This window comes from Plecotus auritus, assembly GCF_963455305.1.
Source record: "Plecotus auritus genome assembly, chromosome: 8".
Classification (NCBI taxonomy): domain Eukaryota; kingdom Metazoa; phylum Chordata; class Mammalia; order Chiroptera; family Vespertilionidae; genus Plecotus; species Plecotus auritus.
In genome coordinates, this window is record NC_137782.1 from 110,965,615 (window position 1) to 111,036,462 (window position 70,848).

Consider the following 70,848-nt stretch of genomic DNA (forward strand, 5'->3'; position numbering starts at 1 on the left):
AGGGGGCAGTTGGGGGTGGCCAGGCTGGCAGGAGGTGCAGTAAGGGTTGACCAGGCTGGCAAGGTGGGGGGGGGGGGGCAGTTAGGGGTAACCAGGCTGGTGGGGTGGGGGAGTTTGGGGCAACTAGGCTGGCAGGGGGGCAGTTGGGGGTGACCAGGCTGGTGGGGGGGTGGCAGTTAGGGGCAACCAAGCTGGCAGAGGGGTAAGGGGTGACTAGGCCAGCAGTAGGGGGCAGGTGGGGGTGACCAGGCTGGTGGGGGGGCAGTTGGGGGCAACCAGGGTGGCAGGGGGGAAGTTGGGGGTGATCCAGCCAGCAGGGGGGGCAGTTAGGGGCAATCAGGCAGGCAGGCAGGCAGGCAGGTGAGCAGTTAGGAGCTAGCAGTTCCAGATTGTGAGAGGGGTGTTCGACTGCCAGTTTACCAGCAGTCAGACATTTCCTGAGGGGTCCTGGATGGAGAGGGTGCAGGCTGGGCTGAGGCCCACCCCCCCCCCCCCCCCGTGCACAAATTTGGTGCTCCAGGCCACTAGTCATCAATAAACTAGAGGCCCGGTGCATGAAATTTGTGCACTCAGAGGGATCCCTCAGCCTGGCCTGCGCCCTCTCACAGTCCGGGAGCCCCGTGATGGATCACACCTGCAGAGTGAGGGCCAAGGTTCCGCGATGGATCGCCCCCACAGATGGAGGCCCCGCCCACCCGCCACAGCGCCACCGCAGGGTAGGCTGGGCCTCCCTCTTTGGGGCGATTGTGGAGCCCCCCGATTGATCGATCACCCTGCCAGCCAGTGGCCTGGGCCTCCCTCTGCAGGGCAATAATGGGGCGATGGCTGGGCCCCCAACCAATTGCATTGCACCCGCCTTGACCCAGTGGGTGTCATAGCATGGTCGTCCAGATGGTTGTTCCGCTGTTTGGCCGTTCAGTTGATTTGCATAGTACGCTTTTATTATTATAGATAAGTTCATCAGTTTATTTTGTTCATTATATTCCACATATGAGTGAGATCATGTGATACTTGTCTTTCTCTAACTGGCTTATTTCGCTTAGCATATTGCTCTCCAGGTCCCTCCATGCTGTCTCAAAGGGTAAGAGATCCTTCTTTTTTACTGCTACATAGTATTCCATGCCATTGCAAATGGTAAAAGTTCCTTCTTTTTCATAGTGGTATAGTATTCCATTGTGTAGATGTACCACAGCTTTTTAATTCACTCATCTGCTGATGGGCACTTAGGCTGTTTCCAAATCTTAGCTATTGTAAATTGTGCTGCTGTGAACATAGGGGTGCATATATCCTTTCTGAATGGTGTTTCTGGTTTCTTGGGATATATTCCCAGAAGTGGTATCACTGGGTCAAATGGGAGTTCCATTTTTAGTTTTTTGAGGAAACACCATACTGTTCTCCACAGTGGCTGCACCAGTCTGCATTCCCATCAACAGTGCATGAGGGTTCCTTTTTCTCCACATCCTCACCAGCACTTGTCATTTGTTGATTTGTTGATGATAGCCTTTCTGACAGGTATGAGATGATACCTCATTGTTGTTTTGATTTGCATCTCTTGGATGATTAGTGACTTTGAGTATGTTTTCATATGTCTTTTGGCCTTCCTTCTGTCTTCTTTCAAAAGTGTCTATTTAGGTCCTTTGCCTATTTTTTGATTGGAGTGTTTATCTTCCTTTTGTTAAGTTGTATGAGTTCTCTTTAAATGTTGGAGATTAAACCCTTATCGGAAATAGCATTGGCAAATATGTTCTCCCATGCAGTGGGCTTTCTTGTTGTTTTGTTGATGGTTTATTTTGCTGTGCAGAAGCTTTTTATTTTGATGTAGTCCCATTTGTTTATTTTCTCCTTAGTCTCCATTGCCCTAGAAACTGTATCAGTAAAGATATTGCTGCAATATATGTCTGATATTTTGCTGCCTATGGAATCTTCTAAGATTTTTATGGTTTCTCATCTTACGTTTAAGTCTTTTGACCATTTTGAGTTTGTTTTTGTGGGTGGTGTAAGTTGGTAATCCAGTTTCATTTTTTTGCATGTATCTGAACAATATTCCCAGCACCATTTATTGAAGAGATTGTCTTGACTCCATTCATGCTCTTGCCTCCTTTGTCAAATATTAATTGAGCATAATTGCTGGAGGCTAATTCCAGCAGGTCATAAATGCAAAAAGTTCATCAAAAGGTTGATGAACCTTGGGGCTTCAGCAGGGCTGAAGATCTGCATGTTATTGCCTGCTGCCAGATAGCTAAGGGCAGTTCCCCCAGCCTGATAATCTTTTACTGTTTACCAAACCTTACCTTTGATATGTATATCTGCTTTGCTATAGGGAAAAATGTGGGAATTAAAAAGCCTTGGATCCGGAGATTCGGGAACTTAGTTACTAGAACTAAGCCTCATCTGGCTCCCTGCAAATGCCTTCCAAATTCATATTTCTTCTCTAGCCTCTTTATTGATTTATGCACAGCCCCTTTTACAGATTTCTTAAACCCTAGCAGATGCTGAGAAAGACCCCGGCATTTATGGCACCCCAGGTGGGACATCTGGAGAAGAAGATTTTGCCTGAGTGAAGAAAGAAGGATTCACCAGTAAAGGTGAGGAATTCGGTGAGATTAACTGTGCATAAAACCCGTACCAAGCCTAGGAAATCTCGAGCCTGGGTAGGCAGGAACATCTTTTGTTTCAAGTAAGAATATAATGGGGAAGAAATCGGTTCAAAGGCAAAAATATTGTAAATTTTTAGCTTGTATGCTCAAAGATAAAGAAATTGAAATATCAAAAGGCACTTTCTTAAATCAGGCTCAAGAAAAAAAGAGTGCCGTTGTCATCTTTAACCATGTGGGTTCTTGTTCAAATTGCTAAATGTCAAATTTGTATTGGGGATTGAAAGTCTGTAATTTCTAAAAAACCACCAGATCCTCTGCTTCTGGTGTTGAGAGTTTCAAGGCCAGCTAGAGAGGGTGGAGCCATCAGCTCTCTCACAGAGGAACTCTCTGATGCTTTGTTTAAAAAATTACCATATGACACTTTGGGGCAGGCAGAGTTTAGCAAAAATAATTTTAAAGGGTAGTCAATGATGTTATCTGTTGAATGTAGTTTTTCTGTATTTTTTGTTTGGTTTAATGTGTTTATTGTTAGTCTATTAAGCATGCCTTTAATTTAATTGGGAAAAGAAACATGGCCAGACCATTTACTAAATTTCCCCAAAGGAAGCAGGATGTGGGGGTGGAGAGACATGTGGTGATCCTGTAAAATGGATGCCCACTCCCTAGAGTACTATTTTAAAAAATCTCATCTTCCCCATGATTTTTGTTTCCCAGTCTGTCATTAAAAAGTTTTACAAAATTTAGAAATGCATCTGGGATTTCTGTACTCGTAAAGAGAGAAAGCTAGCTTAAAACAAAAGAGCGCTCCGTCCGATGTTGGACAAGGTTTGGGACTAAACTTAATCTCTTTACAGATGCTACAGAATAAACCTAAGGCTGTTTTTTTCCACAAAAAAGATGTTGGAGATGACCCAAAGAAATAATACAGGCAGGTTCGAAGCAACAAAATTGGTATTTCCATAATAAAGAATAGTTTTTAAATAATAATGAACCACATTCCAAAGTTACCATTAAGGCCACCAGAAAGTCAGTAAATTATCTCTGTTCCAAAGTAAATGCCTTGGATAATAATAATTGGCTTTAAAATCTCAAAACTGTTGAAACATAAATAATATATTAATTATAAAGGTCTAAGTAGCCCAGGGGAAAACTAGTTTTGCTCCTTGTTGAAAGAGGGGGCTTGTCCCATAGCAGCAACTTCTAAGGAAGAATGTGGCTATTTTACATCTAAATAGACCAGGCTTGCTTCCAAAGCCGTTGGCAACTTAAAACTTTGAAGTTTGCTGAATTAAATAATAAAATTTATTAAATATCTAGGTATTTTGAAATGCTAAAATACTGAAATATTAATCTGAATTTGCCTCATGAAAAATCTAGAGGATATAATTGAATCTATTAATTAAATATGTCTTGTATTTTTAAAAATACAAAGTTATTACTAATCTGAGAAATGTTAAATATTTAACTTGCCACCTAGAATTTAAGGCTTCTAACAGTTTGAAGTTCAAATTAAGTTGGGAGAAATTATATAGTTGTGGTAACAAAATGCATAAAGTATAGAAATTTATTTTTTAGAAAATAATTCTTGTATTTTCTGTAGAGAATTTAGTAGTTCAAAATATGTTATTTATTGGTCTAATTAAGCTGTGGTCTCTACCAAATTTTTAATATAAAAACCAGTTTAAATTTAATTGATATCTTTTAGAATAATTATAAAAAGTATATAATATAATCTTTGGGAGATAGATATATATATATATATATATATATATATATATATATATATATATATATATTTGATGATCTTTCCAAGTTAAATTTTAAGACTTTAATTGAGAAATCATTTTAGAACACTCTAAGGGCCATGGGGTGATTCAAGAATTTATTCTCTCTTCTTAAAAGAAACAATTTTGAATTAATCCAATCCAATATACTTGAAATCATGTGGAAAGCCTTATCAAATAAAAACTAATAAATATATTTTATTTATATACATATATCTTAAATGTTACAAAGATTTCAACCTCTGAGGGAGGGCAAAACAAAGCTCAGTATTTCTTAAGTAAAGCCGAAATTTTCAGCAGCGGAGTTAAAAAAAAAAAAAAAAGCAACAAAATTTTAAGACAAAAAGCCCTGGCAGCCTGCTTTCAAATAGGCTGGGGGAATAGGACATCATCTGTACCTCATAGATCAAATATATAAGTTTGCTTACTTTGCTTTTTCAATAAAGATAACTTCTTTAATTACCTAATAAATTAGCTTTTTAAAATATAATCAAGGTCTCATATAATTTCAGTTAAATGAAAAGCCAATGTTTTTATAAACAGTTGGCTTTAACAAAGGCCAACATAAAAATTTGCATTCCTGAGACCTCCCATGATCCCTCTGTGCATGCAAATGAGCATTGGTGAAAAAAAATGTTATTTAAAAGTAAATTTAAGCTTAATAAAAAGGAGAAATTTTAAAATTTTAAAATCTCTTCTGCCTCTATTTACAGGGTAAACTGAAGGTTATTATTCAAGTATTAAATCTGATCATTAGTAGTCACCATAAATATAAAGAGAGTCACTTGAAATGTATTGGGCCAACATCTGAGAAGCAACCATGTAGGTTGCTTACTGTAAAAGAAAGAAAGTGATTTTTAAAAGAAACTCTCTAAAGTGGCCTAGAAATTACTGTGGGAGGAAATGAAAGGATATTTCTTTCAAATATCTAGCAAATTGTAATTAAAAGTCAATGTATTAGGCCTCAAAAATAAAAGTAAATAATCTGCATTTTGCTTCCTTAAACAAAGCTTATGTGAATTTACTCAAAGGCTAATAGCAGAAATTTAATTAGTGTCATTTACTGTCAATACCCAAGGACAAATGAAGTTAGAAAATAAGCCTTATTTCAGACAAATTAAAATAAGTGAATATTCAAGGGAACTTAGTTATACTGGGCAGGAACCTATTCTTGAAGCATTAACTAATTTTTTTACTGATGGTTCATCTCATAGTAAAGCTGCTTAACATGGTATGAATCCAAACCCAGTCTTATTTCTATGCAAAGAATTAAATTAAAAGCTATCAAGGCTACATTACAGGATTTCCAAAAGCCTCTTTATATTATTTAAAACAAAAAAGCGGGGCGGGGGGGTGGGGGGGAATAGTGGAGCAATCCCCTGTAAATAAACTACATCAAGCCTTAATTGCTTTACATTTTTTACTTTAAAATTTTTTTCACTTGTAATGCTGATGGTGAGACACCCATGGTGTCAGAATAAGCCAAAGGAAAATGGTTTGGAAGAATGAAAAGATCCCGAGTCTAGTTTACAGAAAGGATTCCTTTATTAACCTTTGGTCAAGAATATGCTTGTATATTTCCAGAAAACTCCTCCAAGCCCATGTGGATTCCTGAAACAATGGATCCCAGAGAGGAATTGACCAGACTACTCCAGCCCAAATAGCAGTGGCCCCAAACAACATGCTGAAAAGAGAGGAGAAACAGTCCAGACATGGGGGATGGTGAAGACGCCTGGCCATGCTAGCAGTCAGCAGCTGTGTGTTGCTATAGGTTGCCCAGAACCAAGCCAAAGAAGGTCGGACCTACAAATGGCATCTCACCATTTCTCCACCATCCAGAACTAGAGTATCATTGCTGTCATGTCACAGGGGATAGTGATTGGGAAGGGAACCCATAAAAAACTGTTGGATATTGGAAAGGGGATTCAAAGAACTGTTGGCCCAGAAAGGAGCTTACTGCAGACTGATTCCTTTGATGCCTGGCAGCAATTTAAAAGGACATGATAGAACTCTATCTTTTCCATTAAATTTAAAGATTTTAAAAGGACCTGAGCTCTGCAAATGACATACATTCTTGTTAAATTTATTAAATCAAAGAAGGGGGATATGCTGGAAGATAATTCCAGCAGGTCATAAATGCAAGAAGTTCATCAAAAGGTCGATGAACCTTGGGGCTTCAGCAGGGCTGAAGATCTGCATGTTATTGTCTGCTGCCAGAGAGCTGAGGGCAGTTCCCCCAGCCTGATAATCTTTTACTGTTTACCAAACCTTACCTTTGATATGTATATCTGCTTTGCTATAGGGCAAAATGTGGGAATAAAAAGCCTTGGGTCTGGAGATTCAGGGAACTTAGTTACTAGAACTAAGCCTTATCTGGCTCCCCCCAAATGCCTTCCAAATTAATATTTCTTCTCTAGCCTCTTTATTAATTTATGCACAACCCCTTTTCCAGATTTCTTGAACCCTAGCAGATGCTGAAAAAGACCCCAGCACATAATGGCTAGGGTCGATTTCTGAGTTCTCTGATCTGTTTTTCTTTTTGTTGCTTGTGATTTTAGTGTCATATCTAAGAATCCATTGCCAAATCCAAGGTCATGAAGATTTTACCTTTATGTTTTCTCCTAAGATTTTTATGGTTTGGGCTCTTAGATTTAGGTCTTTGACCCATTTTCCATTAATTTTTGTATATAGTGTGAGTTACTAGTCTGACCTCATTCTTTGCATGTGGAAATCCAGTTGTCCCAGCACCAACTGTGGAAGAGAGTATTCCTCCCCCCAGTAAATGGACTTAGCACCCATAGATATATGGATTTATTCCTGGACTCTGTTTGATCCCTTTGAGTGATGGGGAACTCATTCCCTCTAAAGTCAACTCCTTTTGGATTGGGTAAGCTCGCATACGTTTTTTTAAATGGAGCTGAAATCTGCTTTCCCTGGATGTTTCCCTGTTATTCTCTGTTCCTTCTTTGGGTCCATGGGGAATCTCTTCTCCCTCTGACTCCCAAAACTCTGAGGACTTGGACGGATTAGCTGTCACACTCCTCCACTCCCCTACTCCCACTCAGCTTCCCTACATGAAAGGGAGTAATATTTATTAAGCAACTACTATGTGCCAAGCTCCTGCATTTTCTCACTTCACACTCATCACCACTCAGAGAAGTGTGATTATTATCCCTATTTTATAGATGAGAAAACTGAGGTTTAAAGAGGCTAAGTGACCTGCCTGAGGTCATACAACCAGACTCCAGGGCCCACACATTTTCTAATATACCAGCTTAAGGCTTGCCAGCAGCTTTCACTTCTTCTCCTCCCAAGAACACAGTTTTGAGTTTGTTTTGCAAATCTGAAGGTAGAGGTCAGTCTCCCCAGGTCACAGAGGGAAAAGCTGCCCAAGGAACACACAGCCAGTAATGAGAGCCAAGAGTAACACCCAGGCGGACAAGTGCAGGAGATGGAGAGGCTTAGCCAGATTACAATTCTCCCTCCTGGCTGTGTGCACTGAGCAAGTGAGATCACCTCTGGGAGCTCTCATTCCCTCATCTGTACAATGTTCATAGATGATAACATTGGGCTTTTCTTCAAGATAACAAACCAAGACAGCAGGTCCTCAAATAATGTTTCATTCAATGTCATTTGGTTTTAACATTGATGAGATGCCATAGAAACTTCACTCTTGTTTATATCAATTAGCCTATGGCCATGGTCGACAAACTGCGGCTCGCGATCCACATGCGGCCCTTTGGCCCCTTGAGTGTGGCTCTTCCACAAAATACCACGTCCTGGGCGAGTCTATTTTGAAGAAGTGGCGTTAGAAGAAGTTTAAGTTTAAAAAATTTGGCTCTCAAAAGAAATTTCAGTCGTTGTACTGTTGATATTTGGCTCTGTTGACTAATGAGTTTGCCGACCACTGGCCTATGGTAACACTGGTTTCATTATACATTGTTTCTCTTAAAGTCTCAGAGCCTATTGACAATGCTAAATAAGGGCTTACTGTACACACTGCAGCCATCCATCCCACTCCAAACACTGAACATGACAGGAAAACGCTAACATGAACAAGAGACCATAGCAGAGGTGCCATTGACAAGGGTTGAAGCCTCCACCCTCCCATGGGACTGCTGAGGCCCCAAATATATAAGGTCAAGATCATGTGACCAGGTGCACATTGGAGAAATATCCTGAAGTGACAATGAAGTCACCCCTTCATAACGCTCCCAAAACTCCCCAACCAGAAGAATTTACATCTGAAGAACTGGAGATTAAGAGCAACCTAAAATAAGGTTTAACAACAGATACAGGGTGTCCCCCCAAAATTGATAGCTCAACTGCTGTTTCTTTTCAGATTTAACCCATTGGAATGAATAGTTATTCAAAGTCTGTATACATTTGGGGGGGCACCCTATGTATTAAATGACTCAGATAAAGGGAGGAATAACTACCATAAAACAAGAACAGGAGACTATGAAACAAAAACAGGCAGATATAAAAGAGCTCAGGCACAAAAGGTAGAGTTGCTAGAATAAATGGGGACTCAGAGCTGGGAAGGAATTTAATCAGGTCACATCAGATTTTAGTGGCACAGAACCAGAACCAAGTTTGAACTTGGGAGTTATGTTCTCCCAGGAGAATGGATGTTCTCTCCCTCGTTCTTGTTCTCTTTTCTTTCCCTGGAGTAGAAAGCTGGTACTGGGCTGAACCCCAAAGCCCCCTCCTAGATGAGAGTCAGGGCTTCTATTCCTCCGCTGGTTTCTTTTTGAGATGGAGAGGTAGCAACCCCTGTCCTCTGGAACTGAATTAAGTTAAATGGACTCTTAATTTCTGAAGAGGAGTTGGTTAAGTGAAGCCTCGAAAAGCCGCCAATAGAATTGCTTCTTACATATTGGTCATTGGATGCTGAGTTTGTTCCTTAGCCTCTCTGAGCCTCAGTTTCCTCATCTGTAAAGTGGGTTTAAGGGTCCCCACCACAGGCAGGTGTTTTGATAATTAGATGCAAAATTGTATCTAAAGGACATTCAGCACGTCAGAGTTTTCTCCCATAGAATACCTTCCTCGGGCTTTGCAGCCCTACCGTTTGAGGTCAAAGACACCCCAGTCAAGAACAAAGCTATAGGCAGATGGGACCCCAGCCTCCAACAGAGAAGAGAGAAACGTAAAACTGGGAAGAGACCCAGAAGGAGATTTTTAAACATGAATCAAAGGAGAGCAAGAAGACTTCCAGTCCCTTCCTACCACACGGCCAGAGGGCAGATCTCGGCTTTTGCTCGGGGATTACATACATTCGCTGTGTGAAGCCGCACAGTCCACACAGGCACATCTGAGAACACTGCCCGCCCCCTGCAACAGAACCACCCCCTTGTCTTCATTTCCACAATCAGATCTCATTTCCCACCTGAAGTTTGAAAAGAGCATTTAAATGAGAGCGCCTAGGCTTCTGTCCAGTGCTCTTGGCCCCACGCTAGTCCACGTGCCTTGCATTCCCTCCTCTGGCTCAGAAGGCTTGGGTGGGGGCAGTTGGGGTAGGGAGTACCACAGGGCTGTTCCACAGCTTTGGCCAGCCCAGCCCAGCCCATTCCTCAAAAGGCCTTAGCAGACAAAAGCCTCAGAATGGGTTCCATCGACATTACATCCACATGGCAGGGTACCACACAGGGCCCGTGTGTGCAGCGTGGGCGGGTGTGGGCTCAGAGCCTTGTACGTGACAAACCCAAGGTGCCCACCTCGCTTGGAGTAAAAGCCAAAGAACCCTGCACACTCTGCCCCCACCTGTGGCCCCTGCCCCTCACCCACTCTGCTCAGCCGCACCACCTCCTTGCTGTGCCTCCACATACTGAGCATATCCCACCTCAGGGCCTTTGTGTGGCGGTTCCCTCTGCCTGGAACACTCTCCCCCAAATATCAGCTGGCTGCTCCCTCTCCGGATGCCCAGGACCCTCTCTGTCCCCAGGGGAGAGTCCCTGGACCTGCCCAGAGTCTGTGGCTGCGGCCTTCTGGACCCCACACACCCAGGCCTATCCAAGCCCCTCAGACTCAACCATAAAGACCAGGGAAAGAGCCTCATCAGGGACCTCGGAGGCGCATCCACCTGTGCCCCACCAATGATTCCATTCCCAGGGCCAGCCTTTGGGGGTTAGGTCCCTCTTCTTCCCCATGGGCAGGCCCAGAGCCCAGGCACCGGCTACAGCCTGTATGTACATACAGCAAGCGCTCAACACGTGTTTAGTGGGAATGGGTCAGCAGGGCCAGCAGAGGTGAGGTGCAGATTGGGAGGCAGGTTAGTAAGTTAGGAAAATTCCCTGGCAAGTGGAATGGGGAAATGAGACAGGCAAACGGCTAATATATCCCAAGATCTTATCTCCCCTAACTAAAGGCACTTAGGAGCAGGTGGCTTCCCTCTCCCCTCCCCAACCAGAGAGCGAGCTTAAGTCACCCTCCAGTGGTCGGCAAACAGCGGCTCGAGAGCCACATGCGGCTCTTTGGCCCCTTGAGTGTGGCTCTTCCACAAAATAACACGGCCTGGGCGAGTCTATTTTGAAGAAGTGGCGTTAGAAGAAGTTTAAGTTAAAAAAATTTGACTCTCAAAAGAAATTTCAATCGTTGTACTGTTGGTATTTGGCTCTGTTGACTAATGAGTTTGCCGACCACTGCCCTAGGCAGGGAGATAGCTAAAGGGACCCAAGTAGTGGCAGCCATACCCAAGAATGGATGAAATCAGGGGAATAACTAACAAAATAACAAAACCAAAAAAAAACAATTAGAGCCGGACAAATCCAAGAGAGAGATAAAGCTGAGCAGAGAATGACCCCTCTCCCCTCCATGCTCGCTCAGAGACATCCGCATAACAATGGACACACCTGGAAAGCTGGGCCGTGTTCTGTTGAGACCCTCCCCTGACCCCACCCCTAAAATCCCCCGCTTCTAGAAAACTTACAGAAACCTCAGGACAAGGAGCTGGCGGCACTCTCCCTCAGCCTCCCCACGCCCCCTTCCTCAGATGCTGCTTTTACAAACTTTCTCCTCAGCTCCAGGACCCTCCTCTTGCCTCACTTTTCAAAGGGCCAAAGCAGCCCTGGCCCGAACCCACAACCTTGGTATATGGGGAGGATGCTCTAATGAACGGGTGTATGGGCCACGACAGCTCAGATGCTTTCTATCTGCACCCCAGTGGCCATTCATGTTGATCAATGGGAAAAGCTGCGATTGTCGGAGGGCCCGCTGTGTACTAGGCATGCATTTGGTGGGGAGGGTGACTCGGTTGCTGTGATCTTGTTACCAGGAAGGGGGCCTGGCCCTTAGTGGGTCTGCCTAGGCCCGGCCTTTAGTGTGTGGGCTCTTGACTTCGTGCAGGAAACATTTCACAACGTGAGTCCAGGTGACTACGTGGGAACATATGTTAAAGCGGCGGGCAATGCAGCAAGGAAGGGCTTCGCATAGAAACAGCGGCAGGAGAGCTCCAGCTGCGCTGCCTCACTCTCTGGGAAGGCAGAACAGAGGGCCTTGGGGACAGGTTCTGGCGGGGGGGGGGGGGGGGGGGCGGGGGAATTAGCCTGGGTTGAGCTGCCACTGCCCATTGCTTCGCTTTGCGTCTCCTGCTGCCAGTCTTGTGGGTTCCCTTAGCATTTAGGCGATGCAAGCCTATAGGGAAGAAGGGGGAAAGGGAATGACATCTCTACTGATTGGTCAGCGCCGGGGCAGGGGGCGTCATTAGTCAGTAGTCATCGCAGCTGGTCCTGGTGTCGCCCACCTGGCTGTGCTGCCTCTCTGGGCCTGGAGCTGAGACACAGCTGAGGCCTAGATGTTCTCTGCAGGAAGGTGACCTGTATCTGCTGCAAACTGCTCAGCCAGTTTGTTCAGCTGTCAGTTCCCTTGTTCCACGTGTCCTGCTCACTGGCCTCTTAATCTCGCTGCTTCTGCTCTAAGCCCCTCCTTCATTTCACTGTCCCCAGCTTTAATGAACGTTCTCTCAAAATGACCCGGACTCGTGTCTTGAATTCTTTCCTACACAGTCCAGTCCGCACATCTGAGACCATGCAAGGACAGACCTGCCTGGGTGCTGGCCCACCCGGCGAGAGCCAGGTGGAAACAGAGAAAGACAGACAGATTGCAAAACACAGAACAAGAAACACAGAAAGAAGGAAAGATGAGCAAAGCTGGTCTTCACTACTGCACCCCAAGACACGCCACACAGCGCCCAGGGTCCAGCAGACAACAGCCCAAGGTCTGCATGAGCTCATCACCTGCAGCAGACACTGCATCGCCCTCAGCAGCTGGACTCCCCAGCCCACCAACCCTGGAACAGCAGGGCCCTGCGCAGCCAGGCCCCCACAGCCAACCACGGACCTCAACAGCCCAGCCTGCAAACTCGCGCCCCAGCACTTGAAGGAACCCCCACAGGCTCTGCCATAACACAGCCTCCTAGATCTGTACAACTGCTTCTCCACACAGTCAGACCCCCGCAGCCAGCCCAAACCTCCTCCAGAGCCAGAAACAGTGCCTGAGAGCCACAACAGCTGACCCCTCTCTCTCCCAGGCAGGCTCATCACACCGCACCCCCCCATCCGTCCCCCGCCCAGCTAATGGCTGTGCAAGGCCTGAAGATAATAGGGCCTTTTCAGAGGTGCCCGTAGCCTAGGATTGTCATTCAGTTCATGTTAAGACCCTCTGGTGAAAGCAGCTGCAGCGGGGGGCAGGGGTGATATGATTGGGGAATCCTGGAAGAAAAGTGTTTTGGGGATGAATGGATTGCAGGGGACAGAACGGCGTGGAGTGGGGGGCACCTGGAGACCAGGGAGGAGCCTGGGGTCGCGTCCCAGGCAGAAGAGACACCCAGAAGCAGGGCTGGCGGCAAGGCCCAAATGCAGGAACTGAGCGGCCTTGGCTTCGGGAACAGCGGCACCTGGTGGTCGCTGTGTGAAACCGCACCCTCTTTCATTGGTTCTACAAGCATTTATTGGGAGCGCACACAGTGTTCCCAGTGTATTGGACACCCAGAGCGGGCCACTTTAACACCTCCTTCCTATAAAATAATTTTCAGCAATAATAATAAAATAAAAATTAATGACTATAAAATAAATGCAGACCGTGAACATTTTTTTCCTTTATGATATGCTTTATGTAATAATGTGAGTTATCCCATAACTAACAAGTGAATTTAATAAAACTGAAATATCTGCAAACAGAATTTGGGAAGCCACAAAATTGTACCATTGATATGACTTTTTTCTTGATTTGCTCACTAGTTTAAAAACAATATTTGCATTTTAATGGTGTTATTCAAATTCAGTAATATGGTTCATGTATGAACCGATACGCATTTTCCAACTAAAGCTATTCTATCTCATGGTTTGCAAGGCCTCACTGGTTTACATTTTAAACACAAAATCTCCAAGTGGTCACAGAGAATGACAAAAATGGGAGTAATTCGAGTTTGTGTCTTTAACTTTAGGGTCTCTGCGCTCTCCTGGTCTGTTTTCACTCTAACTGCAGGGCTGGGAGACCCTCAGAAAATTCCACACCTTTACAAACACTCTCCAAACGCACGCACAGCTGGGCCTCCGTGTGTCAGCTGGCGGTATAGCTGGGGGGTCCTCTGAATTCACTTCCATGTAGACTACAAAGTTCATTAAATATGCTCATATGAAGCTTCTGTATCAAGTATTAAAAACTCAACAGTAAACGGTGACATAACAGCAAGGTCTGTACCTGTTAATCCTCTCAACGTCAATTTTCTGGTCTGATTATGTATTCACAGGTCACGAAGGCTCGGGTTCTGCTCTCAGGTGTCACCCATCGGGCCTCACGCTCCCACTCTGCACAGCGGCTGGAGCCCCTCCCCGCCCCCCCCCCCCCCCATAATTGCACAAACAGCCACAGGCCGCCCGGACCGCCACAGGTAAGAAAAACCGCCTTCCCAGAAGCCACGGATAATTTCCTTGCCTTCCCTGGGCTCTGAGCGGGTCCTGTCCGCCCTTGAACCAATCACTCTGGGGGCGGAGCCAAGAGAAGGAGGCATTGACTGGGGACTGGGACGGGCCCATCACGGGAGGGGGAGGAGGAGCTGGTTCGGGCAAAAAATGCAGGCAGCTGGCTTCATTTCATCCCACCTGCTGGGTTCTGCGATCCAACATCCCAACTTTCCATGTGGGGAAACTGAGGCCACAGAGCTTAGGGACAGGTCTTCTGAGCGGGACTGAGCTGGCACTTGGGGCACCCAGTGCTGAAAACTCCAGCTATGACCAGCCCAGGAAGAAAGGCTGGACAGCTGAGCAGGCCGCTGGGTAGAATCACCTGAAGACACTTTAAAATGCACAGATGTTGGGGCCTGGGGGAGGGGAAGGGTCAGCAGCTAGTCAAGCCTCTCCAGGTGAGGCCATCATGCAGTCACTAAGGTAGGGAAGCTGAGGCCCCAGTGCACACAGCCCCACACTTACCTGCCTTGGTTTCTCCAATAGCCCCTCACTTTAACGAAGGCGTTCCCAGGGCACAGAAGTGGGAAAGCCAGTCTCACACAGGAAAAGTTGTTTCAAGCACATCCTAGCGCCCCCTTTCCTGGTCCCACCCCCACCCAAGAAAGAAGAGGAATCTCAAACAAGAGAGAAGCTGATTTATTCCAGTGGTTGAGGTCTTGCCACCTGAAGACTCCAGAGTCTTCCCCTTCAGGGTGAGGAAGGAGGATCCTTTTTGTAAGTGCCCCTCAGCTCAGGGCCCCCCAGTACATACCAGCCCAGGGCCAGGCTACACAACCCCAACCCCATCTCAGGGCATCCCTCCTCCCCCAGCCAGAAAGGATGGGTGACCAGGTAGGACATGCCTAACCAGTGTGGGCCTAGGCCTCAACTTCCCACTCACAGCCCAGCTGTGGGAAGGAAGTGGACTGGCCCAGCCACACTGGATCCTGGGATGGGGCTGAAGGCACAGAGGAAAGGCTGGGCCTGGGGGCCAGCAGGCCCTGGGCAGAGGGTGCTCAGGCACTGGCAGGCTTGGCCCCCTTCCCACACTCCGGGGGGCCCTCAGCCTTGCTCGCCAAGCTGTAGTAGTAGGTCCGCATGCGCTGCTCCACAGTCAGGAAGTCTGGACGGTCCTCCCACCTGTGGGGGGTGGGGCAGACCCAGGCCACTGATTACCAGCCAGAACCCAAGTCCAGCTGGAGGTGGACATGCAAGGGACTCAGAAAATCCTGGGCATCAGGTGGTGAAGTACTGGGTAATGAAGGGGTCTTTAAGGTGTGAGATCAGGAATTTAGAGTTGCCTGATAGAAGGGCTGCAGACACACAGGATGTTGGGTGTTAACTAGTAAAGACTTATTAATTGAATCCACTGAGTGTTTGGCTGACAACTACTGACCATGGGGAACTGGGCTATTGAATGCTGGCATACTGAGCATGTGACTTGCCCGGGGTCAGGGCATATGGGTGCAAGGTGTGGACTTACATGGGTGCAAATATGCTGCCCATGATGGAACAGAAGGCTGAGGTACTGAGCGGGTATGGCTGGTGAGTGCTGGGGACTGATGGTACTGTGTGGAATATCCAGGCACTGTGGGTGTTGGTGTACTCGGTGTTTCCTGTGGAGGCAGGTGAGCCTGTTTGATAGGAAAGGCTGATCATTTGCTATTTATTTATCATAAAGAGGGTGTCTGTTTATTGGATTGCCTGGGTGTCTGCCTATCAATGTCACAGGTGTTGGCCAGTGGAGCAATGGATGTTGGGGGGCTAGGAATGTACAGGTGCTGGAATGTACACGCGTTGCATGATCAGTGTAGGGTGACCAATTGTTTGGATCTGTGCTGCCTGTTGTCTGATGGGAAATTGGGATATTGACGGTATTCGGAGTTGGGTTGTTCAAGTGTTAAGCTTCGACCAGAGAGTGGGGTGTGGATATACTGTTTGCGTACTTCAGTGGTGACCTATATGGCTGGTGGGGGGCTGACAAATTAGATGCTAGAATATCATCCCGTGCCTGAGAGCCAGTACCACAGTTGGGGTAACAGAGTGGTAACTTGTTTGAGCACTGGTGGACCAGTGTGCTGAACGGGGCTGGTGGGGCCTGGAGTTCAGGTGCTGGAGCACTGGGTGTCCACAGATGGGTGGGGCAGTGGAGGGTGTTGGAGAGTTGAGCACAGAGGCAGAGCACCTGCGTGTTGGAAAGGCAGCGAGTCTGCGTGGATGACACCCTGTAGTTTTGTTGGACTGAGTGACTGGGCCCCAGGACCTCTGCCCAGGCCCAGGGCCAGGTCAGCCAGCCCCTCCCGCCCCGCACTCACTTGTAGATCCAGCAGTCGCTCATAAGTGCATACATTTCAGGTGGACAGTCTGGCGGGCACTCCATCCGCTTGCCCTGCTCGATGAAGGCCATGACCTCGGGCCCCTTCATCTTCTGCTCAAGCAGAGCCAAGTGCACGCGTGAGTAACCAGGCCCCCCCCCCCCACCCTCGCCTTCGCACCCAGCCCGGGTGCCCCCCCACTTCCCTCCTGCCTTCGCACCCAGCCCCTCCCCCCTTCCCCCACTTCCCTCCTGCCTTCGCACCCAGCCCCTCCCCCTCCCCCCACCCCCGCCTTCGCACCCAGCCCCTCCCCTCTCCCCCCCCACCCCGCCTTCGCACCCAGCCCCGCCTCTGCCCCTGCCCCTGCCCCTGCCCCGCCCGCCTGCCTTGTAGGGCTTCTGGCCATAGGAGAAGGCCTCCCACATGGTGACCCCATAGCTCCAGACGTCGCTGCGGCTGGAGAACTTCCGGAAGTTGATGCACTCAGGCGCGTACCACTTGAGGGGCCACTTCCCCGCCGAGCGAGCCTGGGGGGGGCGCGGGAGATGCCGCTGGCACCAGTGTGGGGACCCCGCCCCTCCACCCATGGAGATCCCGCCCCCCACCCGTGGGGACCCCGCCCCCACACCGGCCCAGGACTCACGGTGTAGTAGCTGTCGTCGGCGCCCAGCGCCTTGGAGAGGCCGAAGTCACTGATCTTGGCATAGTGCCGGTTCACCAGCAGGACGTTGCGGGCTGCCAGGTCTCGGTGCACAAAGTTCTTCTCCTCCAGGTACTTCATCCCCATGGACACCTGGTGCAGCAGCTCCGCCACGTTGCTCACGGGGATCTCCTCCCTGGGGCAGGAGGCCGGGTCAGCAGGTGCAGCAGCCCGAGTTCCCAGGGGGGCCAAGCCCGTGCCTCTGCCCCAGCTGGGCACGTGCTCATGCTAACTGGGCACCTGTCTGTGCCAGGCAGGGGCTGGGCACACAGCAGTGAGCAACAGAGGAGCCCTGCCCCTGCAGGCCCAGGTTGTAAGTTTCACCCACATGCTAGATTCCCAAACTAATCATTTGTCTGCATCCTCCATGTTCCCTTGGGGCCCGAGGGCATCTCAAAGATGGTTAAGGACAAAGCTAAGCGCGCCACACACACACACACACACACACACACACACACACACACACAGGAGCCGCTCCCAACCCTCCCCTCCCCACAGCAGCTCCTTCCTCTCATGTGCTCCAGCCAGAAGTCTGCCCTCAGCTGCTCTTTCTCACACCCGACATCCAGCCATCAGCTCTGCCTTCAGGACTCCAGCACCTCCTGCTTCTCCCACCGTGGCTTCTGCACCTGGTCCAACCTCCATCATCACTCACTGGACCGAAACAGTCACCTCTGCCCTCGCCCTCCTGGGTCTTCCCCACAGAAGAGTCAGGTCCTCCTCCTCTGCTCACAGCCACACACAGGGTTCCCATCTCACTCAGGGTCAAAGTTCAAGTCCTACCCGCACCCACAGGGCTCTGCAAAATATGACCCAACACGAGGTCGTGCTACCAGCGAGCATGCCTGGTGGGCACCTGCCGTGGTGAGTGTGAACGATTGTGAGAGTAAGAGCCTGAGGCTGAGGGAACACAAATGAAACTGCAATTCCTTTAGATCAGAGGTCGGCAAATTTTTTTCTGTTAATGGCCAGGTAGATAGGAATATTCTGGCCTCAGCAGGCTGCATGTGGCCTCTGCCATGTGTTCCTGTGTTTGCTTTTCTTTTACAACCCTTTAAAAATGCAGAACCATGCAGGACAAAAGCAAGCCGTGGGCTGCAGTTTGCTGACCCTGCTGTAGGTCAGAGACAGTCCACCTAATTTCATGTGGGTCATGAACTGGGCCAAGAGAATTGGGGTGGCAATAGTTATGGCACTCGGAGCTAGTACTTAGCCCTCACACACAGTGCCAGCACCGTGCTAAGCACTTCATCGATACCCACTCATCTGATCCTCACAAGGGCCACTTGAAGAAGTACTGTGATCCCCACTGTGGTACAGATGAGGAAACTGAGGCCCAGACAAGTTAAGAGCCTGCTCAGGGTCACAGTAGTCAGTGGCAGATCTGGGACTCCGCAGGGAGGTCAGGTTCTGCCCTGTGGGCATGAGTGTGCGTGACAGGGTGTGCGGGGGGCAGGCATGAGTGTGCGTGACAGGGTGTGCGGGGGGCAGGCATGAGTGTGCGTGTCAGGGTGTGCGGAGGGCAGGAGTGAGTGTGCGTGTCAGGGTGTGCGGGGGGCAGGCATGAGTGTGCGTGTCAGGGTGTGCGGGGGGCAGGCATGAGTGTGCGTGTCAGGGTGTGCGGGGGGCAGGCATGAGTGTGCGTGTCAGGGTGTCTGCGTGTTGGGTGTGAGTGTGTCTATGAACATATAGAATGAGTGTGAGCCCTGGACGGGTAGCTCAGTTGGTTAGAGCCTCATCCCAATACACCAAGATTGCAGGTTCAATCCCCGGTCAGGATACATACAAGAGTCAGCCAATGAATGCATGAGTAAGTGGAACAACAACTCGATTTCTCTCTCTCTCTCTCTCCCCCTCTCCCCCTTCTACTCTCTCTCTAAAATCAATAAATAAAAATGTAATAATAGAGTGAGTGTGTACTCACAGGTGGAGCACACCCATGAGTGGACAGGATGCACCCCAGTCCCAGCGCCCCACAGCCCGGCTCACTTCTTCCCGGTGAGGAACTTGTGCAGGGGCCCGCCGCCCGCCATCTCCATGATGAGCATCAGGGCCTCCGCCTGGCAGACGCCGATGAGCCGCACGATGTAGGGGTTGTCCAGCTGGTGCATGATCTGCGCCTCGCGCATCATCTCGTCCTTGTCCGCCTTCTCCGTGCTGTGTTTCAGCACCTTGATGGCCACATCAATCTGCTTCCTGCCCAAGCCGAGGCACACACAAGTCAGCACCGCCCTGCTCGGCCCCTCGTGCCCCCACCTGCCTCTTTCTCCCTGGACTGGTATAGTGAATGCTGTGGTGCCACTCAGATCTCCCTTCCGGACCCAGGCACTCATCCCGGGCTGCTGGGAGTGTGGGCGGGGCAGTGCACGGCCAAGTCCTCCCCAGAACTGCCCCTCTCTGCAAAGAGCAGTTCCATTCAAAGGTACACTCTCGCCTGGGCAGCCTGTATCCAATGACGGGTGGATGCAGGGGCTCAGGGGGCCCCTCTACAGCTCCCCTGGGATCAGCATCTGCAGCCCAGCCCCGCCTCCCCTGCCCACGCTGCTTCTCACTCCCTCAGGTGCTGTCCCCAAGGGCAATGTCCTCTCCCAGGTCTGTTTTCCAGGCAAACTGATGTCATATGCTGGCTCCCCCTCTCCACAGGCAGGGGATGCCCCCCTGCACCGGCAGCCGTACTTGCGCATGCGGTAGACGCCCTGGCGCACGGAGCCAAAGTTGCCGCAGCCAAGTTCGATGTCCGCTACGAGGAGGTTGTCGCGCTTCAGGAAGAGCTTCTTGTCCTTGAGCTCCTCGGGGTCGCTGTAGGGGCTCTCATACACGCTCGTGTCCATGGGCATGGGCCGCGGCTTCTCGGGGGATGCTGGGCGTGCTGGGCACACACAGGCGTGCACCCCAGTCAAGAGGAGGGAGAGGGCAGGGGATGGGAGGGCAGGGAGCCGCAGTGCCCACAAGGCATGTACCGTGGGCAGGGGCGTACTGAGCATGTACAGGCACGTGGGTCTGTGTGTGTGTGCGCACATGTGTGCACTCCTGATCCCATCTGTGGATGCACTGGGAAGTCACGTCCAACTGGACCCCAAAGGCTTGTGCATCACTGTGCACATATAAGCATGTGTGCCCTTGTGTGTTCACACTTATACACCCATGTACACTCCCACCCATGTCTGTATGAGTAGTTGTTAGTATGCCAGCTGGAATGTGCACACCTGTGCCTATATGTACACTGACATGTATGCACCTACGTCCATGCCCGCCCACGTCTCCGTAGGAACCAGGCAGCCATGTTTACAAGAGCTCCACAGATGAGCCTCTGTGTGCACACGCAACCATGTATGTTCTCTGAGCACATATGTGGGGAGGCTTGCATCCACACATCCAACACATGAGCATTGGCAGCAGGGCGTTTTAGGAGCGTGGCCTCTGGAACCTGTCTACCTGGGTCCAGTCTCGCTCCCCACTGCCTACTGTGTGGCCTGGGAGAGTTACTCCCTCCTGTCTTGTCTGTAAATTGATAATTACTGTGACTGCCTCCCATAGTATGCCAGGAGGATCCAATGAGCTCATGTGCACAGTGAGCTCAGAGTGTAACTGGCACACAGCAGGTGCTTAACAAATGTGTGTCTGTGTCCTGGACATCCAGGCACAGCCACGGGTTCTCCCCTGCACGTCTGCACACACCCATGAACGTGCACAGGTGGGCGTGATGGGCGTGTCCATGCAGGTAGCACAGTGTGTGCACAGGGCCAACCAAGCCAATTGCCATGGGCCGGGTCGGGCCGGGCCCACGTCTCCCTGAGCACACCCAGAGCCAGCCACGGATCTGCCACCAGCCAGCACCAAACCCATCACACACCTCCGCTTCTGTCAGCTCACCTGGTTCAGGGGTATATCCATCTGAGTTGAGGGTGTCGATCCGTCTCTGAGGCTAAAGGTCATGGAGCCACAAGGGTTAGTAGGGCCCAAGCTGAGGGCACTAGCCCCTCTCATGAGACCCATATCCTCTGAGGACTCCCAGGGACAGTAATGGGGGAACTTCTCGCCCTGGGAACAGGACCCATAGCCCCCATACCAGCTCCACCCCTGCGACCCCAACTCTGAGATGCTGGCTGACTCACATGGGTGAACGTGGATGGGTGAGCAGGGAGGGTGGGAGCAGCGGCCCCTGAGGGAACAGAAAGGGTGGTGAGGGGCTGAGGGCCAGCGTCTCCCGCACCCCACCCCACAGCCCCACGCACCTGCACTGGCGCTGGCACTGGCGTTGGGGCAGGCCTCCTTCAGACAGTAGATGAGCCCGTCCGCCTTCAGCTTCAGGTACTCCACCAGCTGCAGGGGGCGGGCGTCAGTGCCAGGCTCCTTCCTCCCAGGAGCCTAAGCACCTTGCCATGGCTTCCCCTCACATCCGGGGGGCGGGTGGCTCACCTGCCAGAGCGTGTCAAACTTGGTCCCCTGGGGTATGCAGTACTTGCCGGCCTTGTCCTGGCTGATGAGGTAGTGGTACACGGTTTTCCCATAGATCAGGGACAGTGCGTACGTGCCCTGCTCTTTCCGGGGCCTCAGCCTGGCAGGGACACGGAGAGCAGGTCACCCCTACAACCACCTGGGCACCTATCGTGGTGTCCCACAAACACACCCTCTGGGCTCGGCAACCTAGAGACTAACGGAAAAGGAGCAGGGACTGGGGGAGCCAAGACTGGTCAGAGAGCAGAGAGGAAACCACAGTATCACAGGAGACCCCATCATCAAGGGCAGACATGTGACGATTCCCAAAGAAATACTGGGTCTCCCACAGCACCCACTCAGCCTTGCATGGCCTGACACTCAGCACCCACAGAGGACACTGACCCAACCGCAGAGGACACTCACTCAGCCACCCATAGGACACACTCACTCAGCCACCCACAGGACACACTCACTCAGCCACCCACAGGACACACTCACTCAGCCATCCACAGGGCACACTCACTCAGCCACCCACAGGGAACACTCAGGCATCCATAGGGAATACTCACTCAGCCACCCACCGGACACACTCACTCAGCCATCCACAGGACACACTCACTCAGCCACCCATAGGACACACTCACTCAGCCACCCATAGGACACACTCACTCAGCCATGCACAGGACACACTCACTCAGCCACCCATAGGACACACTCACTCAGCCACCCATAGGACACACTCACTCAGCCACCCACAGGACACACTCACTCAGCCACCCACAGGACACACTCACTCAGCCACCCACAGGACACACTCACTCAGCCACCCATAGGACACACTCACTCAGCCACCCACAGGACACACTCACTCAGCCACCCACAGGACACACTCACTCAGCCACCCACAGGACACACTCACTCAGCCACCCACAGGGAACACTCAGGCATCCATAGGGAATACTCACTCAGCCACCCACCGGACACACTCACTCAGCCATCCACAGGACACACTCACTCAGCCACCCACAGGACACACTCACTCAGCCATCCACAGGGCACACTCACTCAGCCACCCATAGGACACACTCACTCAGCCACCCACAGGACACACTCACTCAGCCACCCACAGGACACACTCACTCAGCCACCCACAGGACACACTCACTCAGCCATCCACAGGGCACACTCACTCAGCCACCCACAGGGAACACTCAGGCATCCATAGGGAATACTCACTCAGCCACCCACCGGACACACTCACTCAGCCATCCACAGGACACACTCACTCAGCCATCCACAGGACACACTCACTCAGCCACCCACAGGGAACACTCAGGCATCCATAGGGAATACTCACTCAGCCACCCACCGGACACACTCACTCAGCCATCCACAGGACACACTCACTCAGCCACCCACAGGACACACTCACTCAGCCATCCACAGGGCACACTCACTCAGCCACCCATAGGACACACTCACTCAGCCACCCACAGGACACACTCACTCAGCCACCCACAGGACACACTCACTCAGCCACCCACAGGACACACTCACTCAGCCATCCACAGGGCACACTCACTCAGCCACCCACAGGGAACACTCAGGCATCCATAGGGAATACTCACTCAGCCACCCACCGGACACACTCACTCAGCCATCCACAGGACACACTCACTCAGCCACCCACAGGACACACTCACTCAGCCATCCACAGGGCACACTCACTCAGCCACCCACAGGACACACTCACTCAGCCATCCACAGGGCACACTCACTCAGCCACCCACAGGACACACTCACTCAGCCATCCACAGGGCACACTCACTCAGCCACCCACCGGACACACTCACTCAGCCATCCACAGGGAACACTCACTCAGCCACTCACCGGCCACACTCACTCAGCCACCCACAGCGTACACTCACTCAGCCACCCACAGGACACACTCACCCAGCCACCCACAGGACACACTCACCCAGCCATCCACAGGGAACACTCACTCAGCCACCCACAGGGAACACTCACTCAGCCACCCACAGGACACACTCACTCAGCCACCCACAGGGAACACTCAGGCATCCATAGGGAACACTCACTCAGCCACCCACAGGGAACACTCACTCAGCCACCCACAGGGAACACTCACTCAGCCACCCACAGGGAACACGCAGCCATCCACAGAAACACTCACTCAGCCACCCACAGGACACACTCACTCAGCCATCCACAGGGAACACTCACTCAACCACTCACAGGACACACTCACTCAGCCACCCACAGGGAACACTCACTCAGCCACTCACAGGACACACTCACTCAGCCATCCACAGGGAACACTCACTCAACCACTCACAGGACACACTCACTCAGCCACCCACAGGACACACTCACTCAGCCACCCACAGGACACACTCACTCAGCCATCCACAGGGGACACTCACTCAGCCACCCACAGGGAACACGCAGCCATCCACAGGGAACACTCACTCAGCCACCCACAGGGAACACTCACTCAGCCACCCACAGGACACACTCAGCCACCCACAGGGAACACTCACTCAGCCACCCACAGGGAACACTCAGGCACCCACAGGGAACACTCACTCAGCCATCAATAGGGAACACTCAGGCATCCATAGGGAATACTCACTCAGCCACCCACAGGGAACACTCACTCAGCCACCCACAGGACACACTCAGCCACCCACAGGGAACACTCACTCAGCCACCCACAGGGAACACTCACTCAGCCACCCACAGGACACACTCACTCAGCCATCCACAGGGGACACTCACTCAGCCACCCACAGGGAACACTCACTCAGCCACTCACCGGACAAACTCACTCAGCCACCCACAGGACACACTCACTCAGCCACCCACAGGGAACACTCACTCAGCCACCCACAGGACACACTCACTCAGCCACTCACCGGCTACACTCACTCAGCCACACACAGGGAACACTCACTCAGCCACCCACAGGGAACACTCACTCAGCCACACACAGGGAACACTCACTCAGCCACACACAGGGAACACTCACTCAGCCATCCACAGGGGACACTCACTCAGCCACCCACAGGGAACACTCACTCAGCCATCCACAGGGAACACTCACTCAGCCATCCACAGGACACACTCACTCAGCCACCCACAGGGAACACTCACTCAGCCACCCACAGGACACACTCACTCAGCCACCCACAGGGAACACTCACTCAGCCACCCACAGGACACACTCTGCCATCCACAGGGAACACTCACTCAGCCACCCACAGGGAACACTCACTCAGCCACACACAGGGAACACTCACTCAGCCACACACAGGGGACACTCACTCAGCCACCCACAGGGAACACTCACTCAGCCATCCACAGGGAACACTCACTCAGCCATCCACAGGACACACTCACTCAGCCACCCACAGGGAACACTCACTCAGCCACCCACAGGACACACTCACTCAGCCACTCACCGGCTACACTCACTCAGCCACACACAGGGAACACTCACTCAGCCATCCACAGGGGACACTCACTCAGCCACCCACAGGACACACTCTGCCATCCACAGGGAACACTCACTCAGCCACCCACAGGGAACACTCACTCAGCCACCCACAGGGAACACTCAGCCATCCACAGGGAACACTCACTCAGCCACACACAGGGAACACTCACTCAGCCATCCACAGGGGACACTCACTCAGCCACCCACAGGGAACACTCACTCAGCCACCCACAGGGAACACTCAGCCATCCACAGGGAACACTCACTCAGCCATCCACAGGACACACTCACTCAGCCACCCACAGGGTACACTCACTCAGCCACCCACAGGACACACTAACTCAGCCACCCACAGGACACACTCACTCAGCCACCCACAGGGAACACTCACTCAGCCATCCACAGGACACACTCACTCAGCCACCCACAGGGTACACTCACTCAGCCACTCACCGGACAAACTCACTCAGCCACCCACAGGGAACACTCACTCAGCCACCCACAGGACACACTAACTCAGCCACCCACAGGACACACTCACTCAGCCACCCACAGGGAACACTCACTCAGCCACCCACAGGACACACTCACTCAGCCACTCACCGGCTACACTCACTCAGCCACCCACAGGGAACACTCACTCAGCCACCCACAGGGAACACTCACTCAGCCACCCACAGGGAACACTCACTCAGCCACCCACAGGACACACTCACTCAGCCACCCACAGGGAACACTCACTCAGCCATCCACAGGGAACACTCACTCAGCCACCCACAGGACAAACTCACTCAGCCACCCACAGGACACACTCACTCAGCCACTCACAGGGAACACTCACTCAGCCACCCACAGGGAACACTCACTCAGCCATCCACAGGGGACACTCACTCAGCCACCCACAGGGAACACTCAGCCACAGAGGACTCCTGGCTAGTATGGAAGGCTCTTTGGCCATCTATGTGGACACAAAGCCACTCACAGGGGACACACAGGTCTACACAGGTAGACTTAGGACCATTCTCTTAGGTAAAGTCTTGTCCACATGTAGAGCGACAAAGGTAAGCACAACCCTGTGGCTAGATCATGGGACACCTCTGTACAGTCCAGAAAGAGTCACTCTGTCATCATCATAGACCCACCTGTTATTGTAACAGACCGACTTGTGACAGAATGAGACCCTTGATTGTCCTCTGCTGGAAATTTGCCAAAATAAAGATATTTTGAGCCCCTCAAAGATGGTGCCCTTGTGCAGTGAGAACATGTCTACCCACACACACCTGCACACAACTGACCACACTGTGGGGGCACGTGTGGGAGGGGTCCAGCTTCAGTCAGATTCCTGAAGGGGACCATCCAGAAGAGGTTAAGAATCACTTAACAATATACTTTTGACGGCCTTTCTCAGGGGTCTAGTTTGCTTTCACATTGAATCAAACACAACCACAGATGCTGCAGTTATGCAGAAAGGCAGCCAGCTTCGGCAGCAAACAGCACTAGGGACAATTTACCATCTCTGTGGTCAGTGGTGGGCGTGGCCTGAGTGGTATGCATCTTTCTATCACACCCTGCATCCAGATCTCAGGCCCAGACCAGTTCCGGGCATGAGCCAGGCCTCAAGACCTCTAGGCCTGTGTGAGGTTCTATGCCTACAGCTTTGACCTTCGGCCCCTAACTCTCTATATGCTGAGAAAGCAGTTAGTGACTGAGGAAACACAAGAAGAATCCACAACTGTTTCTGCCAAAGCACACCCTGCCTCTCTCTCCAGCAGGCTGGCTCACTGTAGCTGCTTGAGACCTCTGGACATTCCCCAGCATCAGTCGCTGTCCCTCAGAATGTCACTACTCCAACTGCTTCTGAACCTCAGCTCCAGCCTCAGTCTCTCTACTGTACCAGATCCTACCTCCTCCAGCCTCAACCTCCATGGCCAGCTGGCCCTCCCGCCTCTGAGCCTTCAAGACAGCGTGCCCTCCAGAGCGCCTGTTATCATGATAGACCTGCTCGTTGTTGAAAGCCATGGGCCCTGGTTCTCCTGAGACGCCTCTTGTCTCAGACTGGTTAACGCGAAGCCTGTCATAACCTCTGCTGTATCAATGCAAAAACTCTGCCAACTTTTCCTTTGGGCAATGGAATTCTTTGTCAGACATCCTCTGTGGAAGGTTAAGGTATGAAACAAGTCAAAGCTGAGCTGGGCCCTAGCTGGAGTGGCTCGGTTGGTTTGGCATCAAAGCTGAGCCGGGCAGGGCACATACCTGGGTCATGGGCTTGATCCCCAGTAGGGGGGCATGCAGGAGGCAGCCAGTCAATGCTCTCACATTGATGTTTCTTTCTATCTCTCTCTCTAAAATATATATATATTATTTTTTAAAAAGCTGAGCTGAGCTGAGGGCTCAGAAGACCACTTGCTGCACTCAATTCTCCCACCCCTTACTTCCCCCAGAATCCTTTGATACTTTCAGGGGGCCTTAGGTAACCCAAGGTTGGGGGAGACTTAACACCACTGGAATAGTGCAATCATTGTCTATATATGGGAAAGAGGAAGGGAAGAGAGGGGAGAAGAGAAAAAGAAAGAAAAACCAAGACAGAAGAAAGGCAGAAACTGAGGTGATGAAAAGCGGAATTGAGATGAAGCCAGGGAAGGAAACCCTAGCCTGCAAATACAAAGAAAGGAGATTACATGTCATAAAGGAGAAAGCCTAGGTGAGGGGAAGAACCAGCCACACCAACAGGAGAACCGTTCCTCCCAGAGAGCGTGGCACTCTGGCACCTGGGAGCGTGCGCATGTGAGACGTGTGACCAAATGTTGGTAATGTCTTAGTAAGCCTCACACCTGAGATGGGGAGGGTGCAGCATCCGGATGAAGACAGGTGCCATCTGGCCAAGTACCAGCCCTCACCATGTGCTAGAAGATGGAGCTCTGGAGGCACCAGAGGCAGCTCTGCCCTCAAGTTTGCAATGCAAAAGGGAACAGGCCAATCACCTCCATTATGACCTCCTCGTTCCCATCCTATGGTGGTCTTTGCAAAACTGGCTGCCTTTACTCCTCTCCTGTGGGTAGTCCCTTTTCCCACAGTGACTCTGGTTTTGGCCACATGACTGGCTTTGGCCAATAGGACATCAATAACATTACACAAGCAGAGTCTTAAAAAGTGCCTGTGTATTGTCACTTTCCATCTGTGACTATTCGTGGGAACCCTGCAACCACCACCACTGAATATGCCCAAGCTAGCCTGCTGGACAGTGACGGCACTGCAGCCAGTGCCTCCCCGTCACCCAGGGGACAGGGGGCCATAGCCAGACACACGAGCATGGCCATCCCAACTTATTCAGTCCCAGCCTCACAGAAAACGGCTCAGCTGACTCAGAATTGTCACAATTTTTAAAAACGTTGTTTTGAGCCAGTAGGTCTTGGGCAGTTTGTTATATGGCAAAATGTAACTGACAGAAATGCAAAGTGCAGTTTCCCTGAGAAAACAGCCCTAGCTGACATTGTTCTAAAGCCTTCCGTGCATTGTCTGTAACATGCATTCAAGAGTTCCCTCAGAAGCCTTAGTAACTTTACTGCAATTTTATCCAAAGTCTGTTGGGGTAAAAAGATCAATTTTATCGGCTGACAACAGCATCCTGTGTTGGAACCGGCATCCTGTGGGAGACCTGCAGGCAACCTGGTGCCCACGCAAAGACCGCACACAGTGGGGAAGTCCAGGGGTCCGTGGGCTGGTCCCAGGAGAGGGACAGCCCTAGTAGAGGTACATGAGAGCGAGGAGTCAGCCCTGCAGGGACTCAGGCCTGAGAAGGGCGGCCTGGAGAACTCACAGACATAGTGTGTGTGTGGGGGGGGGAGGGCAGGGCGCTGGACTTCCTAAGGGCACAGAAGAGAGGCAGGGGCTCAAGGCCAGCATGACCTCAGCTGACATCTGGATAACATCTGTATACAAAGGGACCTGTGTCCAGACCAGAATGCAGCGCCAGCGGGGCTTTCAAACACTCTGCAGGGTTATTTAAATAGCTTTAGAGCTTCTTTCACAATAACAAATACAGTCAATACAGCCGCATGGCTCAGCGGTAACTCAGACATGGGCAGAGACACACAATCACGCAGGTGCAGTAAGAGCCACCATTTGGTGCACTTTCAGTACATTCCAGATACTATCCCACTACTTCACACATATTCACTCATGAGATCCTCAGACCCTTGGTGAGGCACTGCTCTCCTCCTCCTTCCCTAACTCCTGCTCCAGGCCTCACTTCCTTCCAAGCACACTAGCTCCTTCCTGTTTTGTGAACTTGCCCAGAACCCACCTCCTAGACAACACACACCGTTCTAGTTATCTGGTCAACGGCAAAAAGCAAGCACTTAAAGGTCTTCAGCTCCAATCTTTGTTCATTTCCTATTGCTGGAATTTCATATTTCTTCTTGTTGGATGAGTAAACCGGATGATGGTAGAAATGGTAGCCAGCACTTTTACTCAGCCTCCCCCCAGCTCAGCCTCACGAGTGGACCAATTCTCAGCTGGTGGATCAGCTGCTTTTGTTTCTCTGCCATCTTGTGCTTTAGGGCTTTCTGCGCGTGGGTAACTGAAGTTGTGGTGTTGAGGTGGCTGCTGACCTGGAGTTTCCTCTCCTTGATTTTTCTTATCGTCTTCACTGCCGTCCTCTCTAGGCTGTCTTTGAGGAGGAGGGCCCTGCAGCATCGTGGTCCATAGCCCCATACACGTTCTCACTGGTCTGCCTTGTTCTCCTGCACCCCTGCTCCCTGCGCAGGAGGGCTGGAATACTGTGGTCCACACCCATAGGGGCTCCGCATGTAGTAAGGTGGGGGCCGGCGCTGTGGGGCCTGGCCTTTGGGATCCTCTCCGATCCCTCATTCTCTCTCCCTCTCACCATTCTGGGAATCCTGCTGCTCATTGTGGGGAGGACCCTGCCACGTGGAGAGAGTCTATAACAGTCACAGTCTGCCACACAGTGACTGCCTTGCACTGGAACTCCACCTGGGCTGTGACATTTGCTGCCTCTGTACTTGCTCTCTTTCAACAGCATCACATGCCACAGCCTCTCCATCTCCTACACTGCAAAGGGACTTCCTGGGGTTATTCTTCTTTATGGAAGTCTGGTGTACAAACACATCTGCCTTGGTGTCATTCCTGTCGATGAAACCATATCCATTTCTTACACCGAACCATGTTACTGGTTCCAAAACCTTCGGTGCATGATCTTCTTGTCCCTGCCACAGGCACCACTGATGTGAGGCCGGCCGGGCCTCCGCTCCCTACACCGCTGCCCTTGGTGCCAGGCTTGGTGTTGGCAGTGCTGAGGTGGGGGCGGTGGGCAGCTGCTGGGTCTCAGCCTCGCTGTTCCTGGTAGCAGTGATGGTTGTGGTAATGGTGGTGGTGAGGGTGATGATGATGGTGATGGTGATGGTGACTGAGACGGCTGCCTCGCTGCTCATGGTTGCCATGTGGTGATAGTTACTGGTCTGCCTGCTGGGTCTCAGCCTTGCTGCTCATGGTTGCAGTGATAGTGAAGGTGATGGTGATGGTGGTGGTGGTGGTGGTGGTGATGGTGCTGGTGATGGTGATGGTGGTGATGATGATGGTGGTGGTGGTGGTGGTGGTGGGGTGGTGGTTGTGATGGTGATGGTGGTGGTGGTGGTGGTGGTGGTGCTGATGATGGTGATAGTGCTGGTGATGATGGTGGTGGTGGTGGTGGTGATGGTGATGGTGGTGATGATGGTGGTGGTGGTGGTGGTGGTGATGGTGGTGGTGGTGATGGTGGTGGTGGTGGTGATGGTGGTGGTGGTGATGGTGGTGGTGGTGGTGATGGTGGTGGTGGTCGTGGTGGTGATGGTGATGGTTGGTAATGGTTGTTGTTGTTGGTGGTGGTGGTGGTGGTGGTGATGGTGATGGTGATGGTGATGGTGACTGGGGCTGCAGCTCCTTCGGGGTGTGATGGTAGCTAGGCTGTTGCAGGGCTGCTTGGGGCTCTCTGAGGGCCCACTCTCGGTCCCGCTACAGCAACTTCTGGTCTTTGTACTCGCATTTCCACCTGCCAGAATCCCCCTTCTCCCAGAGAGCCGCCCAGCTCACTTCTCACCTCCTGGGTCTTCGCTCAGAAACCACGCACAGCGAAGGCCTTTCCTGGCCACCTGATCTCACCCTCCCACCTGTACAGCCGCACTGCCAGCCTCCTGACACACTTCGCATTTATTGGCTCATCTTTTTTGTCTCCCTGCTCCACAAGGACAGGAACCTGTCTGCTTTGTTCACTGCCATGTCCTCAGTGCCTGGTACATGGTAGGTGTTCAGTCACTGTTTGCTGAGTGAAGGAATGAAATCCACCTGCTTGCCACACGTCCCAGCTGGCAAGTAGCAGACTCTGGATCCCGCCCAGGCGGTCCAGCTATGGGGCCTGAACACCACCGCTCTCGTTCCCACAGAAGGCCCGCCACACACTGAGCCGCCCCAGCCCCAGGCCCCACATACAGGAACTTGCCGTCGGTCTGCGAGCTCCCGTAGAGTTTGCGCTCGGCCTCCTCGCGGGTCAGGTTGCTGTGGTACCAGGGCATCCGCTCGTGAGCCGTGGTGGCGATGAGCTTCTCCACCTGGGGCGCCTGGCTGAGGATGGCCTGCTCCAGGGCCTCGCCCTGGGGAACCGAGGGTCAAGGGCACTTATAAGTGACGACAATGTGCGGCCAGGAACCCCGTTTCCATCTCCTCCACCCTCCCCATCAGATCCCTCCCTAACCCCAGGCGCACCGGGGGAGCACAGCCCCACTCCCCATCCTCTGTCCTGTCCCCACCCACCCAGGCCCCGCCCACCCAGGGCCGAGCCCCCAGTCGTCTCCAGCCGGAAGTCGGACACTGATAGTGGAGCACCCTTACGTAATGCAGAGGATCAAAGACCACCGCCCATTGCCTACCCTACCCAGGGCGGGGCTCTCACCGTCCTCTCAACTCCGCCCAAGCCTCGCCCCGTCTGGATCCAGAGCTACCTCCACCTTCCTTCCCGCAGTTCCGGCCCCCCTCGAAGGCCCACTCCCAGCGGGGCCCAACCCTCCAGCTCCCAAACCTGATGCAACGCTGCAAACCGTGGGCTGGCGAAGGGGACCCCTCTCCCCCACTCCGAGCCCTCCCCGGCCCCCAGGCTCGGCCGGCTCTCACCTCCAGCTTCCACGTCTGGCGCACATAGTCGCGCACCATGGCATCCCGCAGGCAGTCGAAGACCCCGGGCTGCGGCTCCAGCCCTGACGGCCGGTTGCACGGCTTGCGCAGGTTGCAAGGCAGCCCGTCCGGGTCGCGCGAGTAGAACTCGCAGAGCTCGGCGGGGCCGCAGTGCGCCTTCCCGCCCGCGATGGCGTAGGTGCCGTTGAGCTGGCGCTCGATGGAGAAGTGGTGGAAGCGCACGTCGTGCACCAGCGAGAGCACGTAGCCGCCCAGCGAGCGCAGGCACTGGCGCAGCAGGAAGAGGCCGTCGGCCATGCCTGCCAGCTTCAGGTGCTCCTCGGCCTCTGCGCGCGAGATGCTGCCGTAGAAGAAGGGCAGGTGCGCAGCGGGGTCCGGCATCGCCGCTGCTGCCCGCGCGAACTGCACGCCCTATCGCCTCGCCAATCCCTGCGGGTGCAAGCAAGATCGGGGCACGTCAGGGCCTCGGCTCTGCTTCCTGAGCTCCGTCCACGGGCCCGGATACAGTAGGAGAGAGGTCACCTGGAGGGGCACCCATGCCCGTCGCGTGGAGCCCATTTTGGGCCAAAATCAACTTGGAGAGGAGCCCCCGCCTGCTGGGCCCACATCAGGGAGTCCCAAATCCGCCTCTGACTTTTTAGAGACCTTGTGCGGAGAGCCAGACACCCGCACTGGTTCACACACACCTGGAACCATTTATTCATCCCCAAACACGTGTTGAATTCCTGTTGTGCGCCAGGCGGTGCGGGAGACAGGGATGAAAAGACAGACGTTGCCCTGCAGACCTGAAGATAGCAGTCTGCGGGGGAGGGATGCAATAAACAAGGAGAGGGCAGCAGAATAACGACACAGCATGTCAGTGTTATAAAGGAAACAGTGCTGTTGAGACGGGGAGAGGCAGCGTCTGAGTGGAGAGCTGAGGGATTCGGGGCTAACTTCCCCTAAGGCAGTGGTAGGCAAACTCATTAGTCAACAGAGCCAAATATCAACAGTACAACGATTGAAATTTCTTTTGAGAGCCAAATTTTTTAAACTTAAACTTCTTCTAACACCACTTCTTCAAAATAGACTCGCCCAGGCCGTGGTATTTTGTGGAAGAGCCACACTCAAGGGATCAAAGAGCCGCATGTGGCTCGCGAGCCGCAGTTTGCCGACCACTGCCCTAAGGCATGAGGAGAGCAGGCAGGCAGAGGGAACAGTACCGTGCAGAGGCCCTGAAGCCAGAGCAAGGTTTGCTCATCAAAGGAACCTTAATGAGCCCTCCTCTCCTTTCCTACCCACTCCCCTCAGCACTAGGCATTCCTCCTCTGCTCTGTCCCCTCTGCCTTCCTAGAATGCATACATTAACCTGGATACCCATCAGTCAGGGGTCGGTTCAACATATCAGGGTTTAACTCCGATGTAAACTTTGATAGAGCCATTAAACAAAATGAGGTGTGTGACTGGGAAGTATGCTCGAATATGGGGAGAAGGAATGAAGGCTATTTAGATAAATAGGTAACTGGTTTGGCAAATAACCTAAAATTATCTACCTTCAACTTTCTGGGGTAATGATGCTGGACACTGGATTCCATGGATGCTGAATTCTTTAAAACTCTGAGAATGTATACTTAAGATTTGTTCATTTCATTGTATTTGGACCCCTCAGTAAAAAAGAACCATAAAATATTAAACCCTAGTTAATGATCTGTGTGCAGAAATTTTTAGGTGGGTAGTGATGACTGCAGTTTACTTTGAAGGCCATCCAAACAATAACACGGCTGACGGATGGCCAGGTGGATGGGTATAGTCTTGTTACTCACAGTAGTTCTGTAGTCTGTGCAAACACGGAATTAGCAGGGACTAAACTGTTGCTGCAGAGGACATGCAGGGGCAGGTTCCTTCAAGCCTCTGGCCACATTTCCATGAACCGAACAGTACATAACCTTGCAAGACACCTTCTGTTGTTGATTCATTAATATTGAACGCTCAGCCAATAGCACCATAAGCTCATCTAACTCGCACTTTTTCCATAAGGAGCCTCACAGCCATCTTGCACCTAGGAACACTAGACAGCATTTGGGGGCCAGTTAAACAGCGAAATCACCCACAAACTGCACAAAAATGAGGCACCAAGTAGACTGTAAGGACACTTGCTTCCGGTGTGACAGCTAAAAAGGAAGGCAGAGTGTACCTGCTCCCCGCCAGTGGGAATGAGCTGATAATGTTGAAAAAATGATCTCCCGCTGCAGTTTCTGCTCATTTCTCACTAAGGTGGGCCTAGCAAGGCCACCCAGCATAGGCTGTGTTCAGGAGCAGGGCCTTGGGTGCCTTTCTTAGTGAAGCAAATGTACGCAGTGGCACAAAGAAAGCTCTTGTGGACTGAGAAAGGCTGCCTCCCCCGGGTCCAGGGACATGTAAGGGTGGGCACTGGGTCCAAGAGGAAGATCAATCAGTCCTCATGTAACGTCATCGACAGGTTCTTGGAAACTGCACTTTAAGTGAAATGATTTATAAGGAAGGACCCAATTTTACCATAGGTTAATTGATATAAACAAGAGCTCATATGGCATATTTATGGTTTCAAAAATACCACCAAACTTCTAAATAAAGACCCAAAACTCTTCTAGTATTAAACGTTGTCTCTGGCCAGGTAGGTCCATTGGTTAGTATCATCCCGATTCACCAAGGTTGTGGGCTCAACCCCCAGTCAAGGCACATACAAGAAACAACCAATGCATCTCTCTCTCTCTCTCTCTCTCTCTCTCTCTCTCTCTCAAATCAATAAATAAAATAAAAAAAACACAAATTGAAATAAATGGGAGCCAGACATACATTTAAGAGATGTGAGTAAAACCAAGAATAAGAGTTATTTTTCTGCTGATTCCAGGTCAGGGTCCTGGTACTCAGAGCCCACATGGACCCAGCCTCGATGGGGCACCCTTTCATCCCAGGTCACTCACACACACACTCACTCAGACTGGAACAGGCTGATTCCTCTCATGTGCTCATCTTGGGATATGGAAGGAAACCGGAGTCCCTGGAGAAACCCATACAGACAGCTTTGAATGGAATCAGACAGTTGCAATTTGGGGCCTGGCTCCTTCACTGGGCAGCGGGGGGAAGGGGGGCCTTTGAGGCTCATTCCTGGTGATGGGTGTATCAGCATTCCGTTCCATTGGATTGCTGAGTGGTATCCCAGTGTAGAGATGCTCCACTGTTTATCTGCTCACTTGCCGAGAACATGCGCGCGGCTTCTGATTTAGGCAATTATGAGCAGACGGCTCTCAGGTTCCTGCGCAGGTGTCGTGTGAATGCACGTTTCCATTTCCCCAGGTGAGCCCCAGGAGCTCTCCTGGCTCCAGCTAAACCCGCTGGTGGAATGGTGACTGTCTGCAGGCCTTGGTTCATCACCCCTCCAACCTGGCCCTCCCAACCCTGGTGTTAGAAACAACCTGGTTAGAAAGTCAATTCTGGCCCCTCCTCCAGTCGCCCTGACCCAGGCCTCTCCTGAAATGACTCCCATCAATAGGACAGATCCTCAAATAACGTGGTTTTTCGTTCAATGTTGTTTCGTTATAATATTGAAAAAAATATATAGGAAAACATTTTTTATTCTCAGCCCAGCTGTCTGTATGGGTTTTCTCCAGGGACTCCATTTCCTCCCACATCCCAAGATGAGCACATCATGGCTCTCTTGGGCTCTCGATGACTCTCTGGCTTGCCACCTCCCTCTCTGATCGGTTCTCCTTTCTCCCCTTCCCCAGCCCTGGTCCCCTTACTTGGGCTATCTTGTCTGTGGCTAACCACGCTGCCACACCCATCTGCCCAGTCCAGATCTCTCTGCTGAGTTGGTTGTGCTGCCATCACCTCCTTTGCTCTCTACCTGCTGTTTCTATTAATAAAACTGAGATCCACATCTAACTCACGTGGTGCCTGTGGTTGGTTGAACCCCACCGTCTGTTTCCCACATGAACTGAGCAAGTTACTTTTAGGCGATTCCTTCCCGAGGCCTCCCTTGCTCAAGAACCGGCAGTGGCTCCCTCCTGCTTACTTCACTGACTCTAACTAAGCTCCTCAGCCCACCCTCTGCTCCAGCGGGGCTGCGCTGATAGCCTTCCTTCAAGTTCACTTGCATACTTGCACCTGTGCCGTGCCCTCTGCTGGGCCTCCCTCCCCTCTCCTCTCCACTTCCCAACCCAGCCAGCCCCACCTCACAGAGTCATATAGCTGCTCCCATAGAGTCAAGGACACAGGACAAGGCAGCCAGGTGGGGGCTGTCTGGGACGGTGAGGAGGGTGGGGAGAGTGATCTTGTCTCTGGGCAGGAAGCTGTGGTAGGAAACTGTCGGCAACACAGTTGAGAAGCTCCTCCCTGAGCGCAGTGGCCGCAGGTGCAGCCTGGTTGGCAAAGGGGGTTCCTGCAGAAGCCGGGGTGCGGAGAGGCTGGCCTGGGGGGCTCAGTCAGGGCCATGAACCATGATTGGCCACCTTGGACCCTGGGCCAAGGTGTCCCAGAGACAGGAGTGTTCTGTTTTATCCCAACTTTCAGTCACTGCCAATAGCAACATCAGCTTGCGGAGGCGCTGGGCCAGCCCGCAGCCTCCCGTGTGCCCTGTTCTCCGGCAGCGGGACCAGATGCTTGTCCTGAGCCGCGTCCCGCAGACTCCATGGCTTTCACGGAAGGACCCACCAGGACTCTCCCCTACCTAGTCCTGCCTGGACTGGCCCCAGCCAGCCTCCCCTTGAGCATGTGAGCTCCTGGGGGTTCTGAGGCCTAATTGCCTTCCCAGAGTGCACTGCTCCACCGAGACCAGGGACACTCGCCAGGCCGTGAGATGAGGAGGAAACCTTTGATTCTTGGCAGGCAGATCTGCCTGAAATTCCTCCACTCCAGCATCCCTGAGGTAAAGGCAGGGTCAGTTATATCTGCTCCAGGGAGACCCGACCCCCACACAAACTGCGAAGGAGAAAAGCATCAAATCCATCTTGAAAAGCGTATTAGCACATCAAAGGCTCCCATGCAGCCACTATGGGAAACAGTATGGAGTTTCCTCAAAAAATTAAAACTAGAACTACGTATGACCCAGCAATTCCACTTCTGGGCTTTTATTTGAAGAAAACAAAAACACTAATTTGAAAGACATCTGCACCCCCAATTCATTGCAGAATTATTTACAATAGCCAAGATATGGAAGCAACCTGGGTGTCCATCAATAGATGATAAATGGATAAAGAAGATGCCATACGTATATGCAACGGGATATTACTCAGCCATTCTTGATTTCATTCCGTCAAGAATGAAATCTTGACATTTGCAACAACACAGATGGTCTTGGAGAGCATTCTGCTAAAGGAAATGTCAGGCACAGGAAGACAACCGCTGTGCGATGGCACTTACTGTGGGCTCTAAGACACAAAGCAAACAAGCCAGCAAACAACAATGGAGTCTCAGAGGCGCCGGGCAGCAAGGCCCTTTGGCTTTGGTTAGTCCCACAGCCACGTGGCAGGCCCTCAGGGTCTGTGCTCCACACCATGTCTGAGCACCACAAGTCCCAAATAAGGCCATCACGGGGCCCAGTGGGGAGCGGGCTGCAGAGGGAATCATGCCCCGGGACCTGCCAGGATGGGGTGGGTGGCCCCCGCCGGGCCTGCAGGCTCCACACGCCACCCTCAGCCAGACACTGAAGGGTCCCCACCCGCGGCCCGATGAAGTGAGGGCCCAGGCCCTGCCTGCCCACGCTCCTCTCACACTGCCCAAGACCCCCTGAAGTCCCTCTTTGCTCCTTTGTCCACAGGTCATGGTGAGGCCCCTGTGCCCACCACAGAGGCAGCATTTGTCAGTCAACAAAATGCCACCTTGGTTACGTGTCACAAGGACAGCAATCAGCATGGTGCTGTGGGTGGCAGTAGGCTCCTTCAGAGCTTTTTCCTGACACCAGGCATCCGAGTTGCATCATGGAATCCTGGATCTACTGCGCAGTAGCAGGTGTGGTCCTGAGCAGGGAGCAAAGCTCACCAGACCCCACCTGGAAAAGGGGGCCACCAAGGGACAGGGGACTCCAGGAGAGCAGGCTCACTGAGCACCCTGCCCGGGACCCGGCTGCCACTCACCGCCCACCAGGACTTCCACTCACTCAGGGTCAAAGCCAAATCCTCATGGTGGCCCACGATGGCACAATCTGCCCCATCACCTCCTCGGGCTCACTCGCTCCCACTAGCCACGCGGGCCTCTCAGGTCCCTTGTTTGGGCCACTTGAACAAATCGGGTATGGCCCCACCTCAGGGCCTTGGCCCTGTCTGCTCCCTCAGCCTGCACACCCAGTATCCCTCAGTTCCTTGGGTCTCTGCCTAAATATCACCCCTCCTCCAAGAGGCCTTCCCCGAACTCCCTCTCTGTCTCTATCCCTGACCCAGCTTCTTGCTCTTCACCACCGAAAATGGGATATATGTATCAACTTGCTGACATGTGACCTTTGCCATATGTCAACATATGTGTGACATATCTTATGCTATGGTCGGATGGAAGCACTGTGAGAGTGGAAACTCCTTGTTCCGCCACCCATACCAGCAAGGTACATAGTATGTGCCAATAAATATCTCGTTGCAGAGCCCCCCACGCCGCACACCTGAGAGGCATGCAGCCTGTGATGGGTGCAGACACCGCTGCGGCCCCGGGGGCCTGGCAGCTTGGCAGGGCTGGGGGCTGAGGGGCTTCCGGAGGAGAGAGGAGGGAACGTGGGTCTGCAGGCTTCCTCCACTAACCCTGGTGGGAGGGGAGAGGGCCAACCCGGGGTCCTGTACAGGCTGTTTCCTCGCCCACCCGCAGGTCCCCTCCACGGTCCCTCCTCCCAGAGTGCTCCTCCCAGGGCTGCGGGCACCTCCTCTGCTCTCCCAGGGCCCTGGGCGGCGGTGCTGGCAGGACAAGGCAGAGGCTGAAGGAGGCCACTCACCTGGACACAGCAGCGGGGCAGGGCTGGCCGGCAGGGACTGGCAGGGACCGGCACCTGAAGGTCTCTCCCCCAGCAGCAGGTTTCTCGGAAACCCAGCCTGCTTCCTGGATGCACAGGCAGGAAAGGGGGCTGTGTTTGAAGCCTGCGTGTACGTCACAAGTGCCACGTTCATAGGCCACGTGCTCCTTGGGAGGGCAGAGGGCATTTCCGGGGCCACCAGTGCCCCCCCCCCCCGCCACCGCCCAGCAGGAGGTGCGGACCTGCTTAGGAGGTTTCTCCTCTCTGTGCCTCTAACCTGGTGATGGCCGTGAGAGACCACTGCCTGCTCCTGTCTCCCCCAGGCTGAGCTCCCCAGGCAGCGCCCACAGCGGGCTTGCTTTCCACTGCAGCCCCCGCTTCCTCCCAGTAAACGTTTGTCACACGGGCAACAACAGCAGCCGCTGGGCCAGGGACTCACTGTCCTCTTAGGAGCGTTATCCGTTTAATCCAATCCTCTCCTTAACCGCATTCCCTGGGCACTGCCATTCCCATTCCTCAGCTAAAGAAACCCAGACTCAGAGGGGTCAGTGTCACGTTCAGAACCATGCAGTCCGCAGCGGCAGTCGGTTTGAACCCGGCCTCACCAGCAGCCAGCATTCACCCCTCTAGTGACCACCCATTAGGGTAGCAGCATCCTCGGCGCCGAGCTGGGTGCCCAGGGGCTGCCACGTCCCACAGACCTCGGGCGGGCTGCCCGGGTGGCTGCACTGTGAGCTGCATTTTACTGTCAGGGCCCGGGCGGGGGTGGGGGGGAGGTGCTAAGGGGGGCAGGGCCATCCTCACATCCAGCACACTCTCCAAGTGTCTGCTGAGCGACCGACACCATGAGACCGTTCCCACTCCCCAACCTCTGTTGCCTGGGCTGTGTGACCTCAGCAAGGACTTTCCCTCTCTGAGTGTCAAGCTCTGTAGAAGGGAGATGAAGAGGCTTAGAGTAAGGGAAGTAGGATGAGTTGGGAGAACGGAGCCTGGTAGGCCGTGGGGACGGCATGGTGCTGTGCTGGGCACTGTAGGCCATTCCGAAGCACTCCTGGCCTGCACGCCCCACATGCCAGTCCTGCCCGGTTCTGAGGAGCAAGGTAGCGTAGACTGTCCCCGGAGGAGGCGACCAAGACCGGCACCAGTTGAGAATCGCTGCGTAAGCGCTGTGGGTGGGCAGGAGGGTCCGCATGGAGAGGCCTGGCTGCTGTAGCCCCAGGAGCTATGCCATCCAGAGGCTTGACTGCCAGCAGTGGCAGCAGCAGAGGTGTGATGGGGTGTCACCTTCCCCTGATCGCCGGGTCGTCTCCCACCCCTGAGGGCTCCTGGACTGTGAGAGGGAGCAGGCTGGGCTGAGGGACTCCCCCTCCAGTGCATGAATTTTCATGCACCGGGCCTCTAGTTCTATATAAGGGCCATGAGCCACCCCTGGGGTCCTAGAACCAATCCCCCGGTGATGCAGAGGGATGGCTGGGGATGAAAGTTATACATGGATTTCTGACTGTGCAGAGGATACACACCCGTGGCCCCCACAATATTTAAAGATCAACTATAGCTTCTATAACACCTACTATGTGCCAGGAACCCTAGACATATTTCCTCCCCTAATCCTTGCAAGAACCCTGTGAGGAAAGGATTTGTGGATTTGGGACCTGAAGCACACAGGTGGAGGGACTTGCCCAAGGTCACCCAGCACACACAGAAGGTGGCAGAGCCAGGACGTGGCTCTAGGCCTCCCAGCTCGAGTGTACACCACACACCAGCCAGGCTGCCCTCCCGCCCAGGTCCCTGCCGGGCTGCGTGCATGAGGCTGAAGGACAGGTGAGAAAAGGGAAAAGACACTCTGCCTTGACAGGTGGCACCCGAGGACTTTCCGCCTGGGAGTCCCTGACCCTAATCTCTCAGCAAAGATTTATTAAGCACCTACTGTGTACCCATTTCCCTGCCTGAAACAACAGTAACGAAGATCGTCTTGAGTTGATCACCACACGACCCCTGTTCCTGCTAGGAACCCTTCCTGCCTGGGACACCTTCCCAGCCTCTCATCCAACAGTCAGGAGCCAAGCACCTACTAGGTGCCAATATTTACACCTGCATGTACCAGATGCACAAACCAGGGCTCAGAATGGCCAAGCTACTTGCAGGGGACACAGAGTGATGGAGCAGGATTCAAGCCTTGTGCTCCTTTGCCCCTCTGGGTCCCACCTGCGGCTGAGCTGCCTACCAGTGACTGGAGCCTCCCTGGATTCCTCAGGGGGCTCGTCAGCATGTTATTTTCAGGTGCACAGCCCTGTTGAGCCACGCTCACATTCATGGGGCTGGGGCCAGAGCTTTGTCTGGGGGTTTCTCTGTTTCCTGGAGCCAAAGAGGCCGCCCTGATGGAGCCAGCAGGAGCAGGGACAGAGCAGCATCTGTGACCCCAGGTCCCTCTGCCTGGCTGAGCCTCTGGAGGCGGAGCTGCTCCCCTCAGGGGAGCCACCAGCCATGTCTGCCTCCTTTTGCAGCTCGATACCACCCGCCCCAGACCGACAGCCCTCCTGGTTCTCCCCAGTGGCCTCCTGACTGTCCTCCTCCACCAGACCCAGGGCCTCTGGGGGCGGTGGCCACTGCTGCTCCATCTGGGATGCCTTACCTGGAGATGTGCAGGTGGGTGTCAAGATAAACACCTGCAGGGTCTCTGGTCCCCAGTGCTGACAGCCAGCTGGTTCTAGATGAAGAACTGGGGCCCAAGAAACCAACTTGGGTTTCTCTACAGCCCAAGCCCCACCTCAAAGCTCCCACTAGCTAATCACCCTCCCCCATGCCCAGGCAAGGTGTAAGGAGGTCCCACCCCACCGCTGACACCCGAGTGCCCTGGGGGGGGGGGGGAGGCGGGTGCTGGAGGGACAGAGGCAGGAGGCTGGCGACGCCACTCCCCTTTACAGCAGCGGGCAGCGGCCAGGTGGGCAGGGACGGGCGGAGGCTGGTGCTCCCTGAGCAGCAGCTTACTCTGAAACTCGGCCTATTTCCTTGATGCAAAGACAGGAAAGAGGCTGCATTTGAAGCTTACGTCTAAGTCACAAAGTGCTGCGTTCAAGGAAAATTGTAGGCCACATGCTGCTGGCAGGCAGAGGGCATTTCCAGGGCCACCAGCACGCCCCCCAACCCCCACCCCCCAGCTAGAGAGGAACTGGGGCTGCCTGCAGTCCAGATTATGCAGGAATGATGATTCCAACAGCACCCCCTAACCTGGAAAGGAACTGAGTGTCCCCGAGTGGGGGGTGGGACAGCAGCAGTGGGAGGGGGATCCCCAGGACTCACTGGAAACTAGAATGCCCCACTTTCCCTTCCCAAGGGGGCGCGGACCCGGGCCCGCCCTGGCTGAGCTGCGGGTAAGATTGGTTTGTTTATTCCTCGGGCAGGTTAAAGACGGAGAGGGGAAACCTACTAAGCAGGTCCCCACCTCAGAGGTTCAGAGCACCCCGGGCCCGTGCCCAGCGCCACAGGCATCGGCACACAGGCTTCGGTCGGCAAGCACAGCTCTGTCCCTGCCCTCCAAGGGCTCACAGGCAAGTCCCCAGGGGGATGGGCTGGGAGCAGAAGCCTGGGCACTGTGCGTCCCCAGAGGAGCCTCCGCAGCCTGGGGCGTGTCGGGAAGGATTCTGAGAGGGATCATGTCAGTCATATCAGGACACAGGGGCTGGGAGTCCCGGTGCCCACCCAGGCCGCCCAGCCCACCTGGGTCCTCTCCCTCATGCTGCACACTGATCACCACCTCCTGTTCTGGCCACAACCACTTCCTCGTCCTCTTTCCTTCCCCCTCACACTTGCCCCCCCACCCCGCCCCATGGTGCCTGCCCACGCGCTGGCTGACCAGGCGGCCACACCTCACAGCTGCTCCCTCAGCCTTCAGAGCCCCCTGCTGCAGAGCCTGGGCTTAGCTTCCTTCGCCCCACTCTCCCTGCGGCGCCCCATGGCCTCTGCGGGCCCTCTCGGACCCGTGGGGCTCTCCTAGGCCCACTGTTGAGACCCCAAGAATCTTTCTTCTCTGGGTCCTGCCGCTGGGTAAGAGGGCTCAGCTCCCCAACCTGCCTGACGAAGTTTCCTCCATGCTGACCCAGATCTGCTCTCCAGAGCACCCTCTCCCCTAGTCCCTGCTGCCCCCCAGCTCGCCGACCCTCCCGCTCATGCAGGACATCTGTTTTCTGGGCTCCCTCCCGGCTGGGCTACTTTTCCTCTGTGTAGATTCCCCAAATGAATGTGTTTTGTTGGAAGCCCCCCTTCCCCACAGGCACCATGAAACTCAGGATGCAGAAAAAATTGTTTCCACACTGGCCCTCCTTCCCGGGGTGAGGCGAGAAGAATGCCCAGCAGGCTAAGCGGGGAAATCGCAGCAGAACCCTCTCAAGCAGGTCAAACTCCCGGCCCGCCGGCCACAAGTTTGACATGCTTGCCTATGCGCTTCACAATGCTGCAAGTAGTTTTCCAGATAAGCTAAGTGAAGCCCAGCCAGGTGAATTTACAGACGCCAAGCGGCAGGCGGCGTGGGAGCTACCTCAGTGGACAGAGGGGAAACCTTGATTGCAAAACAGCTCCCTGTGAGCTGGACTCCCGGAGACCTGGACGGTGAGCGGCTCCATGTGGGTGGGGCCCCCGCGGGGCAGCAGGTTGGGGTTTCCGGTCTTGGGTCGTCAGGCCTGAGAAGGGAGCTCCCCGTGTCTGACAGGCATCAGCTCAGTGGCCCTGGAGCCCCTTCCAGGCCCGGGCGCCTCCTGACGCTGCCTGGCCCCCGACAGTCTGAGATGGGCCTGCAGATAAGGCCGCTTCTGGGCCAGAATGGGGGAGACAGGTGGGTGCGGCTTGTGAACGTTCAGGGGAAAGAGCAAACGGTGGAAACGTGGGCTGGGAAAGCTGTGGTTCATTCGCCCCGGTGGGTTTCGGTAAATATTCACTCCAGACAGGCAAAGAGCCTCGGAGGAAGTTGATTGCTCACCCTTACACGCCCAGGCCTCTGCCCACACTGTGTCCCAGCCTGAACTCTCTCCACCCACTGCTTCTACCCCTGACTCCTCCTCCAGGTCTCGGATCAAAGTGGCTTCCTCCAGGAAGCCCTCCAAGCCTCTGACTGGGCGGGGTGGGGATTGGTGTCAACTTCACCTGTGTGCAGGCCAGATTTGGTTCCAGGGTTAAAAGGACACCAGGCCACTGCCGTGGAGACCTGCAGCCGGTGGGCTGGGAAGAAGGCTCACCTCTCAGCCCCTCCATCCCCCACGGGAAGGCAGCCTCTGCCCCAAGGGCCCCTCCTCAATCCTTCCCTGCCTGGGGTCTTCAGCCATGCAGTCACCTGCCTTTCCTCTGAGTGGTCAGACATTGGGGCTTTTCTCTTGTTCTTTTCTGTTTCTGCCATTATAGCTCAGGGACCTTGAGCAAGTTACTTGCGCTCTCTGTGTCTTAGCTTCTCACTTAGGAAATGGCACCCGCCTCACAGGCCAGGCGAACATGAAAACAGGCCTCGGAGCAAGTACCCCACTATTGCTGCCTTCACCATCACAAGCATTCCTGGATTCCCACCCCCACCCCCGCTTTTTTTTTAAATCCTCACTCGAGGATAGGTTCTTACTGATTTTTAGAGAGAGACATTGATCAGTTGCCTCCCATACACGCCCCCACCCACAACCTAGGTATGTGCTCTGGCCAGAAATCGAACCCACATTTTGGTGTGCGGGACGGCTCTCCAAACGGGTTGACTGGGGCCTGGATTTTCCCATGTTTTACAGTGTGCTAGTGAGTGCATGGCCAAGGGCAGCTACAGGACTCCCTTGCGCCCTCCAGGGGCAGCTCTCCAGTTCTGCATCCGTCTAAGGCTAAGTAGGATCTTAAAGGTTGAAAGTGACAGCTCCGCCCCCACCTCACACCAAATTTTTCATCCAACTTGGTTTAAATCAGAAGAGAATCCATTGTCCACAGCAGCCACACACCGTGCCCTCCCTGGGGTCATCCAATGGCTGGGTCCTTACACACTCAAACCACAATGGCAGTGTCACCTCTTCAGACAGTCCTTGGTGGGCCGCCTGTTATCCAACACTGAGCCCCTCCTCGGGGCCAGACTCTGCTCTAAGCAGCAGGGGTCTGCTGTGAACAAGACAGATGCATCCCTGGTGGAGCTGGCATTCCAGGGAGGGAGGGAGAGAAGACACCAAATAAACGACTGTTCTGAGAAGTATATCAGGTAGTTGCAAGTGCCGAGGAGTAAAACAAACCAGAAGAGCTGTGTGGGCATGTGGTTTGGAGCAGAGGATCAGCAGGAGGTCTCACTGAGAGGATAACCTGTGAGTAAAGTCTTACAGGAGGTGCGGGGGGAACATTGGAGATACTGGGGGAAGAGCATTCCAGGCAGAGGGACCAGCAAGTGCAAAGGCCCTGGGGCAGGACCGTGACCTCGGGGAGGTGGGGAGTGTCTTGTTCCTGGAATGGCCCCTGGTGCACAATAGTGTTCAGTGGATGTGGCAGGGATCAAGGAGAAGCCCCGCGGTTGTGGACCCTGCACAAGCTTTTCCTAACGCCACCTGTTGACTTCACTCTCAGACAGCCTTTCTCCCTGGGGTCCAAGATAGTGACTCAGCTTCAAATCCCACTCAAGGAGCAAGAATCTCTCTCTAAGTATCCCCAGCGAGAGCCCCAAGTAGCTCACTGGCTGAGAGGGTCACACGCCCATCCCCCAGCCAGTCCCTGGAGCCAGCGATGGGTGTGAGAGCGGCTTAGGACCAGGTCATGTGCCCACCACACCATTCTGAGAACCCCAGGAAGTCAGACTATGGCTGGAAGGAGGGGGGAAGAAGGGTGGGCAGGCAAAGAGCCAAAGCTCTACAGAATAATCACAACAGCTAACATTTATTTGTTCATCAATAGTAAACACGGCTTCTCGTGACCTGAGCGAAGGTGCATTTAATGCTCACGACAGTCCACGGAGTAGGCTGGCCCCATTTTACAGATAGAGAAATTGAGGCTTGAAGTTTCACAGCTAGTGAGTGGCAGAGCCTAAACTCTCCTGGCTCAAAGGGAGCCATAGCCTCCACAGCGCTGGGCCCTGCAATCCCTCGCACCTGCCAGGGACAGGCTGCTGGACCGAAGGTGGAACCTTGGAGTGAGGGCACACTGAGAGAGAGGGGCCCCTTCTTGGACAGAGAAAGGGGGACATGGAAGACAGCTGAGGGCAGGCTGCTGGGGTCCTGCGGGTGATGGCCAACTGCTGGCACAGGCCGGAGGCAGCTGACCCCACTTGTTCCTCAAATGGAAGCCTGAGGCAGGGGCAGGGGCCAACAGGAGGTGGGCTGACTCTCAGGTCTGGGGTCCTGGGGGAAATCTGGTATTTGCCGTGTGCCTGCTGTATACACAAGCCCTGAGTTCAGGAGGACGCCAGCAACCTGCCTTCAGGAAGGTGCTCGACCCCGTCTCTCCCCGTGGCATCCCCAGCCCCCAGCCCAGAACAATGCCAGGCACATAGCAAGTGGCCCATAAAACCAGCAGCCCTGCAAAGGAGGTAAATTCCTACCCCATGGCCAGGATGGGGAGACTGAGGCCCAGAAGAGGTCAAGGAGTCTGTCTGGGCCCAGCTTCCCAGGGGCCGTGCCTGGGAAACGCCTGGGTTGTGGGGTCTGGGCAGTCAGACGCCAGGTGGGCAGTCACACTCCAGGCCCCGCCTCTCCCTCCTGGAGCAGCGGCCTGGGCGGAGCCCGGGACCGGAGGGGCAGCCGTTCTCATGGAGCGCTTGCTCTTCCCCTCTCAGTGAAATGGGGCCTCCGTGCTGCCCTCACTGGGAAGGGTGATCACAGAGGCCCCGGCAGGCCCACACAGGTCCAGCAGGGATCTCTGGAGGCCGGGGCGTGGGTGTATTTGCCACCAGGGCACGTGTCTGGCACAGGGAGGTGCTGATAAATGCTTGCTTGAGTGGGACCAGCACTCACTGAAGAACAGCCGCTTTGGTGCTGAATGGGGAGAGGGCTCCCCCTGGCGTCCACCCAGATCCCACCCTTCTTCCCTCCTATTCCTTCCGCCCATTGCTCCTGCCCCTCCTCCTTTCAAATCTGTCCCCCACCACACCATTCCCTCCTCCTCCATTTTCTTCTCACTGCATTGCTCTTCTCTCCCTCTCCCACACCCAGATCTTCCCTCCTCCACCCCACCCCCACTTTCTTCTTCCCAGCCCTGCTCCAGCCCAGCACCATTATCCCAGCCCTCCTCCCTCTGCTCTCCTCTCCCTCCATCCCTCCTCTCCCCACCTCATCATCTCCCCCCATTCCCATCCAACTCCCTCCCTCCACCCCACCCCTTCCTCCCACACCACCCCCTCCTCTGACCTCTGATCTCCCCATTCCTCGCCCCTCGGACCCGCTTGGTGCTGAGCCCGGAGCTGAGCCGCCCTGAGAACAAGGCAGACACCTGACTGGGGGCAAGAGCATCCCTGGGGTGGCGGGCAGGTCCTCCTGCGGCTGCCGTGACAGCACTGGGACCTTCTGACCCTGCTGCCCTCCGTGTTCTGGGGGCCCACATGACAACGCTCCTGGCTCCTGCCACATCCAGCACCCAGAGACCTCGCCGCCCACCAGGAGTTAGCCAGCCGCTGCCATCTCCAAAAGCGGCCCGGCCGTGCCTGACTCCAATACCTTTGGTGGCCTCGGGTATTTTGATGTTGGCTAGGCACTAGGTGTTCAGTTAATGTCTGTCTGACAAAGGACTGAATCAATGAATCAAGAAACCGGTATTGGTCAGCTTTGTCTTCGGGTAAACACCGGAGTGCCCTGCCCTGGTCCCAGCGCCACTGCACCCAGGCATCTGGGGTGGGGCACTTGGCCTTGGGCCCCCAAGGCTGGGAAGGTACATGTTCGGAGAGTCCCCCTCACAGCCAGGAGTCCGGGTGTCTGCGGGCAGACGGAGCTGGCTGGCCCAAGCCTAGGCGCGGGAATCACTGTTCAGCTGCTTCTGCCGCCCCGCGCTGCTTCTCGGGTTCTTTTCTTGAGACTTTTGCCACCAAGTCTTTCCACTCATTATGAAGATGTTATACGTCATGTTTGCCGGCGGATATCTGAAACAACACAAAACCGCATTGAAAGCATGCCATTGGGAGTTCCTACTGTGCGCTCGCGGCGGGCGAGGTTCCCCTCCCTCTGCCCCAGCCCCTCCCCCCAGTGCTCCCGCTCAGGCTCAGGCCCCCACATCATTGTGGGTCTCTGGGGGAAGTAGCACCATCTCGGACCCTTCTTCTTGGTCCCCATAGACACGGGAGAGAAATGGCGAATCTGATGGATGAGCCCTCATCAGAACTGGGGAGTGGGCCAAGCTGGTTTCCAGCTCTTCCAATCTTCTGTCGCTAACTCCTGCCCCGTCAGGGCTCCCGTGTGCTCCAAGGCCCATTCCTGTCCCAGAGCAGGAAGCTGGCTGTGAGGTGGCGGCTGGCCTACCTGGGTTGCCCCGCCCAAGACACCCACACCAGCCCACCTTATGCTGTGGACCAGCTGAGCACCCAGCAGTCAGGCAGGGCCTGAGGGGCCTGCGGGGAGCCGCTCTGCCTGTGATCAGGAATGTGTGTCCCAAGGGATGAGAACAAGGCACATAAGCTCAAGGTACGATTGCTGCATTTGCATAATCTTGTACATGATTTCCTTCCTAGCCTGCTCCTGGTAGACCCACTGGGCCCCGAGCCCCCATCCAGGGGGGTAATCAAAGCATCTAATGACTGATACAGGCAGGCACTGACCAGCAGAGTGGCCCCACCCGCCAGGCATTGACCCCACTTGCAGGACCAGGGGGAAGACTGGGCAGTCGGCGGGAGGTTCTGGGAAGGGGGTTCACCAACCAGTAGAGCTGTCTTTCAATATCCGAAAACCGGCTGCTGTCCCGGTAGGAAGACCCTGCTGCCATCTCCTCCCCAGCCTCACCCCTCTGCCCTCCTGCCGTGCTGGTCCCTCCTTTCCACTTCCCATCCTACTGCTGCTCTTCAGACAGAGGCTGCGCCAACTCCTCTCAGCAGCCCTCACATGCCAGTAGGTGTGGCCAGTAGAGGGCAGCAGGGCCCAGGCTGGAGAGCCCAAAACTTGGCTGTGATCAGAGCCTGCACTGCAGTGCCTAAACGCTGACAGCTGAGCCCCGGCCAGTGTTGCTCAGTGGATAGAGCACAGACCCTCAGACTAAAGGGTCCCGGGTTCAATTCCAGTCGAGGGCACATACCGTGGTTGCATGCTCTATCCCCAGCCTGGGTCGGGGTGTGTGTGGGAGGCAGCCAATCAATGTGTCTCTCTCACATCAATGTTTCTCTCTGTCTCTCTATTAAAAAAAAATCAATGGAAAAAATATCCTCAGGTGAGTATTAACAAACAAAAAAATTTGTGCCCAGCTGGCGTGGTTCAGTGGTTGAGCATCAACCTATGAACCAGGAGGTCACGGTTTGATTCCCGGTCGGGCACATGCTTGGGTTGCAGACTCAATCCCAGTGTGGGGCATGCAGGAGGCAGCTGATCAGTGATTCTCTCTCATCATTGTTGTTTCTATCTCTCTCTCTCCCTCTCCCTTCTTCTCTGAAAGCAATAAAAATATTTTTTTAAAAATAATAATAAATAAAACACAAACCTGACAGCCGAGTTATCTGCGCTCTTGCGAAGCATGCCAGGAGATGCCAATGGCCACCAGGCCTGGAGCCCTGCCCTCCTCCCAATCCAGGCTCAGCAGAGAGCTCCGGGCAACCCTGGGACCAACACCCAGCATTTTGGGAAGGGAGGTGGGAAGAAGAGCCACTCACAGTGCCTGCTTCTTCCTGTTGAGTATGGTCAGCATGAGCAGCAGCAGCACTGTGGCCGCGAGGATGCCCGCCACCGAGCCGATGACGATGATGGTGTTCCTCTGGAGGAAGCGCAGGAGCTGCAAGCATGGCACCGTCCTGTTCCGAGTGTCTACATGGGAAGACACGTGGCGAGCCAGCAGACGCCCGCGCGGGTACAGGGACACCTGCAGCTCCAGCAAACCTCTGGCAGAAGGAACTGGCTTTGTCAGGAAACTCATCCGGGAGCTCTTTGGTGGTGGAGGTGGAGACCCTCAGGTTCCACACCAGATTGTGAGAAGTGGGGGGAGAGAGGAGAGCTCAGCTGAGGGAGGGGCAGCAGCTCAGCTGAGGGAGGGGCAGCCACTAGAGGAGGGACAGGCTTTTAAGGACAGTAGAGCCAGGTGTTCTGTTTGCAGCTTTTCCCAGGTCCGTGACACAGCCTTCCCGTGCCCTCCTGCTCTGCTCCAGCTGCAGGGAATTCTCGCAGAGTGGTTGCTTCGCGTGAGCGGGTCTGGGGGATTTTGTGACATAAGGCAAGTGTGATCCTGAGGTGACCCTGAGCACCTATGGTCCCTGGGGACTTGCAGGAACCCTGAAGGTGGCGAGTGTGGACTTGGGAATACAAGGCAATCTTAGCTAGACCTCAAAGGAAGACACCCAGCCCACATTGGGGACACATTTGGAGTATGACCAAAAAGGGAAACGGATTCAGGGGAACGGGGCACAGAGGTGCAAGGACAGGAATCAGGTGGTGTGGTGTAGAAGCTGGGAGCCCAGGGATGCTGGCAGGAGGTGCTAGCCAATGGCCTGGATGGGCCCTGGGGAGAAAACTGGCTGCTCCGCTCCCCCTGCGTCTCTGCCCTGTCAGGAGGCAGTGGCATCAGGGAACAGGACGGACTATGTTGCAACAATTTAGCATTTAATCTCTCAGTTAGGGAATGACACCAAGTATACTTTTGATAGCGGTGGCTATGAGGAGAGAGTATACTGGTCTTGGTCCCAACACGTTGCCATGATGGGCAGGTTCCTAGCCACGCTGAATGGGCTCAGGCTCAGGTAATCCCGGGACTAGGTTCATGGTGGCACTTCATCCTTCCTGTCATTAGGGAGCCTAGTGCCCAGTCCTGGCAGGGCTCGCAAGATGATGCCCATGGTATGAATAGGCCTGGCTGTGCAGAAACAACACAAAAGTAGCATCTTTTTTGAAGGTGGTCAAATGTCTGGAATTGAAGGTGTGCTGACTTCTATTCCCTCAAAATACCATGAAAAGCCAACAGACACGCCCCTCAGTGTAGCTAGTTACCTGGCCTCTCCGCCGAGGGGAACTGATCGCTGACCGCCCTGTGGAACAGTGAGGGCCCCTTCCTCCCCGCCTCGTCTGGGGCGTGGCCTGTAAGACACGAAAGGCAAACGTGTGTCTGAGAACAGCCCTCGGCCTGTGGCCACTTCTGTTTTAGGATGAAAGAAACTTCCTCTCAAGTCAGAGTGAGAAGTTGGGAGAGTTTTGGAGAAGACTCCAAAGTGCATCCAAGTTTTGTTTTTATTTTTTAATCTAACGAATTCCTGGGTGACCCACACGGAGCCTGAGGTAGTGGTTTTTGAACCTGAGTGTACATCAGAATCCCTGGGGCCTGGTTAAAACACAGATTGCTATCGAATGTCGACTGTAATTGAAAAAATTTTTAATTTTAATTAACACACACACACACACACACACACACACACACACACACACATCACTGGGCCTCACCCCAGAGGTTCGGGTACATAGGTCTGGGAAGGCCTGAGCATGACCCTGCTGATGCTGGGCCACAGGCAGAGCCTCGTGAGGGCCTGCCAGCTGGGCACCGAGCCGCCCTGAGCCCCAGGCTCCGCTAGAATCAAATAGAGACAATGAGACCCACCTCATGGATGGATTGCTGTTCATGAAATCAGTGTATAACACAAAGTACTATAAAAAATGTGTCTTAAATTGTAAGGGCAGGACAGGAAAATGAACTAGACTGAAATACTCATTTACTGATAGAGGGACTGCAGAATGGTTTAGGAGAGAGAGACAGTGTTGAAAATCAAAAGTGTCCGTGTCCTAACTCTGCCAATGGCTGTCTTTAGCCATCTGCACGGGAGCCCACAGAGCCTGTGTGAGCTCAGCTGGGGAGAACGGCGCAGCCAGAGGCTGTGGCTGCCCAGACAGGAGCCGTCCTCGGGAGGGCCTGGAGAAGTCTGACTGTTCCAGGAGCAAATGGAGCCCATGGTAGGTGCTCCAGCAAGATCCGTCTGGACCATTTACAGTTAGAAGTAGGGCTGTCAAAGGGGATGGGGAAGTGAGAAGTAAGGAAGCCTGAGCCCCAGAGACTCCTGTGCTGGGGCAGCTCCGGGGTGAGCTCCGCAAGTCCTCGTTGGCCCAGCTCACAAAGGGGTGGGAGGGCGCTGATTTGGTTAAGACTGTCCGGGGGCGGGGAGACAACACCTCATGAGGTCTTAGTTATACCCGGGGAAAGAGAAATGTGTTCCTTCTTCAAATTAGCCTGGAAAAGGGAGAAAACGCCCAGCACAGTGTGACTCAATTACTTGCCTTTGAAATGCCAGCTGTCGGGTGGGAGCTGAGAGATTAGCACCACAGACAGAAAACCCTGGCTGCCGCGGACTGGCCCACGCAGGGCTGTGCCTGGCCTGTCACGGCGTTACCACCTGAACACAAATGCTTACCTCTCTGGTCTCTGTGCCACCAAAACATAAGACAGAATTCGGAGCCACCGTGCACACGTATTGTCGACATGGCTGTAAGCTCTCATTTACCGAAGGATCTTTGGAGAGTTTGAAGGATGTTTTTCACATGTGATGGGTTGTGCTTCTGATCATTTGTTAGATTATTTTTTATACTAAGTATTTTATTTGTATGCTGCTGCCAGTGTATATAAAGTAATCATTCTTGTGAAATAGAAATTCATGAAAATTCAGAGAGGTAGATGTTAAGGGCTGACAAAAGCAGAAGTCTATATAGTATGGCACATGTTATAGGGTAAGCTTTTTGTACAGGTTTCAGATTTAGCACCCTCTGAATATTCACCGGTTCAAGAACAGTGGTTTAGAACACCTTCAAAATTCATTTCACTACAAAAAGGAGCAGGCTTTCTGGGGTCTGAAGGGTTTGGTACTGGAAGACACTCCTGTCAGCAGGTCATGTTGAGCATTCTGCACACAGAATTGTTTCACACCTGCAGCTGCCTGGCAAACCTTCTCCCGGTGAGCCCGGAACTGTGGAACCACTTTCTCCATAGCGGTGATGCTGGAGGAACCAGACATGGTGCACCGAGTGCAGGGGAGATTGGTCAGTAGCGGGTCGCGGGTCGTGGGTCCACAGGGGCCAGACGGCGGGGCAGCGACGCGAGTAGATTATTTTTTTCTGGGGGGAAATAAGCATGATTACCAAGTTTTGTCAAATACAGTCAATTTTCAAACTTCATTTCGACTTGAGGAAACCACTGACCGTGAGGGGCAGCCCTTACCAGGGGAGCGCAGAGAGCAAACCCCGGTCCTCACGGCGGCCCAGCACCTTCTAAGTCATCAGCCACAGCCTGGGCCGGCACGTTCATCCTAAAGAGCCCACAGCCCAGAAATGTCGGCTTTGTGCTCAAGGGACAGTTGAAATCTTACATCTTCATAATTTCCCTGCTTTATAAGCCTTAGGAGACTCTGCCATTGAAATGAGCCCTTGATTATAAGTGACCAGCACCTTATTGCTCCCTGTGCACTGAGGACTAGGGTCCCTTCAGCAGACGTGGGCACACCCTTTACAGACACTTCACTTCTCAGAAGGATGACTTCCCCACCCCTCTCCATATCCCGCCCCTTTAATTTTTTTTAATGCTCACTGTTCCTAAGGAAGGGGAACAATGTGTCCTTAAAATGGACACATTACACAAACAAAACTGTGTCTCCTACAGGCATCCTGCGTTCAAACTCTAGCTGCTTGACCTAAGTTACTTAACCTCAGTACCCCTACCTGTAAAATGGGGGAGTATTCACAATGCTACATACATAGGACTGCAGGGGAAATGAAACAATGTAGCTGAAAAACTCCTGTTGCCTAGCCGGTTTGGCTCAGTGGATAGAGCGTCAGCCTGTGAACTGAAGGGTCCTGGGTTCAATCTGGTCAAGAGCACATGCCCGGGTTGCAGGCTCGATCCCCAGTAGGGGGCATGCAGGAGGCAGCCAATCAATGATTCTCATCACTGATGTTTCCTTTTCTCTCTGCCTTCCTCTCTGAAATCAATAAAAATACATTAAAAAAAAAAAAAAAAGAAAGAAAGATACTGGGAAACTTGGTCAGATACATGCAAAAAAATGAAACTAGATCACCAACTTACACCATACACAAAAACAAACTCAGAATAGCTAAAGGACTTAAATGTAAGATGGGAAACCATAAAAATCCTACAAGACTCCATAGGCAGCAAAATAGCAGACATATTTTGTAGCATTATCTTTACTGATACAGCTCCTAGGGCAATGGAGACTAAGGAGAAAATACACAAATGGGACTACATCAAAATAAAAAGCTTCTGCACAGCAAAAGAAACCATCAACAAAACAACAAGAAAGCCCACTGCAAGGGAGAACATATTTGCCAATGCTATTTCAGATAAGGGTTTAATCTCCAAAATTTACAGAGAACTCATACAACTTAACAAAAAGAAGATAAACAACCCAGTCAAAAAATGGGCAAAGGACCTAAATAGACACTTTTCGAAAGAGGACATACAGAAGGCTGAGAGACACATGAAAACATGCTCAAAGTCACTAATCATCCGAGAGATGCAAATCAGAACGACAATGAGATACCATCTCACACCTGTCAGAATGGCTATCATCAACAAATGACAAGTGCTGGTGAGGATGTGGAGAAAAAGGAACCCTCGTGCACTGCTGGTGGGAATGCAGACTGGTGCAGCCACTGTGGAAGACAGTATGGAGTTTCCTCAAAAAGTTAAAAATGGGACTCCCATTTGACCCAGTGATCCCACTCCTAGGACTATAACCCAAGAAACCGGAAACACCAACCAGAAAGGACATATGCACCCCTATGTTCACAGCAGCACAATTCACCATAGCTAAGATTTGGAAACAGCCTAAATTCCCATCAGCATATGAGTGGATTAAAAAACTGTGGTACATGCCGAAACCGGTTTGGCTCAGTGGATAGAGCGTCGGCCTGTGGACTTGAAGGGTCCCAGGTTCGATTCCAGTCAGGGGCATGTACCTTGGTTGCGGGCACATCCCCAGTTGGGGGTGTGCAGGAGGCGGCTGATCGATGTTTCTCTCTCATCGATGTTTTTAACTCTCTATCCTTCTCTCCCTTCCTCTCTGTAAAAAATCAATAAAATATATTTAAAAAAAACACACAAAAAAACTGTGGTACATCTACATAATGGAATACTAAACCGCTATAAAAAAGAAGGAATTCTTACCATTTGCAACAGCATAGATGGAACTGGAGATCATTATGCTAAGTGAAATAAGCCAGTTGGAGAAAGATAATTATCACTTGATCTCACTCATATGTGGGATATAATGATCAATATAATTTGATGAATAGGAACAGATCCAGAGACAAATGGCAGGGGAGGGGGTGGTTAGAGAGCAACCAAAGGACTTGTATGCATGCATATTAGCATAACCAGTGGACACAGACACTGGGGCGGTGGGGGCTTGCCCGGGGTGGGAATGGCTGAGGGAGGAGGATGAAGGGGTCAATCGGGGAAAAAATGAGACATATGTAAAACTTAAGACAATAAAAAAAATAAAAAATATTTTTTAAACAAAGAAAAGAAAACCTCCTGTGTCTGGTACACACTAAATGCTCCTAGTGTATTTCAATTGTATCATTATAATGGTGGTTATTATTGTTACAGAGAAATGTATCATCCATTCATCACACATTTACTCATTCAGCAAACTCTACTAAGCACCTACTATATATCAGGCCCTACCCCTCACCCTGGAACACATGGTCTAGCGAGTGCAGGTAGTGTCAGGATTTGTCTATGGTCATTCCAGCACATGTGCTAGATGATAGGAGTCAGCTCAGAGCCGGGAAAGACAGCCCTGGTTCCTCTGGCAGAAAACCTCTAAGTGAAGCCGGGCTGCTTCCTGGCTGAGTGTAGGCAAGCTGCTTGGAGAATTCGCAAAGCTGCGTGAGCCCCGGCTCCATGGTGGGTCATTTCCGAATATGTAACGTCATGCTCTAAAGTGCCTTGTCAGAGCAGAGGAACCTGTCTAGCAAAATCGCTCTTGGGAAATGGTGATCTCACTACGTATCCCCGACAGGAATCAGTATGGACCCACTATAGGAGTTTTGCCCCCAAACTCACGGTATTTCATGTCATGGTTCTTCTTGCTCCTCTGTCATTCTCCTTGCCTCTGAGACGGACCCCAAGCTGTCCTCTGTGTGAGCTCACCCCGTCCCCTTTCTGTGAGGAGCACAGCATTTTCTCCCTGGAGACCCTGGCCTCTCCTAGGCAGCTGCGCACGGGGAGCCCTGCCCTGTGCAGGCACCTCGCCTCCTCCTGGCCTCACTGATCACCTGCCGTGACAGCGGGCCACCCAGCCCACCTCCTCCCCTCTGGGTTACTCACTGGTGGAATGGGACTGTGGTGACTGAACTCACGGAACTTTTGTGAAAACTGAATGAAATGATGCCTATGAAAGCACGTAACACGGGGCCAGCGTGAGGACCATGCTCAAGGCTAAGGACTTGGAAACCGCTGCTCACCATCTTACTTCTAACAATAACCCCAAGTCACCTAGTAATATTGCTTGTTTACTTCTCTTTGGACCCCAGCACAAGTGGAATAATACTTGGGTGAGGAAGAAAGAAGACAAAATGCAAAGGAAACGACGATGTAATTAACACATAACAACAAGGAAACCTCTGCCATCGACTCTGCATGCTGTCACCCCGCACATTAGCCTCCTTCCACCCCTACTTGCGATTGGAGCCTCAGCCCTCAGAGAGACTAGTTCTTTCCACCCCACCCCACCCCACACCCCACACCCCACACCAAGCAACTGGGAGGAGAGGGGGGAGGGGGAGGGAGAAAGAAGGGAGACATGGGACTTGCAAAGATCCTCTGAAGACTCCTCCGACCCTTGAAGAACCTTGCTCCTCTGGATGGAAGAGAAAGGAGCTGGGGCTGCACCTCCCACCCCCTTTGCCACCTGCCTTGGAAGTGGGTGTGAAGTCCGGAGCCACAGAGGCCATCTTATGACCAAGAGGTGTAAGCACCAGGGAGGCCCTGATGACCTCAGAAAGACAGACCCTGACGGGGATCTCTGAGCCCTGCACCGCGCCACGGCTCAGGAAAACCCACCAAACGCAGGTCTCCCGGTAACTGCCGCCAAGTGCACTCCTAACTGGCACACGGATATGGCAACCCCTGGCACCTCTCACTGAGATGACCTGGGCCGCTTGGTGTTGATGGCGCGTAGTTGTACGGAGGACCCGAGTGTACGTCCCCCAAATCATAACACCGTGTAGACAGGGACAGAATGAAGATGATTGGCCATTCAGACCCAAAGCTCATATGGAGCCCTAGCTCTGCTCAGAACTGTGCCAACAGCTGGAGGTTCAAAGGGGATAAAGACCTGTTGCTTGGTCCGCATCCCGGAGCCACCCAGACACATGGCAGAGGCAGACACGCCGAGACATGGCCGGCACACTGACACAGCCACACAGAGCAAGGCAAGGGCTCGGCAGACGGAGAAGGAAAACCACCTCAGCCCAGGCAGCCAGGAGGCAGGCCCCTGCTGAGCGGCTTCAGAGAACGTGGGCCCTGAAGTCTGAGTCTGAACCATGCTGACCCTGGTATCTACTGAGACCCCCAAGGCCAATCCTGTCCACAAGTGTTGGAACCAGGGAACTCATTCACCAACACGCGGGCTCACAGGGCTCACGGCAGCCTGGGGGGTCTGTCTGTGACAGGCAAGCAACCTGGGGATGGCCCCTGGGGGACACTCACCCACTGAATTGCCGGCATCAGGAGACGGCCCGAGGCGGTCAGCAGGCAGCTGCAGACCCATGACGCCCACCCAGAGCCACAGGACAGCCCGGTGCCTTAGAGAAGACCCTGGACCCAGACAGCTCCATGTCCCCTCAGGGCTGCCCAGGCCATGGCAACCCCCAGGCACGGCTGTCCGCAGAGGCTTCCCATCCCCTCACAAATGCTGTGCAGGAAAACGACCCACGAGATTTGGGTCAAGGCTGGAGGCATGAAGAACAGCAGGTTCCATAAGCTTAGCAAACTCTTCACTTGTAATTCTGTCACTACCTTTTCATGGGTACATTTTTTGAAATCTATTAATTTCTCCTCTGTCTGTCTTTGAAAACAACCATGTTGGTTTCTCCTTCTAGGTTTACTTTGCTAAGCGACATTCATCTGACATTTATTCCGAGTCCTTTTTCGAGGGATGTCGGTACATTTGTCGCTGGTCTGTCTGCGCACCTGGTGAAGAGATGCTTACGATAAGGACACAGAAAATTGACCATCGCGTTCACTCCTGCAACGTGATGAGCTCTCATCAGCAGCCCCTCCTTGGGGAATGGGTGACCTGCAGGTTCCTGGAGGTGACCTGCTGCTCAGAGGGGACGGCTTCTCGGTGGCCCAGCGCTGCCGAGGCGGACGCTGGCATGACACTGGGCAGCTGGGTAGGTCCTGGGGGTGATGGGATCCTCCTGAACCCTGAAGCAGACACCACCTTCAGATGCACACAGTCCCCACCCTCACATGTGGGTTCGAGGGACCTGCAAGGAGGAGAGAGGTCTCGCTCCTGGACGGGAACCCCCGAGAGCAGACACCAGCTGGCGCACCCTTCCTTCATTCAGCCTATCAGTGAGGCAGTCACTGTGGACTTTCTTAGCCGTCTTAAAAAATAAAAGGCTCCCGGGCCTAGTTACTCTCGAATGGTAAGTAGGTGGTTTGGGTAGATCGATGAGGTCCAGCAGGGACTCACTCACATGAAGGCTTCACCCCACACCAAGGAACCTGGTGGCCGGGGAGGGTCTGGACGTCTCATGTTAACAACCTCCCAGGGATGCTCGTGCTGTTATGCTGAGGCCCTGGGCAGAGGGTCTATCTCAGCCTCAGGGCCTCACCATCGGTACCACGTGCAGGATCTCCTGGCGCCCGCCCAGGGAGAGGTGACGCGGCTGGGCTCAGGTGGGGCTGACACTCGTGCCCAGCATGCGCAGAGGTGCCCAGCTGCTGCCACATCCCCTGGAGGAGCAGAATCCTTTCCCCGTGCTGGTCTCTGTGCTTTGGCTCATTTCTCGGGACCCGACACCTGGAGAACTGGCCTGGCCTCCATGCACAGCACCTCCCTCCCACCCGAGCGCAGGCACAGGCTGCCTGGGGGCGGCGGGCTCAGGGCTCAGGGCTCAGGGCTCAGTGCTCAGGGGTTCGTAACCCAGGGTTCCCGGGGCATGGACACAAAAGAGCAGGGAAACCTAGTGTTCACCTGGAACAGCAGCCTCGCATGGGGAGGGTACTTACCAAAGAGTCTAGCCACGTATTCTTGCTTATTTGACCGTGGTGCAAATTCAGAATTTTTCAAGCTCTTTTGTTGAAGAGAACCTATGGGAAAATAGACCTCAGTTGTGAGCAAATCTCTCCTTGGGTCTCCGTGTAATGTTTTCATGTCGCACCTCCCTTGCGTGGTGCTTTGCGAGCAGCGCCATGCAGTTGGCTGCTCTGGGGAAGACGCCAGACCTGGGTTCCGGGCCACCCTTTGAGGCTTGTGAGCTTGGGCTGTAAAGCTCTGTGGGTCGGGTTTTCTCGTCTGATACTGCTGGAAGCGGCACCAACCGCAGGAGGAGGAGCAGGTAAAGCTCGCTGATGCGCCCCCTTCTCACGGCTCCGTGCTGTTATCTATGATGAACTCACGGCTTGCTCAGGGCTCAGGGCTCAGTGTTGGGGCAACAGACATAGACAGACACCCATTCAGGTTTTGTGAAGAGAAACGTTCCCCTATTCCAGGAATGGTGCCCGCAGGAGGGACTGGGTCGCGGTGGAGACGAGGTGCTTCCTTGCTTTGGAGGAGAGGGAACAATACCACCGTGTACTCTGCTCCGACCCACACCAGGGTCTACGCTTGGGAGGGGCTCAGAGGCCTCAGGCTGTTCCCACGGGGCCATTTGATGAGCACAGGGAGCCCCTGACCTTCGCTGGCAAATGGAAGAATGAAGGTGCCAATGGAATGGACTGGTTGACAGTCTCCTCTAGGACGGCACGGGCTGCTTTCAAGGCTTCTGCTCACACTCCTGTGGCTCCATCAACGATAGGAACCAGCTGGGCTAACCCACGGCAGTGACCTGTGAGGTTTTGAGTTTCATTTCCAGGCTCTTCTTCATGGAGTTGTGAAGTCTAGGTGTGCAGACACATTTTTGAGCTTCGAGGCCATGACCAGCCCTTTTTTCTGGCCCCAGGGTGCTGGGCCATCCACCCAGAAGAAACCGATCCGCTAGGCAGGGTCGCTAAGGCCACAGCAGCCACCTACTCTGAGGGCCACAGAGCAGTCGGGAGCATCCGTGAGCCTGACCTTTAACTCAAAACCAGTTGCCACACTGACCTTCACCTGGTTCCCGGCAGACAGTGCTCAGAGCCAGTGAGTGATGGGTGCAGGTGGCAGCTCTCAGCACTACAGGAAATCGTAACCCAGGGTTCCCGGGGCATGGACTCAACTTCCAGGTTTGCTGTTTGGTAAATGACAGACACTGAACGTGTTCGTTTGCTGAGATATTAGTGGATCATTGCAATGGCAGTGTAAGGGAGCCCGTGCAGAAAACATTTGTTCACTAAAACCCATCTGCTTTTAAAGTGCCCTGACCAGTCTCCCCTTTCCTGGCCTGACCCTTTGCTGAAGGGACTCACTGTCCCTCACGAAACATGACACCTCTTATGACCCTGATCTACTTAATTTCTGGAGAAGAGCACTGCTTCCTCCACCACCATTGCATCCACTGCTTCTGCTTTCTCTCCCGACCTGATACACGCTGCACCAGGAGAATGTCCCAGAACCTGGTCAGCAGCAAAAGAGGAGGGAACCTGGTGTTCACCTGGAAATGCCATGTTCCTGACGGCCTCATTCAGATCGGCTACAGGTGGAAACCAACAAACGCCCATCGGCTGATGAACGGGTTAACAACAGGTGGCAGACCCATACAATGGGATATTAGTGAACCATAAAAATCGTGAACATATGTTAAATGAAAGAAACAGTCACAAAAGACCATACACTACATGATTCCACATATGGAATTTTCAGACAAGACAAATCTATAGAGCAGACTGCTTGTCAGGGACCTGGGGAAAGGGGTTTGGGGAGTGACAGTTAGTGGATGTGACATTATTGTTTGAGGGGATGGAAATGCTCTAACATTACATAGTGGTGATTCACACGTCTTTGTACTAAAACCTGCTGAATTATACACATAAGAGGGTGAATTTTATTTTACATGCGAATATCTCAAACTGGTATTTAAAATATAGTGTGTGTGCATATGAAGGGACAGAGAGAACAAGATTGGCCTGATTCACACATGGAGGCTCATTATAGTAATCTTTCTACTGTTCCGCATGTTGTTAAAATGTGCATGTATGCTACCCTCCCATGGAACTCTGGATCTGGGGAAAGGTTCAAAGTTAGGGGAAATGTGAAAGTTACTCCTGTCTCCTGAGCAAGAAATCCTTATGGTCGATTCAGGGACATGAAGAAGGTAGGGGGTGGGAGACGACCCATGTTCACCACTCCTGAACCGCAGGCGGTGACCACCCTCCCTGCCTGATGTGGGCTCAAGGTGAGTCTCTCACTTCTCTATCTGCCACACAATTTACTTGTGACAGTGCCTTAAAATATACACTGAGTGGCGAGATTGTTATGCTCTCTGAACTCATAATAATCTGGCCACTCAGTGTGTGTGTGTGTGTGTGTGTGTGTGTGTGTGTGTGTGTGTGTATTTATACATACATATATATATATATTAGGGGCCCGGTGCATGAATTCGTGCATGGGTGGGGTCTGGCCAGCCTGGCAAGGGGGAGGGAACATGGGCGGATGGCTGGCCTGCCTGCTGGTCGAGGGGACAATTTGCATATTAACTTTTTATTATATAGGACAGTGGTCAGCAAACTCATTAGTCAACAGAGCCAAATATCAACAGTACAACAATTGAAATTTCTTTTGAGAGCCAAATTTGAAACTTAAACTTCTTCTAACACCACTTCTTCAAAATAGATTTTGTGGAAGAGCCACACTCAAGGGGCCAAAGAGCCGCATGTGGCTTGCGAGCCGCAGTTTGCCGACCACTGATATAGGATATACACTGAGTGGCCAGATTATTATGCGTTCAGAGATCATAATAATCTGGCCACTCAGTGTATATGTGTGTGTGTGTGTGTGTGTGTGTGTATTTTAATTTCAGAGCAAGAGAGAGAGGGAGAGAAAGATAGAAACATCAATGATGAGAGAGAATTATTGATTGGCTGCCTCCTGCACACCCCCTACTGCAACCTGGGCATGTCCCCTGACCAGGAATTGAACTGTGACCCCCTGGTTCATAGGTCAAGGCTCAACCACTGAGCCATGCCAGCCGGGCTGCCACAGTACCTTTGATGAGGTGGAAAGGGTGATGGGGCTCTGCGCCTTGCCAACAGTCCAAGAAGAGAAGAAAGAAGAGGGTCTCTGCTCCTCTCATCTTTGCCTTGGTCTGTACACCATTAGAGAGAAGCAAGTCTCCTGAAATCCTCAGCTGAAGCAGCCTTGAGCTCTGGGGTTCTGTGGAACCTGATGATCTGTGAAGTCACACTGGAAGCCAGGCAGGGGCAGTTCTACAGCGGGAGGGGGAGGGCGGTGTCTGCAGACAGGGATGGGAGGGGGGCCTGGTGGCTATGCTGCCTCCCTCCATCCTGCGTGCACTGTAGCCTGAAGGCAGTAGCTTGCAAGTGACAAAACTTATACTAAGTCAGCTTAAGTGAATTGGAAGTGGCCAGTAAATTCTTAGAATAAATCAAGGTATCACATTAAGCATTGTTATCTATTGCATTACATACATTATAACACCAAAAAAATACAAACAAAAGCATAAGTTTATGTCATTCATGTGTCTCTATTTCCCCTATTATCCTATATAATAAAAGCCTAATATGCTAAGTGTCTGGTCATCCAGTTGGCCATTCAACCAATCAAAGCGTAATATGCTAATGATATGCTAAGGCCTCTCAACTGCTTGCTATGACGTGCACTGACCATCAGGGAGCAGATGCTCCGACTAGTAGGTTAACTTGCTGCTGGGGTCCGGTGATTGGGACTGAGTAAGATGGACCAGACACACCCTGGAGTTGTCCTGTGGTTCCTCCCCAGCTGGCCAACGTCCCACGTCCCTCCCCAGCCCCAATCATGCATCAGTGGGGTCACGGTTGGCGAGCGCAGCAGCAGTGGCGGCAGCTAAAGATGTCCGACTACTGGCTTAGGCCTGTTTCCCATGGGGAGCGGGCCTAAGCCAGCAGTCAGACATCCCCTGAGGGCTCTTGGACTGTGAGAGGGTGCAGGCCCGACTGAGGGATCCCCCCTGAGTGCATGAATTTCGTGCACTGGGCCTCTAGTGTTTTATAAATATTAAACTATTTCAAAAGGGAACATTTTATTTTTTAGCACCTTTAACTGCACTTTCCCCCCACTGCATGTTCATTTTGCATTGGGTCCCACAAATCATACAGCTGGCCCTGCCCTTTAGCCCTCCTGTTTTTACACTGTACGCAGTAGGGGATGGAAGAGATCTTTTGGGGCAAAAAGTTGCATAAAAAGTTATATAGTTGAGTTCTGAGTACCTCAGGTGTATTCATTTGCTGGGGCTGCTGTAACAAAGTACCAGAAAATGGGGGGCTGAGCAACAGAAATCTACTCATTGTCTTACAGTTCGGGGGCCAGAAGCCCAAGAGCCGGTGTCAGCAGGGCTGGCTCCTTCTGAAATTTCGCGCCTTGGCTGGTAGGTGGCCATCTTCTTCCTGGGTCTCCACATGATCTGCCCTCCAAACGCATCTGTGTCCAGAGTTCCTTTTCTTATGAGAAGGTGCCTCTGCCGTCTGCCCCCCACAGCAGAGGAAGGATGTTTTTGCCCCTTTGCACACTTAATCACAGTGGATTGAGGCCCATCCTGATGATCTCATTTAACTTAATTACCTCTGCAAAGACATGCCAAGTAAAGCTTCATTCTGAGATACTGAGGGTTAGGACTTCAACATATAGATTTAGGGGTGGGAGGTGGGCCATAATTCAACTAAAAACACTAGGTAATGGCAGCAGCATAAGTCTTATTTCTCTAAAATATCTTCAAAAAAGTAAGAAGAGACCAAAAAAAAAAAAAAAAAAAGAAAAAAAAAAAAAAGAAAAGAAAAGAACATATAAAACAACCCAAACTCACCCCCTCAGCATAACCCGGAGGAGGCAGCATCAGGCACAGCGTTCCATCATCTCTGTGTTTTGGGGTCTATCGCTAAGAGAAGTCTCCAAAGACCCCATCCTCTGGGTTCCTCCATATGTGCTAAGAACTTACCTTCATTGGTGCATTTTGTCTTGTCAACAAAGGGTCGCTGCCACCAATCCAAGGCCGACAGGAATCACCAATCTGGGGGGCAGTGAAAGGACAGGCTTTTTTCAGGGAAATGGAGTAAATGCAGCCTCCAGTGGAAACCAAAAGTACCCTCCCTAGAGGCAAAGCAGAAGCCCACTTATACAGAGAAAGTGCTGTTGGAGAGTGGGAATTTTTGCCCATTCCAGAGAGACTGTGGACTATGCCCCAGATAGAGTTGTCAGTGCTGACACCAGGCCAGGCCTTGAAATATGGTCTCATGGCCCCTTCCCAGCACGTAGTCCTTCTTTCATAGATCACTGTCAGCTTTCTGAAGAATAGGATGACCCTGTAAATAACATGGTCGTCAATGGCATGATCCTGACGTTTCTTAGGAAAAACTGTTTTGTCTTGGGTTACTTGTTCTGCAAAAACAGGATGTGGTTAATGTGCTTAAAAGTGGTCCCGCACAAAGGGTCGGGGCTGCTCTCTGGACTCCCTGCATGGAGAGAGAGCAGTCGCCAGTCGGCTATTAAAGGCTCCCTAAATTTTAATTTGGTCTGGACTCCAGTGGTCGTTCACTCGCATTTGCTCCACAACAGTGCCTGCCCTGATCCCTGATTGGTCCATTTTTATGCAAATTAAGGATCCAAATTTGCAGTTTGATTACCCAAATTGCAATGTCCTGATTGGTCAGAATCATGTGTCCCAATTGGTTGTTATGGAGCTGCTGTGATTGGTTTCTAAAGATGCAAATGAGGCCCTAGCCAGTTGGGCTCAGTGGATAGAGCGTCGGCCTGAAGACTGAAGGGTCCCAGGTTCAATTCCAGTCAAGGGCACATGCCCAGGTTGCTGGCTGGCTTGATCCCCCGTAGTGGGCATGCAGGAGGCAGCTGATCAATGATTCTCTCTCATCAGTGATGTTTTTATCTCTCTCTCCCTCTCCCTTCCTTTCTGAAATCAATAAAAATATATTTTTTAAAAGATGGCAAGTCTATAATAATAAAAGCATAATATGCTAATTAGACCAGACGTCCTTCTGGACGAACTTCCCGACGAAGCCGGGGCTGGAGGGAAGCCTGGGTCCCGGATGCCAGAGGGAAGCCGGTGCCGGCAGCTGGGGGAAGGAAGGCCTACTCTTGCAGGAATTTCGTGCATTGGGCCTCTAGTGAGGATATTCTAGTAACAGTGCAGATCCAACTGCACAGGGCTGGTCTCAATCCATTGGTCAAAATACCATCCCGGGAAGTTCTGGATGGACTTAACCAAAAGGAACACAATGCAGGAGTCTTAGCAGCCCACTCTGGTTTTCCCCTGAAATGCAGCATTAGTGAAAGGCCCCCTGTGAGCCAGGGCTGCTAGACTCTGCTTATGAATTTGGGCCCAGTTAACCATGAGGAGACCCTTTTGACAGGTATAATCTTTTTCAGGGTCAATAACCTTTATTAGCAAAGTGGGTGTAAGTAACAGTGACTGAGACTGAGAACATCAAAGGAATCTAAGTGCGAGGGTAATGTTCAGGCAAGAAAAGGAGCTGCTGTCTGGGAGTTGCTGAGATGATGGCTCAAAGGAGCAGGAGGGAGTGGCTGGTCCTTGGGGCTGGAAGGATTCTCTCTTGCACTATCATTCTCTTACCCACCTTCCTCTCTTCCTCTCTCTGTTTCTTTCTCCCTCCAAGGTAAGCCTTCTGAGCTCCTCCCCTTTCCAATTACTCAGAGGACAATTGAGGAGCTTGCCCTTCTGCCTCTGTAGCTAGGTTTGCTCCATAGCCTTCAACAGCATGTACTCTTGGGTCCCTTTTCAGCCACTCTTTGCCCTAACACTGTTATCCCTGTCGTCTAGTGTTCATGGAATTTCTTCATAACCAGGACCCTGGCCTTCTTTATAAATGCTCTTTTATGAATGTTTGTTATGCAGACACCTGTCACTTCAGGATTTTATTTCATTTTTAAAGTAATACACCATAAAGACAGACATATAGACACAGAATAAAAGAGAGCTCAGAAACAAGCCCTCACATATAGGATCAAATGATCTTTTTTTAAAAAAATATATTTTATTGATTTTTCACAGAGAGGAAGGGAGAGGTACAGAGAGTCAGAAACAGATGAGAGAGAAACATCGATCAGCTGCCTCCTGCACACCCCCTACTGGGGATGTGCCCGCAACCAAGGTACATGCCCTTGACCGGAATCAAACCCGGGGCCCTTCCGTCCGCAGGCCGACGCTCTATCCACTGAGCCGAACTGGTAGGGCAGGATCAAATGATCTTGGACAGGGGTGCCAAAACCATTTAATGGGGAAAAGACAGTCATTTCAACAAATGTGCTAGGAAAACTGGATATTCACATGCAAAAGAAAGAAGTTGGTCCCTTACCAACACCAAATATAAAAATTAATACAGAGAGAGAAACCAAGATGGCGGCATAGGTAAACACCTAGACTGCTGCCTCGCACAACAATTTCAAAACTACAACTAAAAGACAGAACGGACACCATCCAGAACCACAGGAAAGCTGGCTGAGTGAAAATTCTACAACTAGAAGGAAAGAGAAAAGCTCACAGAGAATTGGAGGTACGGCAAAGGGTCTTTGTGCGCGCAGAGAGGAAGGGCGGCTGAGAGCCTGGCTGACTTTCTCTGGCGGAAGGGGGAAGGAAGCCTCCGACCGCACTGAACCCCGTTCTGACTGCACTGAACCCCAGTTCCGGGCGAACCCCTGGGGACCCACGCTCTTACGGGGGGAGTCTGGACTCTCGGGCGGAGACTCGAGCTGGGAAAGGCAGAAGTCTGAAGGCGCACGCGGGCCAGTGCGCACAAAGGCTGCGGAGGTTGCCACAGGCTTTCCCTAGTGGAAGGGAGTCAGAGGATCCTGACTGCACTGAGCCCCAGTTCTGACTGCAATGAACCCCAGTTCCAGGCGAGCCCCTGCGGACCCACGCTCTTGTGGGGGGAGTCTGGACTCTCGGGCGGAGACTCGGGAGCCGGGGAAGGCAGAGGACTGAAAGTGCACACGCGCGCACGTGCCAGTGCGCACAAAGGCTGCGGAGGTTGCCACAGGCTTTCCCTAGTGGAAGGGAGTCAGAGGATCCTGATTGCACTGAGCCCCAGTTCTGACTGCAGTGAACCCCAGTTCCAGGCGAGCCCCTGGGGACCCACGCTCTTGTGGGGGGAGTCTGGACTCTCGGGCGGAGACTCGGGAGCCGGGAAGGCAGAGGTCTGAAGGCACGCACGTGCGCGCAAGGGCAAGGCTGATGGGAAGCCAAGACTGAGACTCCACCCCATCCAAGCTGAGCACAGAGGCTATTGCAACTTGGCAAGTCTAATCCTATAAGGCTGTCTCCAGCACCGAACTTCTCCCAGCATAGACACAGCTGATCCTTACAGCCAACTGGCCCGGAAGTCAATTCTTCCCAGTGATACCAACAACAATAAAGACAATTACAACAAGGCTGGACACACAGTCCACAAAGGGGTGCACCAAGAGTGTCCACCTCAGGTTAACTGGGGAAGCAGACCCACTGGGCCATATTGGAAACCTAGCACAAATATCTACCTTACCAACTCAGGGAATCAGTGAAAATGCGGGGTCAAAGAATCAGATCACAAATGAAAGAAATGGAGGAAAACAAACGACTGGATATAGAATTCAAAACCACGGTTATAAGACTTTTTAAGAATATCCTAGAAAAGGCCGATAAATATAACGAGACCCTCGAAGATATGAAAAAGGACCAACTAGAAATTAAACATACACTGACTGAAATAAAAAATATTATACAGAGACCCAGAAACAGAATAGAGGAACACAAGAATCAAGTCAAAGAATTGAAATACAAAGAAGCAAAAAACACTCAACCGAAAAAGCAAAAAGCAAAAAAAAAAAAAAAAATCCAAAAAGTTGAAGATAATGTAAGAAGACTCTGGGACAACTTCAAGCGTACCAACATCAGAATTATGGGGGTGCCAGAAGAAGAGAGAGAGCAAGATACTGAAAACCTATTTGAAGAAATAATGACCGAAAACTTCCCCCACCTGGTGAAAGAAATAGACTTACAAGTCCAGGAAGTGCACAGAACCCCAAACAAAAGGAATCCAAAGAGGACCACACCAAGACACATCATAATTAAAATGCCAAGAGCAAAAGACAAAGAGAGAATATTAAAAGCAGCAAGAGAAAAACAGTTAATTACCTACAAGGGAGCACCCATACGACTGTCAGCTGACTTCTCAACAGAAACTATGCAGGCCAGACGGGAGTGGCAAGAAATTTTCAATGTGATGAATAGCAAGAACCTACAACCAAGATTACTCTACCCAGCAAAGCTATCATTCAGAATTGAAGGGCAGATAAAGAGCTTCACAGATAAGAAAAAGCTGAAGGAGTTCATCACCACCAAACCAGTATTATATGAAATGCTGAAAGGTATTCTTAAAGAAGAGGAAGAAGAAAAAAGTAAAGAGAAAAATTATGAACAACAAATACATATCTATCAACAAGCGAACCTAAAAATCAAGTGAATTAAAAACCTGAGGAACAGAATAATCTGGTGAATATAATAGAATCAGGGGCATAGAAAGGGAGTGGAATGATAATTCTCAGGGGGAAAGGGGTATGGGGGTTCATGAAGAGAATGGACAAAAATCATACACCTATGGATGAGGACAGTGGGGGGGAGGTAAGGGCAGAAGGTGGGGTGGGAAATGGGTGGAGGGGAGCTATGGGGGGAAAAAGGAGAAATAATTGTAATAATCTGAATAAAGATTTATTTAAAAAAATTAATACAAATGAGTTAAAGACCTAAGAATAAGAGCTAAAACTATAAAACTTGTAGAGGAAAACACTGTGTAAAAAGCTTCAGAACATTGGATTTTGTGTCTCAGATATGACACCAAAGGCAGAGGCAACAAAAGAATATGTAGACAAGTTATATCACAAAGTTTTTTAAATTGTGTGCATCAAAGACATTATTAACAGAGTAAAAAGGCAACCCATAGAATGGAAAAAATATTAAAATCATATATCTGATAAGGGATTAATATCCAGAATATAACAGAACTACTAAAAATCAACAGCAGAAAAAGAAACCAAACCATTTAAAAAATGGGCAAAGGACTTGAATAGACATATCTCCAAATGATTGGGGGGAGGTGGACTTATAGTTTGATAGCCACAGCACCTGAATTAATCTGAAAAGTGATCATATTATTTTAAATCTTAGAACACATATACTTATGTGAATAGGGGGTTAAGTTTCTCATATGTGAGCAGAAGGTTAAATTTTTCTTAAGTTTCCTTTTGAGGCCTGGGCGAAGCGCTATGAGGAGGTGACTCAGATGTGAATCCAGCAGTAGAATCGATAAGCAGGGTCAGACCCATTCACCTGAAGTCAAAACATTATCTCATCAACATCATCTCATCGCCTGATGACTAAAGGACAATAGCTGACATCTGCGGACCTCCAGGTCTGCCTCACCCTAGCCCCTTCCCCTTAATAATCCTGCATCTTGCTGGAAGACAGGATTTGATGCTTGTAAGCACCCTGTCTTCTTGGTTGGCTAGCCTTCTCAATAAATGCATAACATGATTCAGCCCTGCCTTCATATTGGACACAGTGACAGGCAGCCAGAGCCCAACTGGGCGTTTCCCCGTAACACAAAGACATACAAATGGACACTAAAGCACATGAAAAGATGCTCAATATCACGAAACATTAGAAAAATGCAAATCAAAACTATGCTGAGGTAGCAGATATCTCATACTCATTGGGATGGCTACTATTTTTTTTTTTAAATACACCAAAACAAAACAAAAAAAAAAACACAAGTGTTGGTGAGGATGTAGAGAAACTTGAACCCTAGTGCATTGTTAGTGGTGCTGCTGCCATGGAAAACAGTATAGAGGCTAGAGGTACTTAGTTAATTCATAGAAACAGAAAGTACAACAATGGTTGCCAGGGGCTGGAGGAGAGTGGGAAGTGGGGAATTAGCGTTTAATGGGTGTAGA

At 52.3% G+C, this 70,848-nt stretch overlaps 3 protein-coding genes and 1 pseudogene across 4 annotated transcripts; all 4 read right to left on the bottom strand.

Moving 5' to 3' along the window:
* Positions 1-14,966: 14,966 nt before the first annotated feature.
* On the bottom strand, positions 14,967-39,540 carry ZAP70 (zeta chain of T cell receptor associated protein kinase 70). The gene is made up of 13 exons (XM_080686781.1): positions 39,411-39,540; positions 32,459-32,908; positions 31,781-31,941; positions 21,760-21,898; positions 21,576-21,663; positions 21,456-21,502; positions 21,214-21,265; positions 20,017-20,209; positions 19,330-19,536; positions 17,284-17,476; positions 17,027-17,167; positions 16,641-16,753; positions 14,967-15,465 (listed from the first exon to the last, which is right to left on the bottom strand). Exons 2-13 carry the CDS (start codon positions 32,858-32,860, stop codon positions 15,342-15,344), a joined length of 1,860 nt encoding a protein of 619 aa, XP_080542907.1. The 5' UTR covers positions 32,861-32,908; positions 39,411-39,540; the 3' UTR covers positions 14,967-15,341.
* Positions 29,768-30,747, bottom strand: LOC308255845 (Y-box-binding protein 1-like; annotated as a pseudogene). The gene has a single exon. The product of its transcript is annotated as a Y-box-binding protein 1-like (transcript).
* An 8,373-nt stretch (positions 39,541-47,913) lies between the features above and the next one.
* On the bottom strand, positions 47,914-50,474 carry LOC308256762 (uncharacterized protein C2orf92). The gene is made up of 2 exons (XM_080685023.1): positions 50,200-50,474; positions 47,914-48,489 (listed from the first exon to the last, which is right to left on the bottom strand). The coding sequence occupies exons 1-2, from the start codon at positions 50,457-50,459 to the stop codon at positions 48,357-48,359; spliced, it is 393 nt and encodes a 130-aa protein (XP_080541149.1). The 5' UTR covers positions 50,460-50,474; the 3' UTR covers positions 47,914-48,356.
* A 2,860-nt stretch (positions 50,475-53,334) lies between these two features.
* Positions 53,335-53,526, bottom strand: LOC308256399 (guanine nucleotide-binding protein G(I)/G(S)/G(O) subunit gamma-5-like; the record flags this gene model as incomplete). Its single annotated transcript, XM_080684657.1, has 1 exon — positions 53,335-53,526. The coding sequence occupies one exon, from the start codon at positions 53,524-53,526 to the stop codon at positions 53,335-53,337; it is 192 nt and encodes a 63-aa protein (XP_080540783.1).
* Between the last annotated feature and the right edge of the window lie 17,322 nt (positions 53,527-70,848).

Excerpts from the sequence above, each read along its gene's own strand:
- LOC308256762 (XM_080685023.1), bottom strand. The coding sequence starts at position 50,459 with ATGAGTTTCCTGACAAAGCCAGTTCCTTCTGCCAGAGGTTTGCTGGAG. Across the intron at positions 48,490-50,199 it reads AACAGGAAGAAGCAGGCACT|ATATCCGCCGGCAAACATGA; the intron begins GTGAGTGGCTCT and ends GTGTTGTTTCAG.
- ZAP70 (XM_080686781.1), bottom strand. The coding sequence starts at position 32,860 with ATGCCGGACCCCGCTGCGCACCTGCCCTTCTTCTACGGCAGCATCTCG. Across the intron at positions 21,664-21,759 it reads AGTTTGACACGCTCTGGCAG|CTGGTGGAGTACCTGAAGCT; the intron begins GTGAGCCACCCG and ends CGCCCCCTGCAG. Across the intron at positions 21,503-21,575 it reads CAGTGCCAGCGCCAGTGCAG|GGGCCGCTGCTCCCACCCTC; the intron begins GTGCGTGGGGCT and ends CTGTTCCCTCAG.